Source organism: Homo sapiens, chromosome 4 (assembly GCF_000001405.40).
Source record: "Homo sapiens chromosome 4, GRCh38.p14 Primary Assembly".
NCBI lineage: Eukaryota > Metazoa > Chordata > Mammalia > Primates > Hominidae > Homo > Homo sapiens.
The window spans coordinates 70,613,927-70,670,196 of NC_000004.12; the positions used below are offsets into that span (position 1 = coordinate 70,613,927).

The 56,270-nt window shown below is 36.5% G+C and overlaps 2 protein-coding genes across 3 annotated transcripts; one reads left to right on the forward strand and one right to left on the reverse strand.

The window, feature by feature from the left end:
- ENAM (enamelin) lies at nt 14,818–32,898 on the forward strand. 2 transcript variants are annotated; one of them, NM_031889.3, is made up of 9 exons: nt 14,818–15,038; nt 15,515–15,628; nt 17,744–17,812; nt 17,923–17,967; nt 18,725–18,766; nt 20,382–20,642; nt 21,906–21,968; nt 23,864–23,917; nt 28,089–32,898. In NM_031889.3, exons 2-9 carry the CDS (start codon nt 15,575–15,577, stop codon nt 30,927–30,929), a joined length of 3,429 nt encoding a protein of 1,142 aa, NP_114095.2. In that variant the 5' UTR covers nt 14,818–15,038; nt 15,515–15,574; the 3' UTR covers nt 30,930–32,898. The 2 variants fall into 2 exon arrangements, with proteins under 2 accessions (NP_114095.2, NP_001355062.1); NM_001368133.1 differs by lacking the exons at nt 14,818–15,038; nt 15,515–15,628; nt 17,744–17,812; ... (2 more) ...; nt 20,382–20,642; nt 21,906–21,968 and having other exon boundaries at nt 23,785–23,917.
- On the reverse strand, nt 41,615–52,582 carry JCHAIN (joining chain of multimeric IgA and IgM). Its single transcript, NM_144646.4, has 4 exons — nt 52,501–52,582; nt 48,166–48,289; nt 43,285–43,365; nt 41,615–42,613 (listed from the first exon to the last, which is right to left on the reverse strand). The coding sequence occupies exons 1-4, from the start codon at nt 52,562–52,564 to the stop codon at nt 42,403–42,405; spliced, it is 480 nt and encodes a 159-aa protein (NP_653247.1). The 5' UTR covers nt 52,565–52,582; the 3' UTR covers nt 41,615–42,402.
- Between the last annotated feature and the right edge of the window lie 3,688 nt (nt 52,583–56,270).

Consider the following 56,270-nt stretch of genomic DNA (forward strand, 5'->3'; position numbering starts at 1 on the left):
GGCTACTGTTATTCCTCCTCCTCAGGAAAAATGAAAGAAAGAAATCCTGGTAGAGACTATCTCACTGTCTTGGATCTCTAGGGCTTTCTTTCATATCCGCCCAATGCCCGACTATGCCAAGTCAGCTACTTTCAAGTCAAGTTTATGAAATGTAGCTTTCCCTTTAACAGCAGATTCTAGAAGACATAGCTTTTGCCTCTGTTTGGCAGTTTTGGAATTGTCAGTGCCAAGTGTATATATTGTTGTGAAAGATCCCATCCTGGTTCTAAGAGTTGTTACCTATCCCAGTTTCCTGGAGAATACATTTGTTCAATAACGATTGAAGCGAACACACGTACCAAGCACTGTTCCAGGCATTAGGAAAACAGTAAACAAAACACCAGATCTAGTGTTCCATGTCAGGTCATAATAAGCCCTATAAAGAAACTAAACTGAATGAAGTAAGAGAGGGAGAAGGGATGTTGGCAGGGTCAAGGAGAGTGCTCTGGGGAAGTGACATTTGAATGCAAAGATTTCAAAACTGAGAAGTTGAGATGAACTGCCAAACACACACATTAAAAAAAAAAAAAACACTGCATGCTGAGGAAGCTAAATAACTTACTCTTTGGCTCAGAGGGGAATATGAGACCCATAATCAGAAGACTGCCTGATGCCTCCTTGACTGAAACATTTCCAGTCCAGTATTCTGTACTACTTTCTGCCACATTCTGAAGCACCTTCCTAGTCATGGTGTTAAACAGGTGGGGGTGTCAGTTCAGAGCCAGTGTCAATGAAATAAAAATAAAACAAAATTAATTAATTAATTAAACAGGTGGGTGGGGGGAACATGTAAATTAACCTGCATTCCATGCCTGGTTTCATTAGAACTTGAAAACATTTCTTCTTATGCAAGTGCCAAACAGCAATATAGCATGGCAGTTTAAATCCCAATTCTACCCTTTCTTGTTTGTGACCCTGTTACTTAATCTCTCTGTGCCACAGCTTCTTTATCTGAAAACAAGACAAAAATAATAATAATAGAACCCAACACTTAGAGTTAAGAGTAGTAATAAAATTCAATATGTAAAATTTACAACAGTGACTCACACATTTTAAGAGCTCAGTAAATACTAGGCATTATTGTGCTCTTTAGGCTACTGATGTATGTAATATCAACTGTCATTACAATTATTAAAAAATTAATTATTTGTATAATATTTGTTTAAAATCTGCCTCCCTGCTAGCCTATAAGCTCTGTGATGGCAGGGATGACATTTGTCTTACTTCAGTATCTCTAGACTGCAGAACAGCGCCTGACACAGAATGTGAGCTAATAAATATTTACTAAATGAGTTAATGAACTAAAAATGGATAATTTCCATAGTCATGGAAAAGAAAGGTTTTTATTTTGCCAATAAAAACCTCCAACGCACACTGACTTAATGAGGCTTTAATCTAGAATTTACTGCTTGTTGTGATGAGAGAGATTTACGTAAGCAGTAGCCTAACTTTACTTTGTATAACCAGCTGTGTGTACATGCTCTCCTACTACTTATTGTCCATAACCACTTATCATAAGAACCAAAGTTAGTTAAGCTGTTGTGATTGTGACTGATCTTCATTCATTCAGCTAACACATTTTGGGTACCCACTAGGCCCTGGCACTGTATGGCACTGTACTAGCCGCTAGAGACAAAGTGATACCATGATGAGGAAACCTAGACACTGTGGTAAATGTTAGCACCAGAAAAAGGACATGCAGAGGACAGAAAAGCTGACTCCGCTGGGAAAGAAGGGGGAAGTTTCAAAAGAGGAGGGGATTTTTGAGCTGGCTCATAAAAAATATAGGGGACTATTCCAAGTGGAAGAAGTAAAGGGAATTCTAGGCTCAATAAACCACACATGCCGATGGACAAATATGTAGAAAGATCCAGAGAATCGGGAGAGGGGAAACAGAACACTATGACAAGAGTATCAGCATGTCAGGGAAAAATATGTGGTGTTATTTTGGGGAAAATAGGAGGAGGCCGATGGTGACTTGCATGCCAAGCTAAGAAAGTTGCATTTTGTTCTGTAGTTCCCAGGGAACCACCAAGGGTGTTATAGGATTACTACTGGTTTGGGGAAAATTAATCCTGATAATCCTGATGGTACATGGAGGACTGGAGGGTGTAGTTGGATGAGCCACAGCTAGAGTTATGAATCCAGTTAAGGCTGTCTCTATCCTCTGTGTCTTTGTTCTTGTCTCTGTCTTCTCTATCTCCCTGACTGTATGTGAGTGTGTATCACACTCTCATTCTCGCTATCTCACTCTCCTTCTCTCTCTCTCTGCTTCTCCATTATCACCTGGTGTACTGAGTCTCAAACATAGAATGTGATATTTCCTGGGAATTTCTGATGTAGTGAAATGAACAATAAATTGAAAGTCAACGTCCCCACGAACCTTAATCAGTGGTGCATACCCTAGAAAAATTAACTTATCTCTCTAGGCATTTACTTCCTTATCTACACAATAAAAGGGCTGAGTTACCAGGTTTTATTTAATTCCACAAATATTTACTGAGCACCTGCTGTGCTCTAGGTGCTAGGGATACTGTAGTGAACAAAATAGACAAAACTCCCTGCCTTTATGGAGCTTATGTTGCAGTGGAAGAAGACAGAAAACAAAATTTAAGCTAGGAAAATATGTGTTAATTGATGATGAGTGCAATGGAGAAAAATAAAGTAGAAAAGAGATTTAAAAAGATGATGAAGCTATAATTTTCATGAGGTAAGCCCTCTCTGAGAAGGCAGATTTGAGTGAAGACATGGAGGAGGTAAGGGAATGAGCCATACAGACTTTGAGAAAAAGTATTCCAGACAAAGGGCACAGCCAGTGCAAACGTCTTGAGGCAGCTGTATGCCTCGTATGATCCAAAGTAACAAGGCCCATGTGGCTGTAACAGAGGAGGGATGGAGAGTAGTAGGAGCTGGACATCAGAGAGGTGAGATCAGATTCCACAGGGTCTTGTGGGTACTGTAAGGACTGGCTCTAACACAGGCTGAGACAAGGAGCCACCAGAGAAGGGTCATGATCTGACTTATGTTTTTAGAATATCACTGGCTGGGGGTTTGAGAATAAACTGAAGAGGGGCAAGAAGCAGAGGAACCAGGAAGGTGGTAAGATTGAACCGCAGTGCATGGAGATGTGCAAAGCGAGCTGATCTTGAAGGCAGAGCTAACAGGATTGCCCAGGAATGACAGAAGAAAGGAGTCAAGGATGATCTCAAAGTTTGAAGTCTGTGGAACTGAAAGGACAGACACAGCTCTTTAGATGACCCTTACATTTTCTTCTGACTCTGAGATTCTACAATTTGGAGAAGCTTTTTCTCTTTCTTTTTGGTGAAATCTTCCACTCATTTGGAAACTAGTTCTTAAAAAACAAAATGTAGCTAGGCTCAGTGGCTCACACCTGTAATCCCAGTACTTTGGGAGGCTGAGGCAGGTGGATCACTTGAGGTCAAGGGTTCAAGATCAGTCCATGCAACATGGGGAAACCCTGTCTCTACTAAAAATACAAATATTAGCCAGGCTTGGTGGTGTGTGCCTGTAATCCTAGCTACTCAGGAGACTGAGGCAGGAGATTGCTTGAACCTGGGAGGTGGAGGTTGCAGTGAGTTGAGATGAAAAAAAAAAAAAACTAAAAGTATATGTCACCTCTTTTAAATTATTTTCTCTCCTCAGATAGCCTTACAATAAAGGAAAGTCTATGACAAAAACCTTAAGAAAAAACACTGAAAAAATGTGCATTTGTTTAAAAACCTAATCTTTTCCAGTTACTCATCTTTTGAATACTAAATTGTGTTCCATTCCACATTTCTCATGGATAAGGCAGTTATTGAATTTTTGGTGAGCTCAGAATGATCCCATTACCAGAGGAAGCAGATGAATTGAGAGGGGCCCAAGCCCAGAAACAGGGAAACTGTCAGCCGGCTGCAGCACTCTACGGTCAAGCAGTGATCCTTGTGCTGGTGCTTGCCTAGCCCTGTGCTTAAGGTATTGTATAACAAGTGGAAAGCAGAGATAGACAGATTTTGGTACAAACCCATGCTCCATGGATCCTAAGCCCACGTTTGTTACCTCATCACACTGAGCCTCAGTTTCCACATGTGTTAAATATCTATTGCAAGGAAAAAGAGAACGTATCTGAAGTATGAAAACTTGGAGTCTAAGGATACATTCATCTAACATCCTGAGGGGGACCTTATGAGGTCCACTCCCTGTGAATGGATTAACTGAGGTGATGACTGGTGGCTCATATAGTTTGGCTCTGTGTCCCCACCCAAATCTCATCTTGAATTGTACTCCCACAACTCCCATGTGTTGTGGAAGGGACCTGGTGGGAGATAATTGAATCGTGGGGGTGGTTTCCCCCATACTGTTCTCGTGATGGTGAATAAGTCTCGCCAGATATAATGATTTTGTTTTATCAAGGATTTCCGCTTTTGCATCTTCCTTATTCTCTTTTGGCCTGCGGCCATCCATGAAAAATGAGATGCTCCTCCTTGCCTTCCGCCATGATTATGAGGCTTCCCCAGCCTCGTGGAACTGTAAGTCCAATTAAACCTCTTTCTTTTGTAAATTGCCTAGTCTCGGGTATGTCTTTATCAGAAAATGGAATAATACAGTAAATTAATACCAGTAGAGTGGGTCATTGCTGAAAAGATACCCGAAAATGTGGTAGCGAGTTTCGAACTTGGTAACAAGCAGAGGTTGGAACTGTTTGGAGGGCTCAGAAGAAAACAGGAAAATGTGGGAAATCTGGAACTTCCTAAAGACTTGTTAAATGGCTTTGTGCAAAATGCTGACAGTGATAGGGACAATAAGGTCCAGGCTGAGGTGGTCTCAGATGAGATTTTGAACTCTGAATTTTTTAGTTAATGATAAAATTAGTTAAGACTTTGGGGGACTGTTGGGAAGGCATGATTGGTTTTGAAATATGAGGACTTGAGATTTGGCAGGGGCCGAGGCAGAATGATACGGTTTGGCTGTGTCCTCACCCAAATCTCATCTTGAATTGTACTCCCATAATTCCCAGGTATTGTGGGAGGGACCTGGTGGGAGATAACTAAATCATGGGGGCAATTTCACCCATACTTTTCTGGTGTTAGTGAATAAGTCTCACCATGTCTGATGGTTTTATCAGAGGTTTCTGCTTTTGCATCTTCATTATTCTCTATTTGTCTCTTGCCATCCATGAAAGACAAGACTAGTTCCTCCTTGCCTTCCGCCATGATTGTGAGGCTTCCCCAGCCTCATGGAACTGTAAGTCCAATTAAACTTCTTTCTTTTGTAAATTGCCCAGTCTTAGGTATGTCTTTATCAGCAGCGTGAAAATGGAATAATACAGTGGCGAAAGGACCCACAAGATGCAAAAGCTGTAAACTGAGGGTTGCTCCCACTATATATGGGCCTGTTTAAGAAGAGGGGCTTGAAATGTATGCATTGTTTGAATGTAGATGTGTCAGTGTAGGTGCTAACATTTCTGGAAAAAATGATTAGATGATGTCTGGTAGGAGATGATGTAATTGACTCAACAAGCTTCAACTTACTCAATTATCTAGTCTGCTGTAACTATTTATTTCAAAGTTGATTCATCCGGCCCAGCATACATTTCATTTCAAATACCAAGAGAGTACATTCTTGATTTCGAGACAAGCAAGGCTTTTTTTTTCTACTTTCCATGCAATTGGACTTTCAAAAAATCATAATTTACGTCAGTCTTCAGAACTGAAATTTCTCAAGCCCATTTCATTTAAGTTCATACCACAATTGATTTTTACAAAAAAGAATTTTATAGAATATTTGTCCTGCTGTCCTAACACCTGGAAAAACATAGATATTGTATATGGTTACACTATTGACAGTGAAGTATCCTCATGCGGATCTGAGTTCAAATTCCTATTCTACCTCTTAGCCTTGAACAACTTATTTAACTTCATTAAGATTCTATTTTTTCAATGGCAAAATGTCGGTGGGGGATCATAGTACCTATCCCACAGGGTTTCTGTGAATTTTAAATAAGTCTTCTAAGCACTTAGCACAGTGCCTACCACATAGTGAATGAAGTTATTCTTGTTATGCATTCCAAGGTTCTTTTCTACAAGACAATAGTAATGAGGAAGGGTTTATTGTCACTGTTTTATTTTATTTTATTTTATTAATTAAGTTATATTATTTATATGCATATATACATATTAATAATATAAATTAAGTTATTAATATATATATATTATATATTAATACTATTATATAATATTTCATATAAAATTTATATTATATAATATATAATATTTATATTACTATATATTATATTATATATTATAATATTTGTATTATATTATACATATTATATTATATATTATAATATTTGTATTATATTATATATAATATTATATATATAATATTTGTATTATATTATATATATTATATTATATATTATAATATTTGTATTATATTATATATTATAATATTCATATTATATTATATATTCTATATTATAACATTTATATTATATTATATTATATATTATAACATTCATATTATATTATATTATATATTATAACATTCATATTACATTATATATTATATATTATAACATTCATATTACGTTATATGTTATATATTATAACATTCATATTACATTATATATTATGAATTCTAACATTCATATTACGTTATAGATTACGTATTCTAACATTCATATTACGTTATAGATTACGTATTCTAAAATTCATATTACGTTATAGAGTATGTATTCTAACATTCATCTTACGTTATAGAGTATGTATTCTAACATTCATATTACGTTATAGAGTATGTATTCTAACATTCATATTACGTTATAGAGTATGTATTCTAACATTCATATTACGTTATAGAGTATGTATTCTAACATTCATATTACGTTATAGAGTATGTATTCTAACATTCATATTACGTTATATGTTATGTATTATAATATTCATATTATATGTTATATATTATAATATTTATATTATGTTATATGTTATATATTATAATATTTATATTATATTATAAATAATATTATAATATTTATATTATATTATAAATAATATTATAATATTTTTATTATATATAATATTCTAATATTGTATTATATATAATATTATAATATTTATATTATATATATAATAATATTTATATTATTATATATAATACTATATTTATATTATGATATATAATATTATATTTATATTGTTATATATAATATTATAATATTTATATTATTATATATAATATTTATATTGTTATATATAATATTATAATATTTATATTGTTATACATAATGTTATAATATTTATATTGTTATATATAATATTATAATATTGATATTGTTATATATAATGTTATAATATTTATATTGTTATATATAATATTATAATATTTATAATGTTATATATAATATTATAATATTTATATTATATTATGTAATATTATAATATTTATATTATATTATGTAATATTATAATATTTATATTATATTATATAATATTATTATATTTATATTATATTATATAATATTATAATATTTTCTAATATAATATTTATATAATTTTTATATAATATAATAATATATTGATATTATATTATTTATATATAATATAATATATATAATATATAATATAATTATATATTATATATATTAATTAATATATATAATATAATATAAATAATATATTCTATATAAGAATTAATATATAATATATTTATTATATATATAATAATAATATAATATGTAATAATATATTATAATATAATATATACTAATATACATATAATATATAACATATATTATATATTATAATTTTTATATATATAATATTTATATAATATAATAAATATTATTATATTATATATAATATAATATAAATATATAATAAATATTATTATATTGTATATAATATAATTTAAATATATAATAAATATTATTGTATTACATATAATATAATGTAAATATATAATAAATATTATTGTATTATATATAATATATTATAAATATATAATATAATATAAATATATTATATTATATATTTATAAATATATATATTATAAATATATTATATATAATATAATATAAATAATATTATATGTAATAATATATATAATATTATGTATAATATTATATATAATATTACATATAATATTATATATATTATATTATACATAATATTATAATATTTATTTTATATTACATATAATATTATATTATATATATTATATTATATGATATATTATAATATTATAATATTTATATTATATATATTATATAATATATTATAATATTTATATTATATATATTATATGATATATTATAATATTTATATTATATATATTATATGATATATTATATTATAATATTTATATTATATTATATATCATATTTATATTATAATATTTATATTATATTATATACTATATTACATATTATAATATTTATATTATATACTATATTATATAATATTTATATTATATATTATATTATATATATTATATTTATATTACATTATTACATTGTAAGATTATATTACAATATATAATATAATAAATAACATATATTATATAATACATATTATAATATATATTACATAATAAATTATAAATTATATAATACATATTTTAATACATATTACATAATAAATAATATATTATATAATACATATTATAATATATATTACATAATAAATTATATAATATATAATATATATTATATATTATATAATATATAATATATATTATATGATATATTATATATAATATAATATATAATATATAGTATATATAATATATTACATATAATATATGATTTATATTATATATATTGTTTATTACATTATATATACTATATATTATATAATGTACATTGTATAATATATAATATATAGTATATAGTAAATACTATATATTATATAATATATATATTTATTATATAATATATAAAATAATATTTATTATATAATATATAATAATAATTATATAATATTTATATTTATTCAATATTTATATTTATACTATATAATATTCATATTATATATTTATTATATTTATATTATATAATACTCATTATATATGAAGTATAACATATATAATATGTTATATATATTATAATTAACATATAATATATATGAATAATATAATTATATTATAATATAATTTAATTATTACGTTATATTATATTACAACATAATTATAATTATAATTATATGAATTATATTACTATGTATATACATAGATAACATAAATTATAATAGTATAAATTATATTATTTGTATATACATAATATAAATTATATTAATATGTATATATGTAGATACATATATGTATTATATAATTTATATATGTATGTATATAAAAATTAATTTATATATGCATATATTACATATATATACACATATCGCTTCTCAAAACATTTTTTAGATCGTTCACAGCAAGAAATAGTAATAAGGTTAGGATAGTTAGGAGGTAGGCCCAAGCAGAAAGTTCACAGACAGGCTTAATATAGGGTCAGAGACAGAGTCGCCATGAAACTGATGAAGCACAGAATTTTTCCACTCCCTAGGAGGGGCCCAGACAATATGTTCACATGATCATGAGGTTTTGTAAAATTTTCCCTCAAGTGATTAAGACTCTTTTCTCTTTCTACTCCCATGTTCTTTTCATCACACTTCTGTCAAATCAAATGATATTGGGATACCAATGGGTATTTTGAGGAAATTGAGATGGGGAGAGACTTAGTTTGGGTTTAGTGGGGTGTATTTATGCAATTCACAGTCTACTTCTGTATATAGTTAAAATATTGCTGGCCCTCCTCATCTAGGAACAGCTTCCAGAAATATTTCTACCTCCCATGCCTAACTTTGAATGCCTACTCATTCAACATGCAACCCGAAGGTGCAGGATCAGGGCTCATATTTCCATATGAATGTGTCCATTGAAGCTGGCACTAGAAATGTATGTGGTAGAGGGAAAGTAAGGCTTGAAATGTATGGAATCAGATGTTATTATGGTGGTGCATCAGGCAGTTAGGAAAAATATTAAGTTGCTTTTCTGGATTTTGTGATATTTGTACTATTTGTCACCTTTTTAAAATCTGAAATTTGTTACAATTTATTGTCGTATGAAAACAAATATTAAGACCGTACTTTCAGGGATCATTTCTATAGTTCATCAAAACAAATATTTACGCTTGTACCTAACTTTGTGTTCATTTTCTTAAAGAGATCCCTTAAAATCTAATTAGCTTTGGCTTCATATAACCTGGATCCTCTGTTAAGTAGGAATCAAATTTAGCTCTGAGTTTCCTAGTAACCAGAGTGACAGGAAAACACAGAGTGTTACATACTTCTTTTTATGGCAAAGGAGGAAATAAACCATAAAATTGTTGTAAGAAATGTAATGAGATATAATGTATTATTTCCATGATGAGATGACACCTAACCCATCTGAAACACTTACTGGGTCAGGCACTGTTGTAAGCACAGTGTATACATTATTCAGTATTTCCAACCCCAATGCCTGTTTTCTTAACCATTGGGTTTTATTTTCTTCTCAAGGTGACGAGAGAAAGAAGCTGATCTTGAGTACATATAAGAGAGTTCTTACTGCTAGAAGCCCAGGAAATAAACACCACCTCTGAGGGTTATCCAAATACTAATAAATCACCACCCAACAATAGTTACTCATTGACTTCACTGAGCAACTTTCTTATTAGTAGACAAAAAGTAGAATTTAAATTAAATAAAATCTGACAAACACTGTGATCTAGTTTCCTTTTTTCTTTTTCTTTCTTTTTATTTTCTTTTCTTTTTCCTTTTTTTTTTTTTTTTTTTTTAAGATGGAGTTTCACTCTTGATGCCCAGGCTGGAGTGCAATGATGCAACCTCGGCTCACTGCAACCTCCATCTCCCGGGTTCAAGTGATTCTCCTGACTCAGCCTCCAGAATAGCTGGGATTACAGGCACCCGCCACCACACCCAGCTAATTTTTTTGTATTTTTAGTAGAGATGGGGTTTCACCATGTTGGCCAGGCTGGTCTCAAACTCCTGACCTCAGGTGATCCACCTGCCTCAGCCTCCCAAAGTGCTGGGATTACAGGCGTGAGCCACCATGCCCGGCCTAGTTTCCTTTTTTCTATACTCTATGAAGATGCTCAGTTTTTCTTTGGGAGGCTTTTTGTTTGCTGTCTTTTTTTAATGAATAAGTAAGCACAATGATGTGAAACATTCTTCAGAAATCTTTAGGAAATGTGACAGTGAGCAGTAATAAAACAACTATTGAGAAAGCTCTAATGATAATAATAGGTAACATTTATCTATTTATTTATAATATTTAGTTGAAGTATATATTAAGAACTTTAAGTTATCTCATTAAATTCCTTTTTTTTTTTTTTTTTTTGAGACGGAGTCTTGCTCTGTCGCCCAGGCTGGAGTGCAATGGCGCCATCTCAGCTCACTGCAACCTCTGACTCCCTGGTTGAAGCAATTCTCCTGCCTCAGCCTCCCAAGTAGCTGGGATTACAGGCACGTGCCACCAAGCCCAGCTAATTTTTGTATTTGTAGTAGAGACTGGGTTTCACCATGTTGGCCAGGATGGTCTTGATCTCCTGACCTCGTGATCTGCCTAACAAACCCATGAAAAGAATGTTGTCTCCCATTTACAAATGAGGAACTGAGGTTTAAAGAGGTTAAGTCATTTGACCAAAATTCTAAAACAAGTAAGTTGTAGAAATCAGAATTTGAACCCACCACTGAGTTCTAGCTCAGAAAATTTGCTATCGTAATATTCTGTGCAGGATGGGTGGGCACCCAAGTCAGGGCTTGCATGAAGAGAAAGCTCAGAAAATGTTTATGGAATAAAGCATTATCAGTCCTTTAATTTGTGAGGAATTAAACTGCGCCTCCTCTTCTCTTCTGATAGAAAGATCTCTCGCATTTACAGCCTGAGAACAGGCTATAGGAATGAATGGTTTCAGAAAGAATTCAAGGTTGTGGATGCTTAGACACTATTTGGCACCAGTAATGGATCCCTAAGACACTACTTTGTCTCAGGCGCTTCATTCAGTGATCCTGCAGTGTTGGAGTGTTCTGTTAATACTAATCCACAGAACTTTACCTTCATAGTTGTACTTGGAGGATCTATTTGCTCTGAGAACTATGAGAACTATGGCTGAATTTATTGTTCTTAAATCCTTAGTAAATCATTATAAGGTGTAATGTGGAACAATGAAGTACCTTTGTGTATTGATCAGTCAGTCACTGATAGTCGGCTACTAGGAGCCAGGCATTTCACTTTTTTTTTTTGAGACAGGGTCTCTCTCTGCCTCACCCAGGCTGGAGGGCAGCGGTGCGATCATAGCTCACTGCAACCTTGACCTCCTGGGCTCCTTGAGGAGCCCTCTTGTCCTCCCATCTCAGCCTCCCGAGTAGCTGGGACTACAGGCACACACCACTGTGGCTGGTTAATATATTTTTTTGTAGAGATGGAGTCCCACTTTGTGGCCCAAGCTATATTTATTACTTCATTCATTTCTTAGAGGAAACTTATGAGGAAGGTAATATTGCCCTCATTTTACTGAACAGGAAATTGAACAGCTGGATAATTTGTGGAAGGTTTAAACTTAGATCTGGCAATTTCAAAACCCAGCCTCTTTCCCTTACATCTAGAGTATGAAATCAAAAGACTTTTCTGCTCCTGCTGGCTTAAAATCTAGAGCAATGAGGGGACCTTAAAGAGTGGAGGCAAAGGAAGAAGTTCACAGGCCCCCTGGAGAATATGGGTTCTTTTTCAGGGGGAGAAAAAAATGGTACATTTACACACAAATGCACAAATTCTTATATGCAATTTCTTAGGTTTCAGCTCCCAGGTTAACACATCTTATTTTAAGACTGAGAAGGGTAATGTAGAGAAAAAAATCAAAGAGATACATTAAAAAAAAAAATTTAAGCCAAATCATAAACATGTTTCACAAACAGTTGTAATTGCCTGAAGGGAAAAATAATTTACAAAATAAATAGAGATAAAGTAAAGGGGGAAAAACTCATAAAGGACTGATTTCAAAACATTTTATAGGCTGGACACAGTGGCTCATGCCTGTAATCCCAGCTACATTAGAGGCTGAGGCAGGAGAATCACTTGAACCCAGGAGACAGAGGTTTCAGTGAGCCAAGATCGCGCCACTGCACCCCAGCCTGGGTGACAGAGCCAGACTCTGTCTCAAAAAAAAAAAAAAATTATAAAGTTTGAGCTTTTTTTTTTCCTTTAAATGAAAGGAAATTTGGTAATTCTCCCAATCCAATCCAACAGTACTAAGAATTCACTCATTCAATAGCTTGGCTGGATTTTAGAAACATGAATTATTTCATGACAACTAACCACCCTTGTGGCCAAGAGAACAAGGGTAAATAGAGGAAAGTGATCAAAAGTGAGGTTTAGTGGCAACTCCCAACAACCTATATGGGTAAGGCCAAAATCAAAAATTACCCTCTACATGAATGGGCACAGGATAGGCCAGGTCATCCAGCATCAGAACTCCCATTTCACTTCCAAGAACACACTGTAGGTCACTGTCCCGTAAGTGTCCTACCATTTGCAAATTCATCTCAATGTGCACACAATATGATAAATACTACTCAGTTTCTACAAAATCAGACAAAGGCAAGCAGGTACTTGAAGCAGATTTAACTTTGCACATCTTGGATACACATAGAGTTAAAAGATAGTCCTAGCTTCATTTAAAGTCAAATATTCTAGCACATTTTTATTATTTGTGGCACGAAATATGTGGAGCAGAGAGGCACTGAGAAATACAATGCTATTTGGCCCAAAAGGAATGACACAGCACTTCTCTGTCCTTGGAAGAACAGCACCATGGGCAACCACTGGATTAACTTATATACACAATCATACCAAGTAGGAACAGGTTTTGCCATCAAGTTCATTCATTCTTGGTTTTTAAATCCCAACATTAAAATAAGCAAACATTGCCACAACAAATGTTTTCTCTTGTGAAGCCATAAGAGAACAGGAGAATCCAAGTTAAGCAAAGATAGCAAAGCTTGCTCTTGTCAATTAAAAGTGCAATTGGCCTATCTATTTGAAAGTGAAATCTTTATTATGGAAAGTCAGATTTCAGGAAAAAAATCCATAACATAACTGTTTCATTAAATTACTCAGGTCCTATTTTCATTAAGTTGTATTATCATAATAGCTGAGAGTTCATTTGCCATTGTACCCAACTCATCTAAAATTCTGAATCCCCAGTGACTGGATTATATTTGACTTCAAAAAGAACACTATGTCCTGCTAGCCTTATGTAATACAAAGTAAATCAAGTCACTGAGTTTTCACCCATGGATATAACATTCCAGTTCATTTTAATTACATATAAAATGTATATTAAGTAAATATATATATTAGCCTGCCTTTTGATGAAGGCAACTGACTTATGACAATAGCATACAGTTAATATTCGCCTTTGTTCCTGAAATATCTTTGTTATAAACATAGTTTCTATACTTTGAAAGCCAAATTCACCAAGGGAAGCATCTTCTAAATCTTACTGCTGTAAGCTCATTTTCCTGGACTGTTATTATACGTAATAAGAGACTTGACTTGACAGCTCCTATAATAACACATTCTAAATTTTAAATTCGATGTGTGTTTTTTACCTTAAACTCTTGTGATGACAAAACCATTTTCCTCAAAGCTGATTGGTTATGCAGGTCTACAACAGTGCTTAAATGGAACCTTGCTGTGCCAAGCTTTCTGACAAGGAGGAATCTTTTTATTTTGAGCCTTTTTGATACTGAACATGATATCTGAGTGAAGAATTTTTGTTTTATTATTAAGAAATAAATGTATCTTGCTTCTTGAGATCTCCCTGGCTTCAGCAATTTGTAGTTATTTCCACTATAGACCATTAAGAATATATTTCAAAGGCAAGCTAACAAAGTTCAAGTAAAAATTATTTTTTATATATTACAGCTTCTAATTGGCATTGGGTGAGTATTAGAGATTATCAACATAAATTACATATAGTGTCAAATAATGAATTTAATTCATAGATGTTGGTTAATTCTCCTTATTGCATTCCTTCTTGTTGGTTGTATAATCATTGTATGCAGACTAATCTTCTGATAAAACTTTAAACTCCTTGGTTTATTTGGTGTATTTGTTTTTCTTGTAAGTTTTTTCCAGCCTTCTTAGACCTCCTTTACTACTGTGACTTTGTACATTTCCCCATAGTGAAGTCTAGTTTTGTCAACATCGCCCTAGAAGTATCTCAAAATACAGTGCCTGTGTCATTTCCTCTCTGATTTAGCTTTCATCCTACTTTTAAAGCAACAGAAGATTAAACTTGATTTTGTGGCCCCCTAATACAGGTATGACTGGATAAAATAATTAACATGACATGTGCTGCCTTAGAACTGAAGCTTTGCTATTCATTTCATTTATTTGTTCCATTTCTATATTTTAGTTTCTTCTCAGGTTAAAGCTGTATTTTTCTTAAAGGCTTATAAAAATTTTGCTGAAAAAAATGTTGGTGCTTCGGTGCAGGCTTGGAACCTCTTTTCCTAAACTAGATAACTTGGTGAGTACTTTCATTTATTTTTGCCAATACATACAGGTTCTCAAACTAGATACTGTCAGAAATACACTTGAGAGGGCCAAACACTACTGAAATGTATCAGAAGACTCAAAGAGCATCTGCTTTCACAGATGGAATGGAAGAAGAACTTACACAGTCATTGTACTTTGTGGCAATCATTATGAGTGTTACTTTCAACTCAAAAAATAACTAATTATAGACTTTAATCACTAACTTTTAGAGATGGAAGGGATCTCAGTCATCCAACATAATATATTAATTTTACAAAAGAGAAAATGAGTTTTCTATTTGCAAATATAAAGGCTACATATATTATCAAGAATCACTGTGACAGCTACTAGAGAGATGAGATGAATGATTAAGCAAGGCAGAAATTAACCATCCAAAAGCACCCTTAAATCTTGGGCCATAATCTTAGAAACATTTAGCAAAGAAAGCTTTCACCAGTATTCTCTTTATTAGTTTCCACATATTGTTGTAACCTATACTAAACACTCTAAAATAACATTCAGCTGTTATTTTCATTCTCTATGATGTTCTAACTCTGAAAATCTTTAAATAGTAGGAAAGGTATTTACATACTACTGCTTCCTTTGTTTAATTACATTCTGCCAATTTTTCTAATGTATGAAAGATAACTGATTACACCCACAATTTAGGAAAATGTCCATTATAAAAATGCTAAAGCGTCATTTATGTTGCTCCTATAGGAAGTAAACAGAAGGGTGAGCATTGGCTCCAATTATGCTAGATAGATTTTATGTCCAGAAAAGGAAGAAAGAATGAAAGGAATGAAAACAACTGAGTGTCTACATGTTGGTTACTCTGCTAGGAAATGGACTATATCTGATATACGATGAAAATGAATCATTCTGATTAAAACCTTTTATTTTCCTCTATTGTATATGCAAATAGAAAGTTTTCTTAAGAAATTACTCAAGTAAATGTTTCAGAATAAACCTTGTTCCAAGATGTAAATACGAGACTTAATTTTACAAGTCTTTCATAATTAACTAGAGTGGGATAAATGAATGAACCCCGTTAAAAACAATCTCCAAACTTCATACATAAGTCTATATGTTTAATCAAGGTATCTAATAAAGAGATAAATTTACTATTCTGCCTATTTCCTATTTCTTCCTATTTTCCTGACCATCTTAGAGCATAAGTGATTTTTTTTTTTTTTTGAGACAGAGTCTCACTCTGTCGCCCAGGCTGGAGTGCAATGGCACGATCTTGGCTCACTGCAACCTCCTCCTCCTGGGTTCAAGCGATTCTCCTGCCTCAGCCTCCCAAGTGGCTGGTATTACAGGTGTGAGACACCACACCCGGCTAATTTTTGTATTTTTAGTAGAGACAAGGTTTCACCATGTTGGCTCAGCTGGTCTCAAGCTCCTGTCCTCAGGGGATCCACCCACCTCAGCCTCCCAAAGTGATGGGATTAAGGCGTGAGCCACCGCGCCTGGCCACATAAGTGATTTTTAAAGGAAGTGATGATGATGATAATAATAATAACAGGAACAATAGAGGAAACCAGGAAAAAAATAAGATTCTGCATATTCCAGTTTACTTAGTCTCTATATAACAGAATATTATCTATAACATCTTAGAAAGTAGCACAAAGTTTTGATTTTGGAGTGTGCCCTCCTTGAAACTGAGATTATTCTGTACAATGAATGTAGTTGGACATCACTATTTCTTTATAAATCAACTAGTAACTAGAAACTCAAACCCATTAATATTCCTATTTGGGGGATAACCTCCTAATTTCTAATTTTCACATTCTGGTGCTATGATATCTCTCTCTTTCTCTCTCTCTCTGTCTCTCTCTCTTTCCCTGTCTCTCTCTTTCCCTGTCTCTCTCTCTCACGCACACACACTTATATTTCCTTTTAATCTGACTCTTTTGGCAGCTTGAAAAGTACCAGATGATAACTATCTAATAGTTTCTTGACATAAAATAAAACTGGCAGCAGGGGCCCCATCCATTTCCATACTCTCCTTGACAGACAAGTAGGCTAGTACTTAGATAAGTGCAGAGTGCCCTAAGCATACTTATTTCACAGACCAAAAATAAAAATCAATTTTTTATTCTAGGTACCAAAAGGCAAAATGAAGATTCTCCTGGTCTTTCTAGGGCTTCTTGGTAATTCTGTTGCTATGCCAGTGAGTATTTTTTAAATGTTAGCTCTTCTCTTTGTGTTCCGTTAGGAACAATTGTTGAGCTTATTTCAACTGATGTTCTGCATTTGTCACTGACATTCTCTTACTTCCAGATGCACATGCCCCGAATGCCTGGATTTAGCAGTAAAAGTGAGGAGGTATGTACGTTCAGTCTCAGAGGAGAAGTTATCCAGAGTCCTATCCTACACATTTACTAAAAAGGAGAATATTGGAAAATTGTCTCATATATAATATTTCTTATGAAAAAGGTAAAAAGAGGGAGATTTGAAAGTCTTAAACTCTCAAATCGAGGCAAAGTAGTAATTTCCCCAGCCATCAGCCTACCTATGTACTTCAGTGTTCCTTTTCAAGGTAGATGTGGATTTGTGTTAAAATCTAGTTGATGTTACCTTATCTGCTAAGTTTTTTAGCTAGCAAAAGTGACCAATTGTACCAAGGGTTATTAGAAGGTAGATGCTTAAAAATAGAAATACCTTTCACATGACTCATATCCCAGATCATTAATCAAATTCAATACATATCAGAAAGATGAATCATCTTGTCACATAATTCTCATGTTCTCAAATCCTGAACTCAAAAAGAATAGAACAGAACATTCAAAAACTTTACAGTAGATCAGACTTTTATTTTCTATGATTCTCTATTGATTATTCTCAAAATAAAATTCTGACTTAAAAGTTAAACTGCCTGAGAAGCTTCTTTAATTGTATACTTTCTTAAAATTCAAGCATAAGTAGGAAAAGGTGATATGACTGTTGTGCATTAAAATCAGAAATTTTTACACTGGGAAGTTCTAAGGTTAAAAAAAGAAATTTTACTTATTTCTTACGATTTGTGCATTGATTTAATAAAAGTTTCACTTTGTATCACATTAATGGATTCCTTTGGTTGCAGATGATGCGGTATAATCAATTCAACTTTATGAACGGCCCACATGTAAGTTTTTCTTTATGTTATTTCTGATGATTTCTTGTTTATCTAGATAACTCCGTTATAAAGTTTGCCTTAGTCAATAGAGACACCAATCCACATGTTTTAAGTATAATGTAATCATTACAAAAGTTTCAAGGTGGAAAAATTATTGCCCCTATCCTCTCACACCAAATTTTCTTCTTATTCATTACTATTGTTCTTTCATGTAAATCAAAATAATTATTAATGAGAAATGTTATTTATTTGAGACTGAGTCTCAAATGTATAGTCAAGAAAAGATGGTTCTGGGAAAATATCACATAAGATGTCACAAATAATGACAATAAAAATAACATAGTAAGTATTGGTGGGGGGTAAGTTTTACTTGGATTATCTTGAAAGATAACACTACAGTTATGAAGCAAGTTTTATGTTATTTAAATAAATATAGGTTATTCTTGTCACTGTATGCTAATTGTCAGAACAGACAAATCAAGTATCAGGTGGTTCTTTGGCACAATTTTTCTGATAAAATTGTATGTTAGCATAATAACACTACACATCACTTTTGATTTCCATGGAATGATCATGAGGGCCATTTTGAGGGGAAAATCAAGGACTACATCCATTTTTTTGTAACCCTTTTTATCCAAGTCATTCTCTTTTAAAGCTCTTTGCCTAAAATAATCATTGTAAATTTCCTCTTCCTCAACTTTTGATTGGCTCAACTTTTTCATACCCCTGTTTTTAGTTTTAGTGACTTTACCTGTGATTTGAAATTTTTACCAACTTAGTTGTCATGAAATCCTGTGTCTTAGTGCAATATTTGCAATTTTGAATTTCATCAATCCACAAAGCGTGGGTACATCATCTAATAGATAGCAAGAGACTAATTAATGAAGACTGGGTATAGAGACAGGTGTTAAACCAGGGAGGAAATATTTGAATGAGAACTGATGTTGCAAGACTGATCATTCATAAATTATCATAAATTTAGAAATTAGCATTTTTATAAATTATCATAAATTTATAAATTAACATTTTTAGATTATAACTACTTTTGCTTCCCTGCCCAACTTTGTAATTGTGGTGATTCTGATAAAAAAATGGATTTAATGAGGATCCACCTGTAACCAAGAACCATAGACACCATATAAGTGTGTTTACACAGACTGAATTTTTATCCTCTCTTTTCCTTTTTTTCTTGTTTTTTATTTTTTGTTTACAGTCTCACTTCCTTTATCTTATTTTTGTTTTTTCTCTTCTTCATCCAGCCTTATAACAAATCACATGGGTTCTGAATACGACATTAAATCTTCTGTAACCTGACTTGTATACTTCTGACCTGAGTTAGGGTTTCAGAGTTAGAAAATCATCAGTCAAATTCTTAAACTGAGATTTCCCACCTAATTCTGCCTTTTGGTTTGTTTTGGTTGTTTGGCTTTCTAGAAGACGGAAGTTCATTCTGTAAGACAATGTGTAAGGAAATTCTAACTAAAGATCTGGAAGCTTCCATAGTTAAGTCAAGTTCCAGGACTTTTAAGCTCTTTGGCTGAGTTTTAGAGGCTGACATTAGAGGATGGAGACAGCCTGAATCACAGCTCTATTATGATTTCACTATTATTTGCTACCCTTTCAGATGGCACACCTGGGGCCCTTCTTTGGAAACGGTCTCCCTCAGCAATTTCCACAGTACCAGATGCCCATGTGGCCTCAGCCACCACCCAACACATGGCATCCACGGAAATCCTCAGCACCCAAACGTCATAACAAGACTGATCAGACCCAAGAAACCCAGAAACCCAACCAGACTCAGTCAAAAAAGCCACCACAAAAGCGGCCTTTGAAGCAGCCATCACATAATCAACCTCAGCCCGAAGAGGAAGCTCAACCCCCTCAGGTGAGACTTGCACAGAAAAATTCCATATCTGTAAATGGCCTCGGAGAGATTTGGAGGGCCATGCCACCCCCATATACACACTTCAATACAGGTACTCTGTTGCAATACCAATGTTTGTTTTGACATGCATCCAAAACTGCATGGCAAGTCGACTCCAATCTTGTTTGGTTGAAATTACCCAAATACTGTTGCCTTTTAAAAGCTCCTTTTAAATTACAGAGACAACATGGTGTAATAATATGAGCACTAATCTAACAGTCGAGAATCAAAGGTTCAAGTCCTATGCCTGGTCCTTATTAGTTGTATGCTATTGAACAAGTTACTTCACCTTTCTAGGTTCCAGTTTCCCCATGAGTAAACTAAATAGTTTCGAAGTTTCATCCAAATCTGTGCTTTGATGCTCTAAAATATTGCTCTTAAATTAACATTGCTTCCAGTACTAGTATGACATAAGGTAAGAAGATGTGCAAATGGTTTCTCAAGATCTCATCCAGTGTGGAGGGAGCTTCGAAAATACTGGCTTTTAGGCCGGGCGTGGTGGCTCACACTTGTAATCCCAACACTTTGGGAGGCCAAGGTAGGTGGATCACCTGAGGTCAGGAGTTCAAGACCAGCCTGGCCAACATGGTGAAACCCTGTCTCTACTAAAAATACAAAAAGTAGCTGGGCTTGGTGGTGCGTGCCTGTAATCCCAGCTATTCAGGAGGCTGAGGCAGAAGAATCGCTTGAACCCGGGAGGTGGAGGTTGCAATGAGCCAAGATCACGCCACTGCACTCCAGCCTGGGCAACAGAGCAAGACTCTGTCTCAAAAAAATAAAAAGAAAATACTGGCTTTTGGTCAGTTAACACTTATTATCAGACACTATTACAGACATAGGGAGTACCAAATTGAATGAAAAGACACTCCTGGATTGGAATCCTGGCTTCAGTGATTTACGAGCAATGAGATTTTGGGCAAGTGACCAAACTTCTCTGAACTTCATGGTCTTAGTAAAATGGGAATAGTAATAGTTTATATCTTCTATGGTTATATGAGGATGAAATGAGTTTAACAATATAAAATGCTCAGCACAGAGCCTGGAATGTGTGTCCAATGATACTAATTGTTATTATCATTATCGTCTTTGCCCTATAAAAAACACAGAGTTTAATGCAAAGGGAGATGTAGACTCCCAAGTTTCAATTGTATTTAGTTAGTTTCCTTCATTTTTTTATGTATTCTTTTCAATACCACATCACTCTGATTCTTTCTTTCTCTCTAGGCATTCCCACCATTTGGAAATGGGCTATTCCCCTATCAACAACCACCATGGCAAATTCCACAGGTGAGAAATTTTTTTTTCTTTACACTGTAAGTGAAAAATAATATTAGTATGTTATAATTTAAATTAATATAAATTCATACATTCTAATGGAATACCATATACCAATCAGTAGATGGTATGAAACAAAACCAGTGCATCAGTAATCATGCAGAAAAAGAATAATTTTTTGAATTTCATACTCAGACAAATTGGTGACATAAATACAACCTAAATCACCAAACAGATACTAATAAATTAGCTAATAAATTAATTTTAAAAGGTTGCACTACTTCATTACTATTTCCCCACATCCTTAAGAAATTTTTAAAAAACACACAAATTATCTTCATTTAATGTAATGGGGAAACTGGGACACAGGACAAAATGGAGTTTGAAAACCACAGGGTGAGCTATGATTAGACATTTTCATCCTATCTTACTGTTTCTAGCCACAGATATATCATTATAAAGAATCTTGGGGCTGGGCAAGGTGGCTCACGTCTGTAATCCCAGCACTTTGGGAGGCCGAGATGGGTGATCACTTGAGGTCAGGAGCTCAAAACCAGCCTGGCCAACATGGTGAAATCCCGTCTCTACTAAAAATACAAAAATTTGCCAGGCATGGTGGTGCATGCCTGTAATCCCAGCACTTTGGGAAGCCGAGGCAGGCGGATCACCTGAGGTCAGGAGTTCGAGACCAGCCTGACCAACAAGGTGAAACCCCGTCTCTACTAAAAATACAAAAATTAGCTGGGCATAATGGCAGGCACCTGTAATCCCAGATATTCAGGAAGCTGAGGCAGGAGACTCACTTGAACCCAGGAAGCAGAGGTTGCAGTGAGCCGAGATCGTGCCATTGCACTCCAGCCTAGGTGACAGAGCGAGACTCCGTCTCAAAAAAAAAAAAAAGAGATCTTGCAAAATATTGTTTACAAGAAGCCTCAAAGAATCTTAAACGTTTAAAATCATTAAAATAAAAAATAATATTGAAATTGCATCATAGGCATTAAAAATACGAATGGCAAAATAAACTTTTTGAACTAAAGAAATGTTAAAGGCCAGTTGCTGCTAAACAAACAAAACAACAGGAAATATTTGTTGACTGTTCATTCAGCTATGACATAGGTTTTCCTTGTCTACAACTCTATTACCAAGAAGGCTTTTTATCAGTGAGGAACAATTCATTTTAAGGAGTAAGAGTTCCTTACATTTTTCCTCCTTAAAAGAGTGACTTCCTTTTACTGGCTATGCTGAACTAAGGAAATTAAGGCAGTACAAGGTAAAGATTTTAAAAACAGATAAACATGATTCTCATGCTGAAGTAACTATTAATCTCATCTACATAAAACTTGAGAAGCAGAAACTCGGCCTCCAAGTTTGATTAGGAGAATTAACTTTAGTCAAATAAAAATATCATAGTAATAATTCAAGGATTGTCAGTTTGGAGTTTGTCCCCCTAAACATGAAGCCACATTCTAAAAATAACATCGTTACTTAATCTCTATTATTAGATGTTCTAATATGGATACTTGGATTCTAACAGCACTCAAATTTCTCTCTCTCACCCTCTCTCTGTATGTGTGTGCATGGTGTGTGTTTGTTGGGGGTTGTGGAGGGTATGTTTTTGAGTGTTGGAGGTGGTAAGGAGGATTGCCAACAGATGCAGCCATACAGAGTATTTTAAGTAGGATAATCTAGGATCCAGCTGAAGCCTTTGTATTTACCAGTATTCACTGTTAGATCATAATTCTTAGCAGCTGGACTGTGAGAGCTAATAACTCAAACGCTAAAAGCTCAGAGTACTAACTGAGCTCAATCATTGACTTGAGCTATTTTTAGACACCCTGAGTCTTACAAACAAATGGCGGCATCGAACGTGGTTTTCTCCTGTGTTCACTGTGTTTTTCACTTCTCAGAGGTTACCACCACCAGGTTATGGACGCCCACCAATCAGCAATGAAGAAGGGGGGGTAAGTACAAGTAAAACTACATTCTCCACTAGAAATTACAATCCATTCGCCCCTGCTTTTTTATCCACATCTAATAAGAAAGTTAAAATCCAACACATGAACCTGTAGCTCAAGCTTCCGTGATTTTTAGAAAATAAAAAAGTTAAACAAATCAAGCCAGTGGTCCAAAGATTGATGGTGGACTCCAGACAGTGATAAACAGAGAAAGAAGTAAGAGTTTCTTAGAATGTTATCCTCAAGAGGAAATTAAGTGATCTCTAACTTCCTGATTATATTAATACAAATAAATTGAAGCCAAGAAAAGATCAATTACTACTCAATTTCACTTTTAAGTTACTGGATAAACTGAACCCAGAACCCAAGTCTTCTGTTACTCTGCTCAATGGCCTTTTTACTATACCACACTAGGAGAAGAACCAAATGTATATCACAGAGTGATATACTCTTAATATTCCAGCTCTATGTCATCTAAAAAGTCATTTTAGTGATTGTGGCATAGCACCCCACCCCCCTGGAGCTTACTTCTTTTTCCCTAAATATGTGATATGTCCTCAGTGAACTGTGGTAACTTAATAGCTTGACTGGAGAGTGGGCGACAGATTGTTCTTTTTTTTTTTTTTTTTTTTTTTTTTTGAGACAGGTGGGAGATCACCTGAGCCTTGGGGGTGGAGGTTGCAGTGAGCCATAGCACCACTGCACTCCAGCCTGGGTGACAGAGCGAGACTATCTCAAACAAAAGAGAGGTTGGCATTACCTGCTCTAAGAGGTCCCTTTCAGCTTTAAGATTATGTATATATACATTTTGTAAGTAAGTCTTTTCATCTCCCACAGTCTATTATTAGCATGGCAGCCAGAGTGAACCTGTGAAAACAATAGTCTCATCTTGTTGCTCCTCTGCTCAGTCCCTGCAATGACTGCCAATTTCTTATCTTTCTTTTCTTTCTTTCTTTCTTTTTTTTTTTTTTGTAAGACAGAGTCTCGCTCTGTCATCCAGGCTGGAGTGCAGTGGCACGATCTCGGCTCACTGCAACCTCCACCTTCTGGATTCAAGCAATTCAGTTCTCATACCTCAGCCTCCCGAGTAGCTGAGATTACAGGTGTGTGCCATCACACCCGTCTAATCTTTGTATTTTTTTAGAGATGGGATTTCACCATGTTGACCAGACTAGTATCGAACTCCTGGCCTCAAGTGATCCAGCCACCTCAGCCTCCCAAAGTGCTGGGATTACAGGCATGAGCCACTGCAACTGGCAGAGATTGTTCTTAAAATAACATTGAAGATTACCGTGTCAGTAATGGTATAAGGCGCTCTCAAATATATCATGAAATAACCCCAAATAAAAATGATTCAGATAATTGTATGCAACCTAGAAAGTGGCACTTCTAATTTTCATATGAGTAACATAAGAAAGGAAGCAGAAAGATCCAGGCAGTTATCACAGGCTTTAAGAAGCTTTTATTTAGGCCAGGCACGGGTGGCTCACACCTGCAATCCCAGCACTTTGGGAGGCTGAGGCAGGTGGATCACTTGAGGTAAGGAGTTTGAGACCAGCCTGGCCAAGGTGGTGAAATCCCGTCTCTACTAAGAATACAAAAATTAGCCGGGTATGGTGGTGCTGGCCTGTAATCCCAGCTACTGTGGAGCCTGAGGCAGAAGAATCGCTTGAACCCAGGAGGGGAAGGTTGCAGTGAGCTGAGATCACATCATTGCACTCTAGTCTAGGCGACAGAGCGAGACTCAGTCTCAAAAAACAAAAAAGGAAAGAAATCTGAATTTAGATAGGCACAATGGCTCACACCTGTAATCCCAACACTTTGGGAGGCTGAGACAGGAGGATCACTTAAGCCCAGGATTTCAAGACCAGCCTGGGCAACATAGGGAGAATAAAATAAATGTTAGGTGAACGTGGTGTCACGTGCCTGTGGTCCCAGCTACCCAGGAGGCTGAAGTGGGAGGATCACTTTAGCCTGGGAATTCAAGGCTGCAGGGAACCCTGATCTTGCCACTGCACTCCAGCCTGGGCAACAAAGAAAAACCCTGTCTCAAAAACTAAGATGTCTGTATTCTACCTCTTGAGGGCACTACCTGATTTCCTGCATGATCTTGGGAGATATTTCCTTGCCTGTCTTTCTCATCTCCATCCACAAATGGGGATTAAAATACTTTTCTTTATATTGCATTTGTTTTAAAAAGAAAAATCAAATGATCTAAATGCCACACAAATGTCTAACAAACATACTGACTGAGTTCGTGATGATTAAATCATTCATTAAATGAAAATTTATTAAGAACATCCCACTCTCCTCGGTACTGGAAAACAAGGATGAGAAGCATAATGTTTTCATTCAAAACCTTCACATGGGAGAATTAAATGGAAGAATCCCAGGAAAATAGGAAACTGAAATTCAGTGGGATAATTGTGATGACAGAAATCTGTACTGCTGTGGACTCCTAGGAATAGGACCTAATTCTGCCCATGGAAGTCAAGACACAGAAGGTAGAAGTCAAACTGAGCTCTGAAGGATGAGTCAAATTTGCCAGGAGGAATAAATGTGTCAATGGAAGAAGTTTCAATATGAATAAGCCGTGTGCAAAGGCACTGAAACATAAAAAGAATAGAGAACCCAGAGAATTCAACGTAGTTGTGATTTGCAACTGCATAAAGTGCAAGGGGGAGGAAATGAGGCTGAATGTAATAGTTATAGCCCAGATTATTATTAAAAATTGTATTATTATTATATAATATATAACACTTATTAGGCACTTACTAAGTACCAGGCACTGAGCTGTACTTATTTTGTCTCATTTGGCCCTCATGACAACCTATGAGGTAGACGTTATTTTATTATCATCTCCATATTACAAATGAATAAACCAAGGTTGGCCCAGAGTCATAGTACTAATACTGGTGGAACGGGGATTTTAATGCACATCTGTCTAGAGCCCCACTGTTTAGCAGCATGTTGTACTGCTTTGATGTTATGTTAAGGGATTTAGAGTTTATTTTGTAAAGGAGAACTTTAAATACAAATTTAAAGAGGAAAGGGGCCAAATTTCCATATACCCACTCTCAGCCTCTAATACTCTGACGGCAGTGCAGAAGCAAGATTAAAGGAAAGTAAGACTGTATCCAGAGTAGCCAGTAAGAAAACTACTGTAACAGTTCAGGGGTACTGTGGATTAAGGAAGTGGGAACAAGGATGAAAGTTTAGATTTTATAGGACCTGATTATTAATAGTCTGAAGTACTAAGAGAGAGCAGAAACTTAAGAAACTGTACAGATAGTGGTGAATGTTGCTTAAATATAGAACATCGGAGGAGGAGATTTCACGGGAGATGAGCCCAGTTCTGGGTGCATTCAGTTGGAGGTACTCATGAAATCTTTAGTGGAGATGTTTTGCTGCCTCAACCTTGGGTGAGAGTGTTGTGGGTTAGAATTATGCCTTTGGGAGTTGTTAGCAGTCTATGCCTATTAAAAGCATGGGCTGATGCAATAGAATTCTTTTTTCTTTCTTTCTTTCTTTTATTTTTTTTTATTTTATTTATTTATTTATTTTTTTTTTTGAGATGGAGTCTCGCTGTTGCCAGGCTGGAATGCAGTGACACGATCTGGGCTCATTGCAACCTCCACCTCCTGGGTTCAGGCGATTCTCCTGCCTCAGCCTCCTGAGTAACTGGGACTACAGGTGCGTGCACCACCATGCCCAGCTAATTTTTGTATTTTTAGTAAAGACGGGGTTTCACCATGTTGGCCAGGATTGTCTCGAACTCCTGACCTCGTGATCCACCTGTCTCGGCCTCCAAAAGTGCTGGGATTACAGGTGCAATAGAATTCTTAAAAGAGGTATGTAAAAACAGAACAGAAAAATTAGGAGGATGGAGGATGAAATCATTAAAAACAAAACAGAAAAACAAACAAAAACCCTCAGATGTATAAGGCCTAAAAAGAGAAAGCTGAGCAGTGGTCAGAAAAAAATACCAGGAGAGAGAACCAGAAAGAGTATGGTCATGGAAACCAAGGAAGAATCAAATTTCAAGAAAGAAAGTAAAGCTAATGATGTTAAAAGAATCATGTGGCTGATAAGATTTCCCTGTTATACTAAAAAATTCCAAACAACACCATGGTGGGAAACAAAGGGCAATTATTGATTTCCATTTTCTTTCCTACAGAATCCTTACTTTGGATATTTTGGATATCATGGCTTTGGGGGTCGCCCTCCTTATTATTCAGAAGAAATGTTTGAACAAGATTTTGAAAAACCCAAAGAAGAAGATCCTCCTAAAGCAGAAAGTCCAGGCACAGAACCCACAGCTAATTCAACAGTCACTGAGACGAATTCTACCCAACCAAATCCTAAAGGGAGTCAGGGAGGAAATGACACCAGCCCCACAGGAAACAGTACCCCAGGACTAAACACTGGGAACAACCCTCCAGCTCAAAATGGGATTGGCCCACTCCCTGCAGTCAACGCTTCAGGCCAGGGAGGGCCAGGAAGTCAAATCCCATGGAGACCAAGTCAGCCAAATATTCGTGAAAATCATCCATATCCTAATATAAGAAATTTTCCTTCAGGAAGACAGTGGTATTTCACTGGTACTGTCATGGGGCACAGACAGAATAGGCCTTTTTACAGAAATCAACAAGTTCAAAGGGGTCCTCGGTGGAACTTCTTTGCTTGGGAACGTAAACAAGTAGCTCGTCCAGGAAATCCAGTTTATCACAAAGCTTACCCTCCTACTTCAAGAGGCAATTATCCCAATTATGCAGGAAATCCAGCAAATCTCAGAAGAAAGCCTCAGGGGCCAAATAAACACCCTGTAGGAACTACTGTTGCCCCACTGGGTCCCAAACCTGGCCCTGTTGTTCGCAATGAAAAAATCCAAAATCCAAAGGAGAAGCCCCTGGGTCCAAAAGAACAAATAATAGTTCCTACAAAGAATCCAACCAGCCCCTGGAGAAACTCTCAACAGTATGAAGTTAATAAATCAAATTATAAACTGCCTCACTCTGAGGGTTATATGCCAGTCCCAAATTTTAATTCTGTTGATCAACATGAAAACTCCTATTACCCAAGAGGAGATTCCAGAAAAGTCCCAAATTCTGATGGACAAACCCAAAGCCAGAATTTGCCCAAAGGGATTGTTTTAGGGTCAAGAAGGATGCCATATGAATCAGAAACTAATCAGTCAGAATTAAAGCACAGCTCATATCAGCCTGCTGTATACCCTGAGGAAATCCCTTCTCCTGCAAAAGAACATTTTCCTGCTGGAAGAAATACTTGGGACCACCAAGAAATCTCTCCACCTTTTAAGGAAGATCCAGGGAGGCAAGAAGAACATTTACCCCATCCTTCCCATGGTTCTAGAGGAAGTGTTTTCTACCCTGAATATAACCCATATGATCCCAGGGAAAACTCACCATACCTTAGAGGCAATACATGGGATGAGAGAGATGATTCTCCCAATACTATGGGGCAAAAAGAAAGTCCACTCTACCCCATAAATACCCCAGACCAGAAGGAGATAGTCCCTTATAATGAAGAGGACCCAGTTGATCCAACTGGAGATGAAGTCTTTCCTGGACAAAATAGATGGGGTGAAGAGTTGAGCTTCAAAGGAGGCCCAACAGTTAGGCACTATGAAGGTGAACAATATACCTCAAATCAGCCAAAGGAATATCTTCCCTATTCTTTAGATAATCCATCAAAACCAAGGGAGGATTTTTATTACAGTGAATTTTACCCATGGAGCCCGGATGAGAATTTTCCATCATATAATACAGCTTCTACTATGCCACCACCTATAGAGAGCAGGGGCTACTACGTTAATAATGCCGCTGGACCAGAAGAAAGCACTCTATTTCCTTCACGGAATTCCTGGGACCACAGGATACAAGCCCAAGGGCAGAGAGAAAGAAGGCCGTATTTTAACAGAAATATCTGGGATCAGGCAACACATTTACAAAAAGCCCCAGCTAGGCCACCAGACCAGAAAGGTAACCAGCCCTATTACAGTAACACCCCAGCTGGGCTTCAGAAAAATCCAATATGGCATGAAGGTGAGAATTTGAACTATGGCATGCAAATAACTAGGATGAATTCTCCAGAGAGAGAACATTCATCTTTCCCTAACTTCATCCCACCAAGTTACCCATCAGGTCAAAAAGAAGCACATTTATTTCACCTAAGCCAGAGAGGCTCTTGCTGTGCTGGTAGCTCCACAGGGCCCAAGGACAATCCACTAGCTCTACAAGACTACACTCCATCCTATGGTCTTGCACCTGGGGAGAACCAAGACACCAGTCCTCTGTATACAGACGGTAGTCATACCAAGCAGACAAGAGATATCATCTCCCCAACAAGCATCCTACCAGGCCAAAGAAACAGCTCAGAGAAGAGGGAAAGCCAAAACCCTTTTAGAGATGATGTGTCCACGCTGAGGAGGAACACACCATGTTCTATAAAGAATCAACTGGGCCAAAAGGAAATTATGCCCTTTCCTGAAGCCAGTTCCCTTCAATCAAAGAATACACCTTGTCTCAAAAATGATCTTGGAGGAGATGGGAACAACATTCTGGAACAAGTTTTTGAAGACAACCAGCTCAATGAAAGAACTGTTGACCTTACTCCTGAGCAGCTTGTTATTGGTACACCTGATGAAGGCTCCAATCCAGAAGGCATCCAAAGTCAAGTCCAAGAAAATGAGAGTGAGAGGCAACAGCAAAGACCATCTAACATTCTGCATTTGCCATGCTTTGGCTCCAAATTAGCAAAGCATCACTCTTCCACCACCGGAACTCCATCTAGCGATGGAAGGCAAAGCCCATTTGATGGGGATTCAATTACGCCTACTGAAAATCCTAACACATTGGTTGAGTTAGCTACTGAGGAACAATTTAAGAGTATAAATGTAGACCCACTTGATGCAGATGAACACAGTCCATTTGAATTCCTTCAAAGAGGGACCAATGTACAGGACCAGGTACAAGACTGCTTACTACTTCAGGCCTAGGGGTTATCCAACCAAGCATTCTTGGGGAAAGAGAAATCACTGACATTCTATACCAATGGTTCCCAAAATTTTTTCCCCAAGACTTAATTAAGTGTCTGACTGTCTTGGTGATCCTTAAGTTTTCTCCCCTCTCAGCAATAGGAGTAGCGACCCAGGTGGAGCTGAGATTAGGCCTCTGGGGATCACCAGATCTAGCACTTTCACAGATTAGTGCAGACCTTAAAAAAGCAAGAAGGCCATGACCATCCCTGCCTCGAAACTTGCAAGTCACTTGTCTGAGTTAGTTTCCTTTTGCTTGATGACTTCTTTTGCTCTCAAAGTTCCATACTTGCAAAATTGGTTTTTCAAGACTGAAAGGCAGATTAACTTTCCATTCTACTTATGGAGATCCACACATCAGTATAGTCCTGATGCACTGTACGTTTTTTGCTTGTGTTGATCTTGTCAGGTTTTTTTCCTACTCAATATTCTCTTCAAGCATTTTTTTTCTTCCACTGCCACTCTCTTTACCTTTATCATTTCTTTTTCTTAGCTTTCTTCCTTCTTTTCTCTCTCCCTCAACCATTCTGTATTTAGCTTTCTAATCCTCATCTTTTTCTCTCTGTATATCACTTCTTACATATTAAATTAGCTATTTTAACCATTTCTAGTCTCTTCTTTATGTCTACCTCCTCCATTATGTCTTCGTCTCTTCCAACCTATCTGTTCTGTCTCCCAATGTACCACTTATCAACTAATCCCTCTCCTCTCTGATTCCTTTCTTCCCTTCAATTTATCTTTTTCCCTGTTACACCATTTTCATCTTAAGACTGCATGTCACTCTCTTCCTTTTTGTATCCACTCTCCAAATCGTACCCTAAATTTTTCTTGACCCAGCTTAACCATCATTACAGAATATATTTTGGAAATGGTAGACACTGATAGCTACTTTGTTTTTAGTTATCTTAGGGTCTCTACCAAGTAGACACAGTTCAGTTAGAGAGACGTATTTAAGGAGAAGGGAAGGCAGGATACCCAGAACTAGCAGCCTAGGGAAAAGGCTTAGGAAGATGGAGAATGAGGAACTGAAGAAACTGCCGCTCTGAGACTGCACATCCAGGAAAAAAGACTAGGACTTGCCACACACTGCCAATTCATAATCCGCAGGATCTGTAGAAGACATTTTGGGAAACACTGTCTTAAATAAAAACTCAATGTTTAGTTGTTTTTTTTTTTTTTTACTAGTTCAGCATAAGGGATTCTACCAGTATGTGCTACTACTAACATTCTTCATGTCCATGCAGAATTACTTACAGACACTCTTTCTTGGTATCTTGAATAAATTGTGTAAATTATTTTGAAAAGTGGATATTTCTATATGCCTTGCTTATAATACATCAGGGATTATTATTCTTATTAATAACATGTTGGCCTATTATCTGGATGTCCCTTGCCTAGAGCAGGAAAAAAGTCTCAGAATTACCTAAAAACATACTTTATAACTTTAAGAGATTTCTTAGGATACATCTTCAGGGGCAGATTTCATAACAACATCTCAAAAATTTGGGGAAACACAACGTTGAAAACTTCCTAAGAAAAGGAATCTTGCCCTTGAATCTTCTGAAGTACCTAGCACAGTGTCTTCAACATAGAAGGTACCCAATAAATATATATCAATTCATTTTTTAATGACTTTCAACACTCCCATGAAAACACCGTAGTCTGCTTTTCCTGAAAGGTGACTGTCTAGGATGCTGAATGAGCCACCACTCCGTAGCTTTATATATTCAGCAACATTTCCATCATAGAATTTCAGCGTTAGAAGGGATCTTAGAGGTAGATTATCCAGGCCATCCCCTACTGCTTACATTCCCCTCCCCCTGGCCAGTTTTATATTTTAATCACACATTGAAAAATTCATTAACTTATTCTGTATAAAACTGTCTTTTAAGAATTATCCTTTCAAAATAAAAATGTTATTGTTTCACTAGTTTATTTTTCCAAATGATTTTTTTTGAAATCTCAATATGAGTACTTTCATTACAAGATACTCACTTCACATTTCACCAAAATGCATGGGTTCACATAATTGTTTTGGCAGATATGTTGACATATCTGAATTTATAAGACACTGCTACTTAAACTACCATCTGAGATCGCTGCAATGTAAAATGTAAAAAGTACAGTGTGACACTTCCAAACTGTCTTGAGCATAAGTAAATATTTTTTCTAAAAATGTATAGTGTGACCAAAGGAACACATATTTTGAATTTGAAAACACACAGTGAAAAGAAGGGAAAATGTCTCTCCAGAAAATAACTGTTTTCTTTTTTTTTTTTTTTTTTTTTTGGTTTTTGTTTTGAGACAGAGTCTTGCCCTATTGCCCACACTGGAGTGCAGTGGCACCATCTCAGCTCACTGCAACCTCCACCTCCCAAGTTGAAACAATTCTCGTGCCTCAGCCTCCCAAGCAGCTGAGATTACAAATGTGTGCCACCAGGCATGGCTAATTCTTGCATTTTTAATAGAGACAGGGTTTCACCATGTTGGTCAGGCTGGTCTCGAACTCCTGACCTCAAGTGATCCATCCACCTCCGCCTCCCAAAGTGCTGGGATTATAGGCGTGAGCACTGTGGCCGGCCCAGAAAACTCTTGATGTCATCAGCACAGGTATGCATTTGCAAACCTGGATACCAGATATGAGTTCCTTACAGTAAAGAAATCAATTATTCTGTATGCTCTTGCTAAGTTATTGATAAAGCTTTTAAAGTCTGCTCTAAAGTTAAGGTGCACGCGGTGGATATCGGAGGCTCTAAAAGTAACCCTCTTGTCTTAGCATCTGAACCCTACCGCTACTACTACACTTCTGTGATGAGTTCCTACATCTAGTGGTCATCTGCTGATTCTAAACTAGCTGGATATAGTCTATGATGTCTTTAGTTGATAAGGTAAAGAAGAAGAAAAAAATGTGAGGATTATAAACACAAGAGATAATCCAGCAAGGTTGACACTCATCTGCTTTATATGCACAGCCTACAGTAAACTTCTCTAGAGGATGGTTGGGCATTAATCCAGGTGCCTGGGGGAAATCTTGCATTTCCTCACCTGACACAGGAAGCAAAGTAAGATGACAAAATGTAGAGCCAAGCCAGACCTCCGTAAACAGCCTAGTAGCCATTAGCATGGAGAGTCTTCTCTGACTTTTTGGAGCACCTAAACATGTAGATAACATGTTTCACTTCGGTCACTCACATCAGCATCTTAACTTTATACACCTTTAAAGAAAACGCAGAAGTAATGACCTTTGAGTTATTTGTATTATTAACATTACTCAGACGTATCTCTGACCACTCGTTTCCTCTTCCCTCATTTACCCCAGTCGCCTTCAATCATGACCTTAAGGAAACTGAAAAAGATTCATCTTGACCTCAGGAAACCAAACTTCATTTCTAATAACTAAAAAAGAAACCAGAAACGTTGGACTTAAAAAATCAACAGCTCTGTCCCAACTGCCCAATCAAAAGTTGGAAGAAAACTTCACTCGATGGAAAATAGACGTTCACCATTTCACAATAAAATATAGCATTAGGTTTTGTCCACATGCGCTTCCATGTGACTCCACCTCACCCCTAGTCCAATAACATCAGCCACTGAAACTTTTCTTCTTGCTTTGAATTTACAGTCAATTAGATTTAGAAATAGGATTCAACTGGTAACAAGCAAAATTCCATGCTGGCAGAGGAAAAATTTTCAAATGAAGAGGCGAAGAGGAAGCTGATCTGTAATTTGACAAAGATATAATTGTGAAATAGATAAAGCTATTCTCAGGATCCCTTCACATCCCAGGCAAGGTCCTGTGCTCTCATGATGCCCCCATTTCATCCACCTGAGCACCCAGCAACTTCCGTTTCTGTGCCTCATCAGAGCTTGACCAGTAATTACCTCTGAGCTTACCCAAATAACCTTATCTCATTCCTTTCTGCACTATATAAAGCTTTACTCCTATTGCTGATGAATATAATTTTTATCTGGCTGATGCGGAATGTGCTTGGTTGGCTTTACTCTCTCTTTTTTTTTTTTTTTTTTCTTTTTTTGAGACAGGCTGGAGTGCAGTGGCACGATCTGGGCTAATTGCAACCTCCACCTCCTGGATTCAGGCGATTCTCCTGCCTCAGCCTCCCAAGTAGCTGGGACTACACGCACCACCACACCCAGCTAATTTTTGTATTTTTAGTAGAGAGGGGGTTTCACCATGTTGGCCAGGAGGGTCTCGATCTCTTGACCACGTGATCCGCCCGCCTCAGCCCCCCAAAGTGCTGGGATTACAGGTATGAGCCACCGCGACTGGCCGACTTTACTCTTTTTTGTTTGTTTGTTTGTTTCGTTTTGTTTTTGAGACGGAGTTTCGCTCTTGATGCCCAGGCTGGAGTGCAGTGGCGGGATCTCAGCTCACCGCAACCTCTGCTTCCCGGGTTCAAGGGATTCTCCTGCCTCAGCCTCTCGAGTAGCTGGGATTACAGGCATGGGCCAACACACCCAACTAATTTTGTATTTTTAGTAAAGACAGAGTTTCTCCATGTTGGTCAGGCTGGTCTCCAACTCCCGACCTCAGGCGATCGACCCATCTAGGCCTCCCAAAGTGCTGGGATTACAGGCGTGAGCCACCGCACCCGGCCGCCAGCTTTACTCTTATTGCTAATTAATATAATCTTTATCTGGCTGATGCTAAGTATGCTTACTTGGGCAAATGGCTAACTTGTCAAGAACTGCGCAGAAGGAAAACATTTCTCACCAATGGTACTTATTTATGCCTGCCTTTTAAAAATGTCACCCATTTAATTCAAATTAAAAAGAGAGGGCAAAAAGTGCAAGCATTATAATAGACTTATGACAGGTTAATGAATTGGTCGCACTAACCTCAAAATGCCACATTAGCTTTAAGAAAATATTACAGTATTTGCTGTGGTTTAACTCAGTAAAAATATTTTTTTCTCAGCTGGGTGCAGTGGCTCACTCGTGTAATCCCAGCACTTTGGGAGGCCGAGGCGGGTGGATCACCTGAGGTCAGGAGTTGGAGACGAGCCTGGCCAACATGGTGAAACCCCGTCTCTACTAAAAATACTAAAAAATTAGCCAGGTATGGTGGCCGGCCCCTGTAATCCCAGCTACTTGGGAGGCTGAGGCAGGAGAATCACTTGAACCCGGGAGGCAGAGATTGCAGTGAGCCAAGATCACGCCATTGCACTCCAGCCTGGGCGACAGAGTGAGACTCCATTTCAAAAAAAAAAAAAAAAGAAAGAAAGAAAAAGAAAAAGAAAACAAAATTTTGTTCAGAGAAGACCTTGTCAGTCCCATTCCTCATCTGTTAAACCACATTGGCAGCTGCCTCTGGATTCAGGCTGTTTTCTGACAGTGTTGCATGCCATGCTAGCATTATTCCAGTTTTAATGTGTATATGATTGTGAACTGTGTTAAAATGCAGATGTTGATTCAGAGGCTCTGGAGCAGAGCCCACCATTCTGTGGTATTAACATGCTCCCAGGTGGTAGTGATTCAACCAATCGGTGGACAAAGTGGCAAAGTGGTAAGGGTGGCAAAGTGGTAGGCTGCTCCCTCTAAATAAGTGGCAACTTCACACTCACCAGGGAAGGAACAGAAAGGTCTTGACCAATGAAAAAACTATCACCAATTTGAGGGGATGTGTATAAATTAAGCATATAAGTGAAAGATTCAAGACAGAAAGAGAAACAGGAGCAGGCTGATCCTGTCTCTATTCTGACATTTGTGTTATGCTTCTTCCTCTTTCACTGCTTGGCTCGTGTAGTTCTAGAAGGTTCTATTCTCCATCAGGAAAGGCCCCATTCAGTTAACATCTCCTCCAAGATTACCCCAGTCCTAACAACCCAGCTTCCCTGAAGGCTCACAGTACATGATCTTTAATATTTATTTATTTATTTATTTATTTATTTGAGACAGTCTTGCTTTGTTGCCCAGGCTGGAGTGCAGTGATGCGATCTTAGCTCACTGCAACTTCTGCCTCCCTAGTTCAAGCAATTCTCATGCCTCAGCCTCCTGAGTAGCTGGGATTACAGACGTGGGCCACTACACCCAGCTAATTTTTGTATTTTTAGTAGAGCAGGGGTTTCGTCATGTTGGCCAGGCTGTTCTTGAACTCCTGGCCTCAAGTGATCCACCCACCTCAACCTCCCCATGTGCTGGGATTACAGTTGTAAGCCACCATGCCCAGCCGATCTTTAATATTTAATCACAACTGTGTCTTATACTGTGTGCTAATTTTTTCCTGTGTTAGTTTTGCCTATAGAAGAAATAGGAAAACTGAAAAAGTGAGACCCAGTTCTTCTTCTTATGTGGCCCTCATAGCACTGTGCTGAGTACAGAGTAGATTCTAAGTAAACACCACTCTCTTTATCTTATGCAAATGAATAAATATTTAGAATTTCACCAAAATTAATATTAATGTATTAACTAATATTAAAAGTTTAATAATGATTAACACTTTTCTAATTATAAAATATACAGTCTTTGTAGAATATTTGGAACATTCTATACTAAAAAGTAAAAGGAAACAAAAAAATAACATTTTGGCCTATTTCCCTCAAGTCTTTTCCCATGTATGTGTAGGGAATTTTCTTTTTTTTTTTCTTTTTTGAGAGGGAGTCTCTCTCTGTCGCCCAGGCTGGAGTGCAGTGGCACAATCTCGGCTCACTGCAAGCTCCGCCTCCGGGGTTCTGGCCATTCTCCTGCCTCAGCCTCCCGAGTAGCTGGGACTACAGGCGCCGGCCATCACGCCCGGCTATTTTTTTGTATTTTTAGTAGAGATGGGATTTCACCGTGTTAGCCGGGATGATCTCTATCTCCTGACCTTGTGATCCGCCCGCCTCGGCCTCCCAAAGTGCTGGGATTACAGGCGAGAGCCACCACATCCAGCCTGGAATTTTCTTAAAGTCACTCCTTTATGCAAAATCCTACATTTTCCTCTTCACTTTGTATATCAATTTCCATAAATTTTAAAACACATGATGTTTCACTTCAGTTGTATGTAAAATATTTTGAAGTATACCTATATTACCATTCCCTTGATGATGGACTTAAAGTTTCCTATGAATTTTCACTATTATAAATCACATTGTAATAGATATCTCTATCTCTCTTTGTCTGTATTTCTGGTTATTTCCTCAGAAGTGGAATTACCGAGGAAGATGGTTTGAAGGATGTTTAGACAGAATAACATACTGACTGAGAGCTTTGGCTTTGGAGTCTGACAGCCTTGGAGCTAATCATCAGTTCTCCAAATACCTGAAAAACATTAGGCAGGTTACTTCATCACCCTCACAGCTCAGTTTTACCATTTGTAAAGTGAAAACAGTACTTGTTTTATGCAATGTTAGGAGAATTAAATGAAACAACGCGTGTTAAAAACGTACATTCATTGTATTTTGTAACTCAACCACTAGATGGAAGTGGAGGTTTATAATTATAAAGTAGTGGCTCTCCTGTAATTTCCAGCCTCAGTAGCACCTGGGGAATTTGTGGGACCTGCAATGTCTCCAGCTGCATCTCTGAGCTACTTGATCAGTATCTCTGAGGTGGAGCTCAGCAATCTACTTTAATGAGTCCTCCAGGTAATTCTCATACACTCTAAAGTTTGAAAAATCACTGATCCTGCCGGGCGCAGTGGCTCATGCCTGTAATCCCAGCACTTTGGGAGGCCAAGGCAGGCAGATCACTTGAGGTCGGGAGTTTGAGACCAGCCTGACCAACATGGAGAAACCCAGTCTTCTACTAAAAATACAAAAAATTAGCCAGGCGTTGTGGCGCATGCCTGAAATCCCAGCTACTTGGGAGGCTGAGGCAGGGGAATCGTTTGAACCCAGGAGGCAGAGGTTGCGGCAAGCCAAGATTGCACCATTGCACTTCAGCCTGGGAAACGAGAGCAAAACTCCGTCTGAAAAAAAAAAAAAAAAAAAAAACCCAGAAAATCACTGACCCAATATATATTCACATATATTTACATTCTTTTCTTATTTGTTGTTTAGGCAGGGAGAAGAGCCAAAGAAAATTAACACATAATAACAACTGTAAATTATGGATTGTTGCTAATTGCTACCACAGTGGTAATAAGTGATATGCAGACACAGCATGCATCCTTATTTTTATAAAAATCAATGTAGTTATTTTTGCTCCCATTTTTCAAATGAGGAAGCAATCTTTGAATTAACTTGGCCAATGTTACAGTATGTATTTCAATATAGACCATGGATTTATCCACTAGACTATACTGCTACCCCAAAGCCAAGACCTGGAAATCCCATTAAAGGGCTTTATTCTTATTGCTGATTAATATAATTTTCATCTGGCTGCTGCTGAGTGTGCTTACCTGAGCAAATGGCTAACTTGTCAAGAACTATGCAGAAGAAAAACATTTCTCACCAATTGTACCTATTTATGCCTGTCTTTTTAAAATGTCATCCATTTAATTCAAATTAAAAAGGGGGGGCAAAAGGTGCAAAACTTATAATAGACTTATGACAGGTCAATGAATTGGTCACATTAACCTCAAAATATCACATGAGGTTTAAGAAAATGTTACAGTGGACATAGTGATTCTCTAAGAGCCTCAATTGATGTTTGTTAAGACTATAGCAGAGTGATTCAGACTTTTCATTGCCATTTACTAGATAAGTGAACCACTCAAATGGCTAATTATCCACTTAGTTGGTTTTCTCATTTATAATATGAAATACCCAAAAAGTTATTGTAAGGATAAAATGAGATGACATAGATAAATCATTTGGTACTTGAAGAATGCTATCATCGTTATCATCACTAAATCAGATAGATCATAATCAGTATTGTGTTAATTTGGACCCTGCAGAATTGCAAGATGAGATTAGTGGGTGCAAGAGATTTATTAGGAAAACATCTGTGAGGGATAATGGGAAGGGAGCCGAAGAAGGCTGAGTCTTCGGATCCTGATGCAGGTCTTACCCATGTGGAGCAAAGAGGATAGGAAGGATGATTGGACAGATAATGTCTGGAGGTGCAGTGCTAAGAAATTTTCAGCAAAGATAAAAAGGAGTCCCCAAGTCAGTGCCCCATCAGAAGAGTCCTGTGTCTCCCGGGAACTGACCTGTCTTAGTGTCCCTTGCACAAACACAGTGGATCTCAGAACTATAGGTCAATTACATTCTTTGCAGAGAACTGAGAGGCTCCTTTCATGGCCACCACATCTTACATTGATTCCTTAGTGTGCCCCTCTAAATGTTCCACTAATACCAGCAAATGTTTGAATACAACTTAAAGAAAGGCTTTAATCTATCCTCAATAACTCTCATTTAAGAGTCACCAGCTACTCCAGATTTATATTGAATGAGTTAATATATATAAAGCACTTACATTGGTACCTAGCACATAGTAAGTACTAAATTGTTACTAGTATGGTAGTATCAGAGTTTAACTGAACTTCTGAAAGAAGGAAGACTTGTGGGACTACGAATTGCAGTCTTCTTCCAGCTAGCATTTAATGAGGTAATAATGCTGGAATAGGGGTCTTTCCTATAAGGATCTGCAATGTGGATCTACAAAACTTCTTCTACTGGGTACACCGAGAAACTAAGGCAAAGATGAGGAGAAAGTAAGCGGTCTCTTCAGAAGCAGTCTCTCATGAATTCTCATAGCACTTTGGAAGCTATTTCTTTGCCTTCAGCAGGCTCTGCCAAATAATAATTATTTATGTGTATGTCTTATCTCTTCAACTAAGCTACACTCATGTTCATTCATTCAACAAATATGTATTGAGTACTTCCATGTGCCAGACACTGTTCCAGATGGTGAGGAAACATCAATGGGCAAAAGTGCGTGCCTTCGTGGAGATTACACTCTAGTGAGGGGAGACAGACCATAAACATGACACGTAAGTAAATTACCTAGTCTGCTAGAGGGAGATAAGTACTTGGGGGGAAGTAGACTAAGATAAAGAAATGGGGTTTGAGATATTTAAAAAGTAGTCAGGGTGGTTCTCACAGAGAAGATGACACCTAGGCACAGTTCTGGGGAGCGAGCAGTGATAGTGACTTTCTCAAGGGCGCTCACCATAACTTCACCACCACAGACCAATCCTGTGCATTTGGTTAATATTTAATAAATGTTTACTGACTAAATGAGATTCAAAGACTTGGCTAAAACCACACTCTAGATTAAAGATCAGTCAAGAATGGATGTATCTTTAATACACCAAAACTGGGGTTTCTACTGAAGCACCAGTGTCCTATGCATATCCCTAAAGAAACACTGAATAATCCGTGGAAGTCATTAAAGATGACTATTACCAGAACAATTCCTTTTCAAGAAACCAACTCTTACTAATCATCTTCCCACTGTTTTAAATTCAGAGTTAGCATTTACTTTCCATGGTACCTTTAAATATATATGTCAATTGGCCTTGGCTTTCTGCCATAAAGTTTTATGTGCCATGATAAACATGGTATTTATCAGGGGGGATTTTGCCCTTTTATTTAATTATGGGTATAAAATGGCAAAGCCACCTCAAATATGTACATGTATTAGTTCTGTGATTAATGCTTCATTACATCATACTTACAAACCATTCATCAATAACAAGTTAACTTACGTAAAGAAAGTTAACATAAGGAAACTTTTTTCCAACAAATTATTTCACACAGGTATATGCTTATGAATCTATTTAATTGCTCAGACTGTGCTAGAGAATACGTACCATGAAATACATATATTTCATAAGGTTCAGTTACAAAATGGATTGTTTCAAATGGCAATTTCTTACACTAACCTGATTATGAAAAAAAGAAGTCTGTATCATCTGCTTCCAAGTCTGTTATGTCCAAATATATTTTAATTATGCATTTATTTTGCTACTTTTATAAATATTAGAGATTTCACCTTAAATTATTTTTGTAACTAGTTCTAGAACATGTTTTCCAATTATTATTTTTCTAATGGAGACATATAATTGACCTATGTTTATGCATATATGTTCTCTACACAGTGAAACTTTTTTTAAAAAGAATAGTAAAGAAAATGCGGAAGCTCTGGCTCTCCAAGGCAAAGTCAAAAAAAAAAAAAAAAGCGGGGGGGAATGCGAGGAACATTTTATTACACCTCCTGATTTTCAGTCCTTGAGTTTTATTTTCTCCCCTTGTTTATTTGTTTAATGCTAGAAACTGTATTCCTAAGAGAGCATACCTCTTTCAGGTGAGCATGATAATTGGAAGATTTTGATACTTAGAGTATGAACATATAATTAAGAAGTGATTACCTAATAAAGATAACAATGTGACTATTTTAATTATTTTGGTGGCAGGGAGTTGGTTTTACATCACCCAAAAAAAAAAAAAAGCCCTGGTTTCAAATTCATTGGTAATAAATATGCTAACTTTCTGAATCAAAATGGAGAGCCTCTCAAGAAAAAGAGCTATGCAGTCAGCAATGACTTAAATTAGTCAGGATAGCAGGCATCTGGGGTTAAGGCTGTTTCCACCATTTTGGTCTCACCACCATATACGAGTGGGACCACAGCTGTGTAGCACTTGTTTCTGTCATAAGTGTAGCAGGTCTCTGTAGCACTGTCTTCATCACAGATATTGCTCTGGGTAGCAGTAACTATCTGATTATCCAGCTCCACTTCTGTAGGATCACATTTTTTACAGCTGAAAAGCAAATATATGTATTAGACAATCCCCTCAAATGCTGTCTCAAAATGTGACTACACATTTCAATCCAAAATCAATTAGTTCTTGCAGCTCTGACATGACAGCAAGGGATGACTCCTTTCAGACATAAGCAGCTCTACAATACAGAATAGCTTATGGGATTTTCCAATCTTTAATATATATTAGTTGAAAGTAAGCAATATAATTAATGATATGATAATATGATTGTTTTATCTACACCATACAGCAATTTCTACTGTGTTAGGCTTATTCCCAACTGTATATCTGTCTAAACAAGTTATTTATAGTGACAAGAAAGGGAGAATTTTTAAAAAAATTGATGTTGGAGTCTGTCATTTCCAAAGAAACACCTGCCTTTTTATAAGATCAAATCCACTTATTGAACTATTAAGAGAAATTGGCCTTTCTATGAATGCCAATGATTTTTTCTTTAGAAAAAATGTATAGCTAAATTTTATCTGTGACAAAGTTTTATGAATTTATGATACCTAATAATTAACATAGGAATTAATGTATTCAAAAGTTCAGATTATGTTTGTAAATGTTTATACTCCAACATATTTTTAAAAACATTCTTACTAACAAGGTTAAAATTAAAAGCTATTAACTTCCACATCTATATTACTATGGAAAAAAATATATCTTACAGGTCAGACAAATGGTACACAAATCTGGTTCTCAATGGTGAGGTGGGATCAGAGATATTCTCCCTGTTGTTCAGAGGAACACTAAAAGAAAAGAAAGAAAACAAAGTTAAAACAATGAAATGCAGATATTGTTATTTTTGGTAATGAGTATACGGCCACTATTTCATCAGAACAGTACTTATTGTATTTAGTACTCTATAAGCACTCTAGAGTAATACCGTTACTCAGATTTTTATAGTAACTTGCTATATTTTAAATATTTCTCATTCAAAATAAACCTCACAACAACTCCGCTGTCAACTATCTTTGCTGACTTGGCAAATTTTTGCTTTTCCTTTAAAACTCAACTCACGTTTTACCTCTGTAATAATTATATTGATGTTATCCCCACCCTTCAACAAACTTCTTCCTCTGCAGTCTCATTAATGCTCATATATATTTATTATATCAAATGCCGTATCATAGTTGCTTGTCTACAGAGTGGTTGCTTCCCTGGGCTATGTAAGTTCCTTGAGGCAAAAACATTTATGTATTCCCAGTGCCTAGCTAGGTATGTGGCATATGGAATATGTTCAATATATGTGAAATGGACAGACAGATATTATTATCCAGATTTTAGAGGAGAGGAAATCATAAATAGGAGAGGTTAGTGATCCACCCAAGTTCACACAACAATTAAGTAGCAAAGCTGGAACTTTTTCATCGTGATGTCCCATGAAAAATTAGATGATTGTCAACGAGTTCAGGTGATTTCATTAACTTTAACATTTTTTTCATCTAAGTCATCATTCCTTCTCATGTGCAGCCCTCCCTACCAAAAGGAACAACAAAAACCTTGTGTTTCCTAACTCAGTATTTATAAATACCATCCAAGCCAAAAACCTGGCTATCATACCTGAATCCTCCCCTGTCACATATCTAATCAATCTCACAGTCCAGTTGATTCTAATTATTTTCATGTGTGAAATCCATCCACTTGCCTCTCTTCTCATTATTACTGCCTTAATTCAGGACACCACTATCCTCTCCTAGATTGTAACAATGTCTTCCTTTTGTCTTGACCCCTTCAAACCACTGGCCACATTATTGCCAAACATCCTTTCTAAAAATGCAAGCTTAATTTCCTTCTCTGCTTAAAACCTCTAGTGTCTCTCCACAGATAACAGGGTATCCTCAAATAGCATAGAAGGCACGTATCCTAATATGCCCCTAACTCTCCAGCTTCATCTCTCACAATGTCACCATCTACAATGCATGCCAGCTGTAAACAATCACTTGCAATTCCACAAACGTACCATGCTTTTCTCATCTCCCATCTTAACAATAACAGTTCTAACATATAATACTGGTTACAGTGTGCCTGGTACTATGCTAAGCATATTACGTGATGATCTCATATAATCGTCACAGCAATCCTGTTTCCTTTTCCTGGAATGACCTGCCCCACCTATTAATTCTCTCACTCCCCACACACATTTAGCCAGCAAACTCCTATTGAGCTAACAGCCATCATCCATCCCACCACTTATTCCAAGCACCCTTTCCTGCCTCCCACTGCCACCCTTCTCCTCTCCCCCAGGATTGGACTGGGTGCCCCTCCTCAGTACTCCTATAACAACCCATGCCCATTCCTATCATAGCACTTACAATACAGAATTGTAATTGCCGTTTTAATTGTTTACGGTTTCCTGTTAGACTATAAATTCTTTTAAGAAATGGACTATATTTTAAATAAACTGTTTTATCCCCACCACCAACCCTTAATATTTGGCAGTTACTAAATAAACATTCGTTGAATGAATGAATGAAACTATTCTTAATAAGACTGTAAAGACTCTAGTAATATCAGAAAAAGGAGAGGCTACTATAAGCCAAACACTGTTCTTTTATGAATTATTGTATTTAATCCTCACAACCCTATAAAGTATATGTGTATAAATTCATACATGCATAATTATCCCTTTTTTTAAAGTTTAGGAAAAAGGCTAGTTAAGTAACTTGCCCAAAGTCACATCATTTTAGTAAGTAATGGAGTTGGGAATAATACCATAATGGCAGGCTCGGCATGGTGGCTCACGCCTGTAATCCCAGCACTTTGGGAGGCTGAGGCAGGTGGATTGCTTGAGGTCAGGAGTTCAAGCCCAGCTTGGCCAACATGATGAAACCTTGTCTCTACTAAAAATACAAAAATTAGCCAGGCGATGAGGAGTGCATATGTAGTTCCAGCTACTAGGGAGACTGAGGCAGAAGAATTGCTTGAACCTGGGAGGCAGAGGTTGCAGTGAGCCAAGATCATGCTACTGCACTCCAGCCTGGGCAACAGAGTGAGACTCTGTCTCAAAAAAAAAAAAAAAAAAAAAAAAAAAAAAAGCCAGGCACGGTGGCTCATGCCTGCAGTCTCAGCACTTTGGGAGGCCAAGGTGGGCAGATCACCTGAGGTCAAGTGTTCGAGACTAGCCTGGCCAACATGGTGAAACCTCATCTCTACTAAAAATACAAAAAAAAACTAGCTGGGCATGGTGGTGCGTGCCTGTAGTCCCAGCTACTCGGGGAGGCTGAGGCAGGAGAATTGTTTGAACCCAGGAGGCAGAGGTTGCAGTAAGCCAAGATCGCACCACTGCATTCCAACCCGGGTGACAGAGGGAGACTCCATCTCAAAATAATGATAAGAATAATAATAATAATACCATAATGGCACAGCAATGGCAATATACTTTCAGAAATCAGAACAGAAGATCAACACATCAGGCAAAGTGTCATGAAATATCTGAATTATCTGATTTCAGTAAACAATGTAATATAAAAAGAATCATTTCATAAAATAAAAAGATGAATTAGAAGATCATGGAGGAGATTTTAAAAATCTCCTGGAGGTTTAAACGTAAGATAGACACTCTTCAACATGGCTTAAGTGCCAGTGTCATGTATGCCATTCTTTCCAATTACCCACTACTCCAGCTATTCTATCCCTAACACGAAGCTATGTGGGCAGGATCTGAGTGGTCAAAGAAAACCTCCTAGAGGAAGTGATGGCTGAACTAAGACATGCACATTGAGAAGGAGTTAACTAGGCTAAGAGGGGTGGGACAGAGTTCTTCAAACAGAGGAACTAGCAGATGTAAAAGCACTGTGAATGTGGGGAAATAGAGACACTACAGCAGTGCTGAATTTTTTTTTTTTTTTTTTTTTGAGAAAGTCTCGCTCTTGTCCCCCAGGCTGGAGTGCAGCAATGGCATGATCTTGGCTGACTGCAACCTCCGCCTTCCGGGTTCAAGTGATTCTCCTGCTTCAGCCTCCCGAGTAGCTGGGATTACAGGCACCTGCCACCACGCCCGGATAATTTTTGTATTTTTAGTAGAGACGGGGTTTCACCATGTTGGCCAGGCTCGTCTCAAACTCCTAACCTCAGGTGATCCACCCGCCTCGGCCTCCCAAAGTGCTGGCATTACAGGCATGAGCCACCGTGCCCAGCCCCAGTAGTGCTGAATTTTTAAACATGAAGTAAAAGAAAAGTGGCAATGGATGATCTTGAGAGTTATGCTAAGCTTTGTAGATCAGGCCAAGGCATTTGTAATATATCCTAAGGTCAATGTTGGGGAAACCATCACAAGACTTTTAAGCAGGATGGTGACAATAATTGGCACATAGATTAGGTGAATAAATAATAGTAAATATTTTTTAATATGTCCCAGAAATATATAAGCTCTAAAAGGAATATTCTCTATTTATTTTTACAATAATCCTATGAGTTAAGCATGATTTTTTTCCTCATTTAAAGATGAAAAAGTTGAAGTTCAAAGTAGATTAGTAACTTGCATACAAAAACACACAACTATTAAGTGTCCCAGACAGAACTTAAAACAAAATTCTTAAACACATTATACTTTTTCCATTGATTGAATGGAATGGAATGCTCTGTTCTCTTTCTATAGGAGATTTGATTGGGGAAAAACTATTAAGGTAGGAGTGGTTTACAAGGAAAACTTATAACTGATTGGATCCAATAGAAATCTAATTTCTCAAATAGTATTAGCATTCTTGCTATTGAAAAAGAGCTGTATAGCATATAACTCTGGACTGTGTGTGAAATGAAATGAATATCTGAAATCCAATCTAAAAGTGAGATCAAATCAAATTAATGTGATCAGTCTGCCTTATCTCGATGCAGACATCTGGTTACAGTATAAAAGACTCAGTTATCTATATATGGTACAAAATAAGGCTTTAGTGTTATCTGAAGTTTCAGTTTGAACTGATCAAAGGCAACTGAAAGTTCTGATTCAAATTGAAATAACTTGGCCAGGCGTGGTGGTTCAGGCCTGTAATCCTAGCACTCTGGGAGGCCAAGGCAGGAGGATCGCTTGAGCTCAGAAGTTCGAGAACAGCCTGGGCAACATAGTGAGACCCTGTCTCTAAAGAAAAATAAAAAATTATCCAGGTGTGGGGTGGTGCATGCCTGTAGTCCCATCTACTGAGGAGGATCACTTGAGCCTGGGAGTTCGAGGCTGCAGTAAGCAGTAATCTTGCCACTGCACTCTAGCCTGGGTGACAGAGTGAGACCCTGTCTCAAAAACAAGCAAACAAAAATAAATGAATAGAAATAACTCCATATAAACAGTGCATGTTGATGACTAGATTACAACCTTTGTTTATAATTTGATGTAGCCCACTGATTTTAGATTGGCTGTAATCTTTCATTCTTACCCCTAATTTCAATAAAATTGCCTCAAGCTCATTCATAAGACTCAATTCTTTACTCATGTAAAGTGCTACACAGCAAAAAGGGGAGTAAAGAGGCAGGTGTTACATTCAAACAATGCTCAGTGTCAGAAAGTATCTCTGCTTAGAACAGGAAAAAAAGGAATATGGAATGCCACATACATAATTCGGATGTTTCTCTCCACAATGTCCTCATTAGGATCTTCGGAAGAACGGATGATCCTGGAAGTAATCCGGGCACACTTACATTTGTTGTCAACAAGAACAATCCTTTCATCTTCTTGGGCTTGAAAGGTAAACGTATTAAAAAGAAAGGAAAACAAAGGTCAATTTATATATTTTGTATTGAGTTATTTTATCTTTCTTGCCTGCAGAAAAATAGTTTTATGGTTGGTTTGTCTCAGCTTTCTCCATTTGTTCTCTAAGCAGAATCTTACATCACAGTAAAGGAAATCCAAAGGTACTCTAAAAGGGATTTTCACTTTTTTCTTGAACCAGTCTATGGGAATCTGGGTTGAAAGAATTCTGATTTTCGCATCCTTCCTAAACTCTCATTTGTACTTAAATTTTTTTTGTATAAATTGTATTATAGTTAAGAACAGGCATGTTTTCATCCAAGATAACCTTATTTTGTAAGACTTTTAAATATTCTCTACCACAATTATCTGCCTTTTCATAATAACAATCAGATTATCATAGTACATGATTCAATTTAAAAAAAGGCTATATTTCTTATAAGAATTATTTTAAGCAGGGCGCAGTGGCTCATGCCTGTAATCCCAGGACTTTGGGAGGCCGAGGCGGGCAGATCACAGGGTCAGGAGTTCAAGACCGGCCTGGCCAACATAGTGAAACCCCATCTCTACTAAAAACACAAAAATTAGCCGGGCATGGTGGTGCATGCCTGTAGTCCCAGCTACTCAAGAGTCTGAGGCAGGAGAATCACTTGAACCTGGGAGGTGGAGGTTGCAGTGAGCCAAGATCGTGCCACTGCACTCCAGCTTGGGCAACAGAGTGAGACTTCATCTCAAAAAAAAAAGGAAAAAAAGAATTATTTTAAAAGATAGAGTATATATAGATATAAAGTGCTGTAAATTTGCAAAAGCAATTTAGAAATATTATGAGGTACAATCTCAATTGAATATGCCTGTATACAGAAAAAAAAATGAATAAATGAATAAATACACATATGACCATTAAAGCCTTAACTTTGAATGTCAACATTTATTGTCTAATCTGAATATTAGACAAAGAGGTCTGATAAGTTGTTTGTTTATTTGCCAGAATGTCTCACTCTGTCATCCAGGCTGGAGTGCAGTGGCACGATCTCAGCTCACTGCAACCTCTGCCTCCTGGGTTCAAGTGATTTTCCTCCCTCAGCCTCCCAAGTAGCTGGGACTACAGGTGTGCACCATCACACCTGGCTAGATCTTTGTATTTTTTTTTAGCAGAGATGGAGTTTCACCATGTTGCCCAGGCTGGTCTTAAACTCCTGACCTCAAGTGATCCACCTGCCTCGAGCCTCCCAAAGTGCTGGGATTACAGAGCCACCGCACCTGACCTTGATAAGTATTGCAAGGAATAAACAAAGGAAATTTTGTATCATCTGGGTTTGGATCAATTAACAGATTTTATTTTAATTTTATTTTTTGAGACAGAGTTTCACTCTTGCCCAGGCTGGAGTGCAATGGCGTGATCTCAGCTCACTGCAACCTCCACCTCCCGGGTTCAAGTGATTCTCCTGCCTCAACCTCCCAAGTAGCTGGGATTACAGGCATGTGCCACCATGCCCAGCTAATTTTTGTATTTTTAGTAGAGACCGAGTTTCACCATGTTGGTTAGGCTGGTCTCGAACTCCTGACCTCAGGTGATCCACCCTCCTCGGCCTCCCAAAGTGCTGGGATTATGGGCGTGAGCCACCACGCCTGGCAAATTACCAGATTTTAAAAATTCAATAATAGCTTTACATAAGTAATGCTATTAAATAAGAGTGCTAATTAATAATAACAATGATGTTGGCCGGGTGCAGTGGCTCACGCCTGTAATCCCAGCACTTTGGGAGGCCGAGGCGGGTGGATCATGAGTTCAGGAGTTCCAGACCAGCCTGGCCAATATGGTGAAACTCCATCTCTACTAACAATACAAAAATTAGCCAGGCATGGTGGCACACACCTGTAATCCCAGCTACTCGGGAGGCTGAGGCAGAAGAATCTCTTGAACCTGGGAGGTGGAGGTTGCAGTGAGCCAAGACTGCACCACTCCACTCCAGCTTGGGCAACAGAGCGAGACTCCATCTCAAAAAATAATAATAATAATAATAATTACAACAATGATGTTAAATATGCTTTATTCATATAATTTTAGCTAAGTGACCTTTAACAATTCCTCTCATTAAGCCTCAACTAAAAAAAAAACATTTAGTATACGAATTCAAGTTATAAAGTTTAAATGATCAGAATAGTTATAATTTTAACTGGAAGTCTATTCCTGAGACGATTCCCAGAGCAAAGAGGACCTAATGCAGTATTTCAGTCTTAATGATAAGAGCCACTACAAAAACATTTTAAGACCATTGTTATTGTACTTGTAATTGTTTGAAGTACTTTATAATGCATTATTATACCATTATTCATAAGTTCCTAATGAATCTTCTGACACTGTGTAATATTGGAAAGAAACATTATGGAGTAAATTCAAGGTAATGAAATAACTCATTAACATCTGAAAGAGGTAAAATGACTTAAATGATGTCCTCTTTCCTACTTGTGTATCCATGACTCTTAAAAGTTTTTTCTCAATGAAATATAAATGAGCACATAATGCCTGACCAAAAATATAGATTGTTGAGGAGTGACTTGACTATTAAGTCTTAAATAGAAAATGTCTATATTCTATTACGGCATATGATTACTTCCTTACCAGAAACCTGGGAAGTTAATATAGAAAAATATTAGGCAGCCTAATATCTATCAGAAATACATAGCTGTCAGAAAAGTTACAAATACTTTCAATTCACCAAGACTTAGAGTCTAGCATTTGCTCTCACCAACAGGCAGTATTTTTCCTAACAAACCTGTTATTAGGGACTGTGCCTTACTTTATTCCAAGAGCATCTGACACATAGTAGGTGTTCAATAAATATTTGTTAAATTTAATTCACTTCAAACAAATAAGAAAATAGATTTAACAACATATGCTAGATATGACCATAATGAGTTTACTAAAAAGTGATTGCCTTACACAAGGCAGAATAGGATAGTAGGAGTGCGGGCTATAGGGTCAGATTGCCTGGGTTCTGCTTACACTCTTGCTTGCTGTATGACTTTGGTAAGTTACTTCACCTCTGTAAGTCTCAACTGGCTCAACTGTATGTCAGAAGTAATAATAGTATTTATTCTCATATGGTTACTGAGAGAATTAAATGGAATATTATATGTAAAGGAATTAGCATGATACCTAGAATATCATATTCAGTAAGTGATAGCTGTTTTATATACAGATGGTCCCCAACTTACCATGGTTCTACTTATGATTTTTCTACTTTATGATGCTGTGAAAGTGATATGTATTCAGTATGCTCCTCAGCTACAATGGGGCTACCTCCCTATAAAGTCACTGTAAGCTGAAAGTATGATATTTTCAACTTTCAACTTTATAGGGTTTATAGGGAAGTAGCCCCATTATATATATCATATATTTTTAGATATGTATATATACTTACATTGTACATGCTTTACTAATATTTTATATTTTAAATCATTAGAAAGTTATTCTTAATGCTAAATTAGTATAAAATATATATATAAGGCCTATTCTTAATCACATTTCTGTCATTATTCATCTTGAAATAAGAACCACAGACTCAGTGATAGGAACAATCCAGACAAATTTTAGTGTGTCCTTCTAAATGAAAATTATTTAATACTGTACCTCTAAATTCAGAATGTATTCCATTTTCTGAAGTTGTTTGAAAGATCAGTAAACAAAATAACAAAAGTTCAGTCATCAATTTATAGGCAACCTGTATAACATTAAACATTGTTAAAGGGTCATAATAAATCTGTGGGATCAGATCCAGGAAAGCTGTTAAAACCAATACCAGCCTCTTTGGGGAAATAAAATCCCAATGCATTCCATGTTGTACTTACAGTAATTATTATTTCATTTCTCCAGAATATTAATTTAAGAGACTCAAGGGAAGGATTATAGATTTTTAAGATTCAATATGGACATTCATATAAGCAGGACTATCTGTAGTTAGCTAATTTCTTATTCTCTAGTTTGTAGTAGGCAAACAAGTAAGTAAGATAAGAGAAAAAAGAATAAAAAGAGTCTTATCTATGTAAAGACAACTGCCATAGAAAGATGAAAGCATGTTAGGAAAAAGTAGCTGGCTAACTGGCCAACCAAAGCATAGGCATAAATGTTTAAAACTGAAAAACAGATCTGTCCTATATTTTTCCTTTGATCTGGGATCATTTTCTAAATATCACATACCTTTCACATGAACAGCCTTAATAAAAACCGCCAGGACTCCCCAGAAAAGCAAATGGTTCTTCATCTTGACTTCACTTCTTCTGAAAAACTGGAGCAAAAAAAGTCAGGGTTAAGGTGTGTGATCTATAAGGAGTGTGCAAATGATGGTGCTTCTGCTTTCTTAAAATAACACTCCAGGCAGCTAACAAACTAAAAACAATCACAACTGTGGTTGAAGTCTGAAGTTTAAATGCTGAACTGGAAAAATGTATGACTCACATTTAAGTATTTTCTTGCAAAGCATCCAAATAAAAACCATAATTTGATACAATCATTTTTATTTTGCATTTACACTATATAAATGTTTAAACCAGAAGACTAATAATAATTTCAAGGAAGGATTCCATTAAGAATGTTGAAATAGGGATTTTCCATTTTATTACCTAGATATATTCATATTAGTCTTCAAATCAGACATCTGACACTTGTCATGCCTAGAATAATAAATGAAGGTAAGTGAAGGAGGAGAGATGAAGGAAGGGGAGAGAAATGAAAGTCCTTTAAGGTCCCAAGTGTATCTTATGTTAATTTTTTATACTAGTCCTTAATTAACCAAGCTACCAGATTTAAATATATATTTTGTATATATCTCACAAAATATGTATTTTGTATATATCTCACAAAATCTGTATTTTGTATATATCTCACAAAATCTGTATTTTGTATATATCTCACAAAATCTGTATTTTGTATATATCTCACAAAATCTGTATTTTGTATATATCTCACAAAATCTGTATTTTGTATATATCTCACAAAATCTGTATTTTGTATATATCTCACAAAATCTGTATTTTGTATATATCTTACAAAATATATTTTGATTACTTTCAGTTATTTTATAAGCTCAAACATGGAATTGGAATTAGAAGCTGGTAGATACTTGGCTGGGCGCAGTGCCTCACACCTGTAAACCCTGCACTCTGGGAGGCCGAGGCAGGTGGATCACTTGGGGTCAGGAATTCAAGACCAGCCTGGCCAACATGGTGAAACCCCGTCTCTACTAAAAATACAAAAATGAGCTGGACATGGTGAGGGCCTGTAATCCCAGCTATGCGGGAGGCTGGGGCAGGAGAATCGCTTGAATCTTGGATGCAAGAGGCTGCAGTAAGCCGAGATGGCACCACTGCACTCTAGCCTGGGTGACAGAGGGAGACTCTATCTCGAAAAAAAAAAAAAAAAAAAAAGAAGCGGGTATATACCAGATAAATAAGTTGCCATATTTTAATTTGATAGCATTAAGACGGACCTTCTGTCTAGTTACACCTTTCAGAATTGCAAACCCATAAGATGATTTTTGAGATGCCTCAAAAGCAAACTGAATCACTGCAGTATTTTGTGTAAAATTTTTTTCACTTAATTAATGTCATTTTTTTTAACTGAGCTTTTGGACAGAGCACCCCCTGCACTCCCACTCCAACATGCTGGAATTTCCTGTCTCTTAGGCAAGGTTGGTTCCAAGAATATGCTGGTTACACAACAGCATCAAATCCGTGTTACTTCTGGTTCTCAGCTCTAATTTTTGAAGGGACTCCTAGAATTTTAAGAGGTAATTAGGAGTACTTCAGAATCATAAGTAAGGCAAGCAGACTTCAAAGCTAGAAATACGAAATGACAGGATGAAAGAGACATTAAAGGCTAGCACATGATTGCACTTCTTCAGAGTATGTATTGAAAGTCTGTAAGAACAAAGTGTCAGGCACTGTCATACGCAATATTACTATACTGTCCAAGTTTATTCCTATTTTAATTTCTACTATCAGTAGGACTTAGCAACTACTTGAGTTTAGGGAAAATATACTGGCATCACATGGACAGTTTATTAAAAAAAGAAACAGACCTGAAAGCACATTATTTTAGTTTGTGGTCAGGAGGTCAAAACAACTATCAACCACTCTAAAAGATCCTCACCCCCAACTGAAGTTTCTAAATAACTGACTTATTCAATCACTCAAAAAAAAATAGTAATTAATAGTCAGCTGGATACCTTTTTAATTCTTGAAAAATAAACTCAAGGCTAGACTGCCTTCCCAAAGCAAGTTGAGTAAATCCTTGGGAACAAATTAAAACTTCTCCAAAAGTTTCCTTTTTTATAACAGCAAAGATTATTTAACTCATAATTACTAACCTAAAGAAAAGCTCTATATTTGATATTTTCATTCTTCCAATCTTGCTTTTTTTTTTTTTTTTGAGATGGAGTTTTGCTCTTGTTGCCCAGGCTGGAGTGCAATGGTGCCATCTCGGCTCACTGCAACCTCCACCTCCCAGGTTCAAGCAATTCTCCTGTCTCAGCCTCCTGAATAGCTGGGATTATAGGCATGTGCCACCATGCCCAGCTAGTATTGTATCTTTAGTAGAGACGGGGTTTCTCCATGTTGTTCACGCTGGTCTGGAACTCCTAACCTCAGGTAATCTGCCTGCCTCGGCCTCCCAAAGTACTGGGATTACAGGCGTGAGCCACTGCGCCTGGCCAATCTTGCATTTTTATATTTCGATTATGTAAACTATAAATCTAAAATAAATTGCGTTAATAAAAATAAAGTGTGACACATTTGTCATTAGAAGAGAATTACCTATGCTGGCAACATAGGATCTGGACTAGTGTTTTGCCTTGTGTGCTCTAGGGATCATCTGACTAGAACCACTTGTAGTACTGGTTAAAATATGGATTTCTTGGTAACACTCAGAATTTCTGGAGATGTGACCTTGGAATATGTATTTTCAAAAAGCATCCCAGTTGATTCTGATGTGCACTGAAGTTTGAAAACTAATGGAAAAAAAGACTGGCCTAGGGCAGGAAGTAAGGGAGTGCAGAATAACTAGCAGCAATAACTATTTATGGAAGAACAAAAGATTAATAAAGGTAATTTTTAAATAAATAGCCATACTGAAAAGTTAGCTGAAGTTTGTATTTGCTTATAATTCACTATAGGTAAGCTGTTGCATATTCTTTTTATCATTAACCTACTATATACAAATACAAGTTCCAGTTTAATTTTTAAACCACTTCTTTGCCAGTTTTAGTTATGTTTTTGCCACTAAAAAAATGTCAAATGTGAATAGTAGAACCCTTTACATGTGTGTTAAGTGATTGAGAACTTAGCCATGTGTTCTAAATTCTCAGCAAAAAAAGAGGCTTATTTTTCTATACTCACATTTAAGATTTGTGTAGTAAGAGATTCAGTGATAGACTCAGCTAGATGAAAGAGATCTTAAAGGTAATTTAGTCTCACCTTCATGACTCTCAATTTTTTTTCAATATTCTATATAACCGAATTCAGCATTTAGTTGAAAATCATCCGAAATAGTTGGATGCTCCACTCCCTGTGGACACAACTCATTATATTTTGGGATATTCAAATTGTGACAAGATTTTATTCTCATGGGACACAGAGAATGTAACTCCCTGTTTTCCTCCTGTCTCACTGGTGACTCCTTCTGGGTCTCTTGCCAAATTTTCCTCTGAATATTGAGGACATCAAGGCTTAATCCTCATCTTTTCTATTCTCTTAGCCTCTCCTTAATTAATTTTACCTTATTCCATGCCTTTAAACATAGGGCACACTGAGGACTCTCAAATGTATAACTTTAACTTTTACCTTGCCCATTGAGTTCTGAATGCCTATGTCCAACTTTTTATTTTATATCTCCATGTAGCTATCTAAATGGGTATCTAAACTTAACCAGGTAAAACGGTATTCTTGATGACCAATCCATCCTCACACTCACAT

Bases quoted from the DNA above. Each gene is read 5' to 3' on its own strand.
- ENAM (NM_031889.3), top strand. From the start codon at position 15,575: ATGTTGGTGCTTCGGTGCAGGCTTGGAACCTCTTTTCCTAAACTAGAT. The intron at 17,813-17,922 runs GTGAGTATTTTT...TCTTACTTCCAG, and splicing joins GTAATTCTGTTGCTATGCCA to ATGCACATGCCCCGAATGCC. The intron at 17,968-18,724 runs GTATGTACGTTC...CTTTGGTTGCAG, and splicing joins TTAGCAGTAAAAGTGAGGAG to ATGATGCGGTATAATCAATT.
- JCHAIN (NM_144646.4), bottom strand. From the start codon at position 52,564: ATGAAGAACCATTTGCTTTTCTGGGGAGTCCTGGCGGTTTTTATTAAG. The intron at 43,366-48,165 runs GTATGTGGCATT...CTTTTCTTTTAG, and splicing joins GAGAGAAACATCCGAATTAT to TGTTCCTCTGAACAACAGGG. The intron at 42,614-43,284 runs GTAAGATATATT...TTTGCTTTTCAG, and splicing joins GTGTACCATTTGTCTGACCT to CTGTAAAAAATGTGATCCTA.